General features: G+C 44.3%; 2 protein-coding genes and 2 long non-coding RNA genes across 10 annotated transcripts; 2 read left to right on the top strand and 2 right to left on the bottom strand.

Annotated features, from left to right (window-relative positions):
• Window positions 1–34,469: 34,469 nt before the first annotated feature.
• Window positions 34,470–36,310, bottom strand: LOC134145757 (uncharacterized). 2 transcript variants are annotated; one of them, XR_009959676.1, is made up of 2 exons: window positions 36,238–36,310; window positions 34,470–35,244 (listed from the first exon to the last, which is right to left on the bottom strand). It is a non-coding gene; the product is annotated as an uncharacterized LOC134145757 (long non-coding RNA). The 2 variants fall into 2 exon arrangements; XR_009959675.1 differs by having other exon boundaries at window positions 35,796–36,304.
• A 118-nt stretch (window positions 36,311–36,428) lies between these two features.
• CCDC174 (coiled-coil domain containing 174) lies at window positions 36,429–48,796 on the top strand. 2 transcript variants are annotated; one of them, XM_062585667.1, is made up of 11 exons: window positions 36,429–36,502; window positions 37,590–37,694; window positions 38,643–38,743; window positions 39,598–39,656; window positions 40,727–40,907; window positions 42,892–42,987; window positions 44,186–44,322; window positions 44,703–44,797; window positions 45,041–45,188; window positions 45,575–45,721; window positions 47,916–48,796. In XM_062585667.1, exons 1-11 carry the CDS (start codon window positions 36,461–36,463, stop codon window positions 48,656–48,658), a joined length of 1,854 nt encoding a protein of 617 aa, XP_062441651.1. In that variant the 5' UTR covers window positions 36,429–36,460; the 3' UTR covers window positions 48,659–48,796. The 2 variants fall into 2 exon arrangements, with proteins under 2 accessions (XP_062441651.1, XP_062441650.1); XM_062585666.1 differs by having other exon boundaries at window positions 45,572–45,721.
• Window positions 48,797–59,854: 11,058 nt separating this feature from the next.
• CCDC51 (coiled-coil domain containing 51) lies at window positions 59,855–70,542 on the top strand. 5 transcript variants are annotated; one of them, XM_062585560.1, is made up of 5 exons: window positions 66,275–66,522; window positions 67,199–67,313; window positions 67,436–67,777; window positions 68,065–68,229; window positions 69,438–70,542. In XM_062585560.1, exons 3-5 carry the CDS (start codon window positions 67,460–67,462, stop codon window positions 70,212–70,214), a joined length of 1,260 nt encoding a protein of 419 aa, XP_062441544.1. In that variant the 5' UTR covers window positions 66,275–66,522; window positions 67,199–67,313; window positions 67,436–67,459; the 3' UTR covers window positions 70,215–70,542. The 5 variants fall into 5 exon arrangements, with proteins under 5 accessions (XP_062441545.1, XP_062441546.1, XP_062441544.1 ...); XM_062585559.1 differs by having other exon boundaries at window positions 67,067–67,313; XM_062585561.1 differs by lacking the exons at window positions 66,275–66,522; window positions 67,199–67,313 and adding an exon at window positions 59,855–60,099.
• Window positions 60,142–66,213, bottom strand: LOC134145731 (uncharacterized). The gene is made up of 4 exons (XR_009959671.1): window positions 66,125–66,213; window positions 65,992–66,047; window positions 63,661–63,748; window positions 60,142–60,314 (listed from the first exon to the last, which is right to left on the bottom strand). It is a non-coding gene; the product is annotated as an uncharacterized LOC134145731 (long non-coding RNA).
• Window positions 70,543–70,853: the final 311 nt, after the last annotated feature.

Here is a 70,853-nt window from a genome sequence, read left to right as displayed (position 1 = left end):
GTGGAATACAGCTATAGGTTGCTAGCTAACACATGCATACGCACAAAACCCCCTACACCCCTACGCTGGTTTTGGGTGCTGGACACTGTTTCCAACATCAGAACAGCGAGGCTGCAGAAGTCACAGCCCGGCACAGCTAGGCACTGCCTGGGGCAAGCATCGAGCTAACAGCTCCTCCCAAACGCGTACAGCTCTTGCAAAAAGAAAAGGATCTCGGATCAGACCAGGCTCAGAAAGAGATACATAATACACAATATACGACACAATAACCAGCCTGTGGGTACCTGGCTGTGTATCAAGCAATCCAGGCTTGAAAACCCTCCCTGACATCTCGTTCCCCAAATCAGTTTTCACTGCAAAGGGAAAGACAAGCTCAGCTTCAAGGAGGGGACGGAGGTGAAGTGAAGGGGGAATACACGGAACAGGGGTCGGTTGTTTATTGGGTGCACTTGTGCCCTCCCGCAGGGGAGACGAGCTGCATGGTGGGGTTTGATCCTATGTAACAGGGCAGGGGGAACTCCCTGGGTGTTGGGGCATGGGCATGGTCCTCCTCACCTTGTCCCACCTCAAATGCTCTTCTTATGCTAAGGTGGACACATAGCTCCGGGAGCACGAGCAAGACACATGGACAGTTGTGAATGTAAAACAGAAGAGGATGACAAGCACTAGAGCAACCAGCAGATAAGACTGCTTTTCCCTCTGCAATGATACAGATTTAGAGCAACTCATTTATTGTTACAACCAGTTAACCAAATACAACACTGGAATGACCCAAAGCAAAGCTCCTCGGCACTGTGGCATCCCGCCTGCACGAGCCACGGTTAATTATGCCTGGGAAAAACGATATGTATTTTCACAAGCAAATACATAGCATTTACATGTGCTGAATCTTTATAGCAGGAGTGCCATTTACAGCTTCCACTAGGCTGCTGTGGGCTGCAGCCTTCCATATCCAATGCTTGTAAGCATTACTGTAGCAGAACAGTTGTAGGGGAGGGAGGGAGACAAAGTACAAGACTGGACAACAAGAGAGGAAGAGTCACCTTTCCTCCCTGCAGTTAGAGGACCGTACTCTCCCCATTACCTTGAGAAGCTGCCATGCACCTCCCCTGCTCAGTGTGAGGCTCTGCTCTTACACAGCCAGCTTATGAGCCATCTGCTCAGGATATATAGATCAATATCCAGGAATAGCACTGATCAATTTTTAATGGGAATAACAACTATCTCATCCCCTCACTAAGCAGCTGCATGCACATTATTTGCAGTTACTGCCAAATCTCTGAAAGATCTGTTGGGATCCCACTAATCGATTTTTATTTCTAATTAAACTGATGCCTGCAGTATGCTGGAGGAAGCATGGGCAGGAGGGACTACCCTACATTAAGGTATTTTGGAAAAAGAAGGCAGAGGGAAGATTTACACTGTGTGGTTGGTCTTTTGGGTAGGCCAAAGATCAAAGAGGCAGCCTGCCACACAGCCAAGATGCCACTCCAACTTGGGTTGCTAAATCTTTCCCTCATTCACTTCATCTCTCTGTCACCTTCACAGGGATCTGCTTCCAAAATTAGGTCTCACAGGACGTGATAAGTAAGATTAGGATATAACGAAGTGACTGGTAGGTTTCCACCACTAGCCATAGCCTTCTATTAACAACTCAAACTCCACTTCTGTTGAATCTTGGGTTCTACCTCTCCCTGCTTGGAAATCAGCCAAGAGGTGTCCTGGCCAGGGACACCCAGCCATCTCTGTGTTGGTCCCTTCTCATTAAAACACCTCTGATCTTAACGGAGGGTTTCGACACCATTCATTTCGGCCATAGCTTACTACTAAGCAGGTCTGGCCAGAGAGCTGGATGCTGTAGCCCGTGTGTCTACACCCAAGCTAGTCACCCCAGCTCCCCTTTACAGCCACACACACACGACAGCCACTTCAGAAGTATTTCACCTGGCCTACGAAAAATCTCTAGATCAAGCTGAGAAGCAGTCCCTTGATTTCTTTCCACAAAGGGAAAGGGATGCAGACAGGCAGAGTCAGGCAAATAAATCCTATCCCTGCAGTGCTTTCATTTGGCATTTGCCTACAGAGAGTCCCCAACCACCTGCTTAAAACAAAGTGGTGGTGGTGTTGGGGGTGGGGGGATTGAGAAGAAAGTGTTGCTGAGAGTGAACAAAAACACCAGAGCTGTAGCGAATGTACCTCTGATGAGCTGAAAGGATGCTGGCGTCTCAATACCCTGCACAAAAAACAAAGGGCAAAAGCATTATTGAAGGGGTGGGAGAGGACTGAGGTCCAGCAGTGAAGATGGGCCACCTGGTAACACTGAGCAGCGACATACAAGGACAACAGCAGCAGTACACTAGGGCAAGCATAGCACAGCCAAGGAGGGCCTGAGCACACTGTCCGAGGCAATGCCATGGTCGGGCAACGTGCCCAGGTGAGGCCTCCTAATAGATCTACCTCTTCTTGCCTCAAGCCTGGGCTTTAAAGTGCCTTTTTAAACCCTGGTTTAAGAATTTTAAAACTGATTTGAGTAAGAAGGCAGGGAAGGGTTATGTCCGTTTTGGAGGACAAAATAACCAAATCATCACTTTCACAAAGTCAAAGCTTAAGCTGTAACAGAAAGATACTTGTAAGGCAGCCCACTGTTTCTGATGAGATAGAGCCAGCAGCTTGTATTTAAACCCTTGTACACCTTCTTAGTATTTCTTGGCCCTTCTGCCTGTTATTGCCTTGTTTCCTCAAGTCCCAGCCTGGAAGCTCTGGAGAAAATTAGATGGTCCCTTCTTTCTGGCAACAGTGTCCTTCAGTGATTCATGACACTGCTAAAGATGACTTAAGGGCTCAGGAGACAAGAAGCCATACAAATGAGGAAACACTCCAGAAAGCTTCATAAAGGCCTTGAGGATAATGTGAAGCGAGTCAGATTAGGTTCAGCACACTTCAGAGCTGATTTCCAATGATGAGAGCATACAGGCAAACTCTCAAAGTCCACAGCTGGACTCTCAAATATCTTGCATGAGAGCACAGGCAGAGTAATAAAAATATCTTTTAGCTACCGGACAGTCTCTGTTTGACAAATCACTCAAAGAGACAACAGCAACAGCTCACTGTACAGCAAGGATTGCTGTGCAACAACAGCATCCCTGGTGCTCACCATGGAAATAGGAGGAGAACTACTACTGCAGTAGGACAGATAAGGAGACTATGTGGACTGTAGTATGTCCAGTATCTGCTGGAAGGCTGGACCCAGGCAGGGCAAGGGGACAAAAGAGAACAGTGTCCTGAGATCCATCCAAAATCCCCCAAACGGGGGGGGGAGGACACTCACTGCACTACTTAGTGTCCCAAGCCAACTCAAAAGAGCTTCTGGAACAAGCAAGAAAACATCATCTCTTTCTACACCCAAATCCTACCACCAGATGTGAGCAGTTTGCTGTAAAGTTTAACTCTCACAGTAGGCACATGAAAAGCTGCTTTGAGAGGTTTTTTAATGCTTAAAATTGTTTCACTGTCATCTTCACCCTCTCCCAAATAATCATGAGCTCTAAACAAGCTGTTGCTGAACTGCTTGCAGGTACTTATTTCAAGTTTTGCAGGACAGTTACTTCAGTGTTCAGGTGCCCATTGCTCTGCTTGTTTTTCTTGTTTGCAATGCAGTGATCTGTGCTGCTGGAAGCTGTACCCACTGCAGAGCCGACACTTGGGAATAGTCTGGAGGTGCTCCGCTATTCTTTTTCGGAGAGATTTCTGTGGTTTTGCCCAAGATAGCCTATGCATACAGATATAAGTAAAAAATTCCCTACCATATGGTATTCAGGATAGAGACAAGGGGAATTTGGGGGTCCACAGAAGAAATGCACCAGCCTGGCCCCATATCCCTTCACTGCGTTCAACTTTGGTGCTCCTCTCGGCCCAGTCCCAACCTATTTGCTAGAGCTCCCAATTCTCTGTTGCAGTCTTTCTGTTCAGGACGTAGTTTGTCTCTCCTTCCTCCAGGTATCATAGGACTGCTGCTCAGAGAACAGCAATGGCATTTTGCCCAGTTCAGCTGGTCCCATGCAGGAACCATGGGCAAGGGACACAACTCCAGTGAGTCTGCTGGTCTTCTGTCCCACGGCCTCTTCCCCTTCTCCAGCGTTGGTATTCAGCCTTCTCGCACAAACTGGTGCTGCCCAAACAAGCACCGTCATTCCTGTGGGAGCTGCCCTGTCGCGTTCCCAGTGACCTCTTCTTTCTGCAGGCTGGGGAAATTCAGGACTTTCTTCTTCTTTGTGAGGTTACAGTCTAAGATTTAGCTGCAGTTTGAGCAATGGCTGTGTACAAAGCTAAATCTAGGAGTAAAGGCATTTCCATATATATGGGATACGTATATCTCCATATATATGGAAGTTCACCTGTGTAAGAATGGGACAGACAGGCTTGTTTGCTGCGCCCCTCAGCCAAAGGCTGATGACACCCATCACTGTCATTGGGAAAAAAAAAAAAGGCATTTTAGGACGATGGTCCAAGGACATTGCCCCATAGGCAATGCAGCATCTGTACCAGCACTGCATCAGCAGCATAACACCTACTCTGCTCCCAGAGGTGCAGCAACATGACTAACATACAGCAGGGTTTATACACCTCTGTCAATGAGAGGAAGAGAGAGAAGAGCAGCAGCTGCCCAGATGACTCAGTATCCTGGGAACAAGGAGCAAACACACTCAGCTCTGCAAGTCATTTGCAAGACTGGAGTCTGAATAATGTAATTAAGATTTAAAATACTTATGCCAGAAGATTAAGCTAAAAAGCCATATTCTATACCATAAGGGTTTGCATTCCATTGGGTTTATGTAGGTGGAAACTTGCAGTGTTCATGGGTTTCCTAGACCAGGCCGAGCAAAGGAGCTCTGGGCAAGCTCTCATCCTGCCCTCCCCTCCAGTTCTGATGAGCTCAGAGAGCATCACTTCAACTGCTTCAGTTCTTAACCTCAAATAAAAAGCTCTCAAAACTGTTGGGAGAGTCTATAATGTTTAGGAAATTAAAGGCAGTGGAAATGAATTAAAGGGTTGTGTTCACATTGGGAGGAGCTAACGAAGCAGATGAGCTATTGTGGCTAGTTAGAGGAGCAGGTGCCTTGCAGCAGCTGGAGTAGTACTCCTGAGTCTCCATGGGGACTCAGGAGTAAGTTATAGGAGAAATTTAAGACACATTTGTAGAAATACTTGGGAAGCCTTAAATACCATGGAAGGCAATATTGAATTTGAGTCCAAAAGTCTTATATGCCTCATCATGCACATCTCTAAAATCCTCACTTGCTCAGCTTTTCCAGGCTGGGGAAGGTAGGAATGTATTAGACACCAAGCTTACACGTCTCCAGGAGACAGCAGCACAGCGGGTCACTGCTGAAAGCTTGCAGAGGCCACCTAATCAGAGAACTAGTGAAGAATGATAGATGCTTGCTGACAAAATAGATGATGACTAGATGGCTGGCTGCCCTGGCACCCTCTCTTCTCTTGCTTCTCCTGCTACATTTCCTTGCCTCTCCAAGGGGACAGCAACACAGCAGACACCGAGGAGCCCAGCACTGCTTGCTAAACTCCAGTGCCCTCTGTCTAATCACAGCCCAGCCCATAAATTGGCCACTGAGGACAGTTAGATTAGTCATACATCAAGCACAGCAGACAAGGAGATGGCCTTTCATTCAAGCAACAGTGAGCTTCTGTGAATGCAGATATCTGCCGGCAACAGTTTTCAAATACATGTCCATGCGCAGCAAAAAAACACCACCAATTCCCAATTCCAGCTGAGTGATACTTAAAGACGGCTTCATAAAACAGGTCCTCATGGAGTTTAGTTACTCTTGCGATAGGTTTTTTCTGAATACTTCCAATTTTGTATCAATCACACACAGCGGCCACTCTATCCTCCGGGGAACAAATGAGTTGACATTTTTTTCAAGGAAAGCATTTTTTTGTCAAGCAATGCACCTCTCTCAAATAGGGAAAATGAAAACAACCTTTGTTTTCTACAGTCTTTCTGGTAATTTGAAAAAAGTTACCAAAGTCAAATTTCCCCCATAGAAATTCATTTTAAAAGCAAAACTTTGCATCAATGCACAGCAGAATAGTATCCACAAGTAAGGACAGAAGAATTTGGATCAAATGTTTTCCTAACAAGGTAACTGGTGGGACAGGAGGGGGAATGGATCATTTATACCCTCACAAGTAGTACTACCAAGATATTAACATTTCTACAACAATTCGTTTCATTTTTCAAACTAGTAGTAGGAAAGAAATAGCAGCCAAATCAGGAGGAAATCACATCTTGATTTGGGGCAACAGATGTAATTTAACTAAATTAAAAGCTGTTGAGCCTTTGCCTGACACAAAAATACATTTTATTTTTAGCTTTAAACAGTGGCCTGAATGACTTCTTGGTTCCCACAAGACTGGCAACACTGGCAAAGGATTTCCTGTACATCCCTTAATGGAGGCTCAGAGGCATCAGGTCTAAATTTAAAGCTTTAGATCAGATAAATAACAGTTTCACAAACTCTCGCTAAGCAGAGTAGCATACATAAGCAGCAGAGGTGCTTTCTTCTCCCTTTTTTTCCTAAGGGATAATACATATCAGGGACGTAACTGGAAACCTAACTCATACAAAGAGCAAATTCCATCCTCAAGTCTACTGACATCATCTGCTCCTTGCTCTACCCATAAAGTCACAGGAATCAAAGCTTTCCTGAAGATATCTCAAGAGGTCATCAAGCCCGTGTCTTCCCTGACAATCTGTAGCATCTTTCAACTCAATGACATTTTGAGCATGCAATAAGCAAATTCTCTGTTCCTTCCATAGGTCATTAATGGAAGAATTCCACTAATCCACTCGTACCAGGGCCTCGAGAGACACCAGGGAACTTCACTCAGTCTGTCTCCTGTGACAGTAACCACTACAAAGGTGCCCTGAGTACAGTTTTCCAGCCACTACATAACATGTTCATCCAGTCCACGTTTCCATAGCCTGTCTTCCTTAATTTCTTTAAGGATAAATTAAAATGGCAACAGGCAACACACCGAGAGAGACTGTCTCTGGTAATTTACAATCCGAGTTTTCCTCATAGTGAACGGAGCAGTATTTAATATACAGCCTTATGTGAGCACCTCCACTGCAGAGCTTCATAAAAACACTGAAAGATAACAATCGTAAAATTTTGAAAACATAAATTACAGATCCATAATGGGAGGTTTAAGTCTCCAATTCACTTGGAAAAGAAGAGGAGCAATAAATTAGAAGAAATACAAGCTCCAGAAGAATACCTCTGTGCTAGATTTCACTTTATGTACCCAGAATAAATTTCCATTATGGACGGGGGGAAGATCTGTTTACTTATTTCCCTGAAAAATGGGTGCTACAGAAAAGATCTGTCTAAAGCTTGATATATTATTTCTTTATATGCCTTGCTGGAAGGCAAGGGGAGTGTAATTAAAATTAACTCCAAGGCCAACATATAAAACACCAACACAAACGCACTGGAAGTTGTGCCACAGGCTCTTTGCTAAGAGAACAAGTAACTGCTTAACAAGACCCTCTTGGCAAACATACTAGGATCCAAGTGCCTGGAGATCATTCAGCTAAGCCCTATTAGTAATGCCCTTCTCATCTCTACCTGGACCTTTAAGCCAAGGGCTAAAGCTGTAACTCTCCGGCTCATGTAGGAATTAGTTGCCATGAAACGTAAATAGTTCTAAAGTAACTAAACAGTTTAAACTGCCAGCGCGTGGAAGGAAGTCATTATTTTATAGTTATCAGAGGTGTCTGAGGTGCTTCAGAGAGCAGACAGAAAGGCACAATCCCTGCAGACCTTACAATCTAATTAACTTAATTAACCACGTTATTTCCCTGGTTGCTGGTATCTCTTTAAAATCAACGAACTAAGACTTAATAGTGAAGTACATAACTAGGAGCCTTATTGATCATATCTGCCCATAACACTGACTGAACTCCCAACGTCGCAGCGCAGATGCACCGGGCTCAGGGTAAAACTCAGTAAAGACACGTCGGTAGCAGGCTTTCACTTAATTATCCCAAAGCCTGGGCGCGTGCCAGAAGACAGAAAAGTAGCGATCGAGATGAGGGAACTAGAACGTGAAGAGCAAGACAGCAAATAGACACCACAGCACCCAACTCGCAGCCTCCTGACAGCAGGGCCGAGGGAGCTGCTGTGGCCCAACACAGCCCACCTGGAATTTGGGTTACAGCTCCAATCAGAAATGCACAGACCACTTGGGGTCAAACAAATCAGAAGCAACCCTTAGCCCTGCCACCACCATCAAAACCTCCCCAGGGAGCAGCGAGAATGTCATTTTCCCTGCATAGTTGAGTGCAACTCATGGCCACACAACATTTTTCTACACCCATTAAGAATTCATCTCATTTCTTCTTTTTTTATATATATATTTTATTATTATTTTTTTTATTAATAAATGCCAGCATTAACCTTTCACCAGTTCCTCTTCCCTCAACTCACCTTGCAACATCCAAGCACACCATACGGACCTATTGGTGCTCCCCCACCACCTGCCTTGGTTTCTTCTCCCTTTCCAGGCTGGGAAAGGCCAGCACAAGTACACAGCTCCTCAGCCAGGGCAGAAAGGAGCAGAGAGGCCAGGTACAAATCTACTGAGAGAAGGATTACAAGTCCTTCTCATTTCTGATTCAACCACTCTAATTGACCAAGTGTCTACAGTCAATTCTACTATCGTTTTGTTCTGGACGGTACAACCACAGTTTTATACAGACAGCAGTTAGTTACTCTACACAGAACGAAGTATTTACAACTAACACAACGATGCAGTGTAGAGAAACACCTGGTATGACAGCAAAAGCCTTGAGCAGTGAAGACACAGGATGGAGTGTTGAGGACTACAGGCACAGCATGGTAAGAAATGGGGCACAGGCTTTGTTCTGAAGACCTCAAGGTGATAAACAACTCACTAATGATCATTTCAAAAAATGCAGAGCAAGCTGGACAAACCTGGTTTTAGAGGTAACAAGAACAAAAAAACAGTACCTCACATACATAAATGGGGAATGTAACCTGGAGCTGCAAAGGTGTGAAAGCATGTTAGCAAACGCAGAAGCGACTCCAAGCAGATTCTAGGGTGAGGAAAAAGAAACTATCAACACGAACATCATATTCCTCCTGGCAAAGGACACCAAATGCTGACAATTCATTCTAACACCCCACCATTACCACCAGAACAAAGCTGCTGACCTTAGGGAAAAAAAAGGAAAAAAAAAAAGTGTAGCAGGGGAAGGATGAGCATAACCACCAGGAAAAAAGGCAGAATTTGGAGCATAACAGCAGTCACGCAGTCTAAAGCAATAGCAGGTATGATGGACAGACCCTCTAGCTGCCTTCACTAGCTCTTCTCCAGGATAAGCCATTACCAGCTCCTAATGACACAGAGAAAATTGCTCATTCTTGACTAGGATTCATTACCTTAACTCACTTCCCTCTGTTAAAAAAAAAAAAAAAAAAAAAAAGGTCAGTCAGCTGCTGAAATACTATTATTGGTGTTTTAACATCTCACTTACAGCAAAAGCAGACTCAGGACATCCCTTGCAATTCAGAGCTACCAGAATCACCTATGAAGATGGACTTAATCCTCTTGATGGGAAACAGTCGCCTCCTGGAGAAGAGGACATGTGGATGGCTCCTTTTCTACAAAAGGTTTTTCCTATGACTATGGGCAGATCTGTGGCTTGTCTCCTCTGGCAGAGAAATGGGGATATTAGGCATGAGAAGAGAGCTGCACTCGGTCTAGCAGAGCTGGCTGGCCACGGCAGAGTCAAACAAGCACCTCCGTTCTCTTGCTTAGCTGGTTGCAGGAACGGGTTTTCCTATTCCCTCTACCTACCCCTATATCATTCTTCTCCACTCTACTTCAAATTCCCATGCATGGGAAAAAAAAAAAAAAAAGAAAAAAAAAAAGGAGGGAAATATTCCCCAGCTGAAAAAAAAAATTGGTTTGGAGAGCTTTGTCTCCTTACTCAAATCACGCTCCCCAAAACACGCTCAGCAACAGCTTTTTCTCATAGCACAGATCAAAGTATCTGTATCACATGGGGGGGGGGGGGGCTGTTCGACCTCCGATCGGCAAGCCTGGCTAACCCAGTGCATCTAAGCTGTTCACGAGTTTCATAACGCGCCGGTGGCTAGCCGGCTCAGCCGGGGAGCAGCCCGAGAGCAGGCGGCAGGTGACCAGGAGGCAGCTCGCACAAGCTGTCTGTCGGGCCAGCTCCGCACGGCATTTTATCACAGGAAACCCGCAGGGCTCCAGCGGGAAACACTGACGAGGGAAAACCGCGGGTGGGGAAGGAAGCACGGCCTGTGACGCGTTACGGCACTCAGGGAAGAGCTCACAGCGCTGGGGCGGTATCTCGGCTTTCCCGCGGTCCGTGCCGGAGGTTCAGGGGCTCACGAGGCCGGACCACCGCGCTGAGCCGCGCAGCGAGAGCAGCGCGGCCCCCAGAGCCAGCCCGCCCCAGCGCGACAGCCCCCTGCCCTCTTTTGATCATTTAGGGGCAGAAATCGGACGGCGTTCCTCGCCGCGTCGCCCGTCACCGATTTACTCCCGGGCCGCGTAGGACCGCTGGCCCGGAGGAGGCAGCCCCAAAGCGCCACGGGGTTGCGCCGGCCGCCGGCACGCAGCTGGCACCCCCCCGCCCCGAGGGGGGCACGGCAGCCCCGCGGGCCCGGCTCGGCCCCGGAGAGGGACGCGCAGTCCCGCAAGGCCTTGCGCGCCGCAAGCGTTCGCCTTCCCACGCCCGCGGCGCTTCCCGCGGAGCCCCTCCGTCAGCGCCGGGGCTGCAAGGAACAGAGTAAGAAACCGCCTCCGTCGCTACCTCGCCGGGGGACGGCAACAAAAAGAACAAATACAATTTTTAAAAATAGATAGATCAGCTTCCCACTACGTTTGAGACGCAGCCTGCGGAGCCCGAGGAAAAAGCCGCCTGACTGACTAGGGGGAATCTTGAAGCTCCCCAAAGGCAGGTTGCCTGGAGGTACACCCAGGCCCGGGCTCTGCCAGAAACGCGGCTCGCAGCACCCAGTTCGCTACAGGATTATCACTTGATGTAAGGGATGGGAACTAGATTACAGATCTGGGGAAACTCACAACACATCGTCACTTCAGAGGGAATTTTTTTAACCCACTTAAACAGGGCTTTTCGTTCCGTTCCTCTCAGTGCTATAATAGATTTACAATCCTACGCCAGAAGTATTTTCTATGGCATTTTGGCCATTTTTCCCAAAGATTTGGCGCAGCTGCCGTAATTCTGAATGTGAAGATATTAAGCAGAGAAAAACAACCATGAAATTACACTCAGTAACCATACTTTTTGATCTGAGCATCAAGAACTTTGGAAACATAGCCATTACCCAGGTTTTGCAGATGCGAAGGCTGGGGCGCACAGCGGTTAGCTGACCGGTTTTCCAAGAGATGCAGGACTCCCCCGTCCCATTCATTTCAACTGATAAGAGAGAAATTCTCTATTGCTCGGCAAAATAAAATTACCACTTGACTTTTTTTTAAAGCTATACACTCAGTGGGGAACAAAGCTAGGCACAGAAGCAGGAGGCCTGCAGCTCAACCCCCTACACTAACCTGCTAGTTAACAAGTGCCAGCCACCCTGGAATCGCCGGAGTTTCCACTGGACCACAGCCCGATCTGCTGAGGAACACGGCAGCTATTTAATGCAATGAGGTGGTACCGCACCACGAGCTAGGCTGGGACATAAAGAAGGACAAAAAAAATGACAGGTACGTTGGAATTTGCTCACAGCATCATCTCATCTAAATGCATGTCCTGGGATTTGCAATGCGCCTGAATTTATCCATCATTTGAAACCGCCTCGAGGTAGTACACAAGCCTCCAGCCCCATGTGGGGACAGCGCCTGAATATGCTATTTGCAGGCACCTTCCAATCCATGGAGAAGGAGCAGCTCTGGCTTCGCTGTTAAAGAGCAGTTTAAACCATTCATTTAGTCAAAAGCTGTTTGCAAATGTTTTAATTTTTATATATATAAACATACACACACATATAAGGGCTGGAACATCAAATTACTTCTTTCATTCCCATTCACTCTTCAACAACTTGTATCGATTTCTGCATTACAGAATTAAAGCAGCTTGTCTTTCACCTCCTCCAGAGCTGCTAACAGCTCTGCTGCTGGTGGTTCGCTCACTTTTCCTGGGACTGAGCATTAGCCTTAACACTGGTTCTTTCCCATTCCTTCTCACTGATTTAGAACTACTTCCTTATTTAAGGAAAAACGAGCCCTGGCCACCAACACAAACCACCAGACCAAAGCACCTCTGGATCCTGAGGTATCTTGTGAGGTACAGAAGAGGCAAGAAGATACTGAATTTCTGTGAACCCCACTCACAGAGCGAGGCCGATCCTGCAGCAGCTCCAAGCCATCGTGCTCTTTCACAAGCAGAGATGTCGGAGTTGCTGCTCTTCCTGGGACTGAGAGGGAAGCATCCTGCTGGAACAAGACCACATAGCATGTTTGCCACAAGGTTTTTCTCCAAATTACTCAAGATTGCCAGACAAGGAGACTTAGCATGCCCCCAACTTGAAGGAGAAAGCCCAAGACAGGAGAAGAATGAAGAGATCCCGTTCCCTAGGGGACTGAAAGGCAGCATCATAGGGCTGCTCCCAGCCTCACTCTGCAGCAGGGACAGAAAATCCTACACAAATCTACTTGCCCTCTCCACACAAGAAAGGAGGATTCATGAGATTTGGGGAACAAAACTGCACATACAATAAGGAGATTTACTGCTTCCAATTCAGAGATGAAAGCATGCAAAGGAATACCTAATTTAGGCATGAAATACCCATTCCATACAGTAGCCTCTGTTCAGGATGAACACAAAGCCCCAAAACAGGCTGATATGAATATTTACTAATTCATCCTCCCAACTCCCTGCAAAGTTTGTCCCACTATGACAGACCCAGGGAATTTCCCTGAATTCCTGGTAGCCAAAGGCAGGCGATGTGGGCAACCTGTTCCCACAGAGGAGCCCTCACACATGGCAAATATCAAGATTTTCTGGAAAACACAAAAAGGACTGAAACTGCACTGGTAAAGCATGTTGGTACTGGCTGAGATAAGAGCAGCTCAGCATCACCAGTTTCCATAAAACTATCAGGCTCCCTGACGCTTTGCCTTATTCTCATATTTTTCTTTTTGTTTCTTTGCATCTTTTTTGCTGCTAGGGCTTCAAGGCCTTTGCCTGCAAGGGGAGGTGCAGGGAGACGAGTCCTCCCCTTCAGCCCCATCCTGCAGCCTCCTGCGCCACGTCCCAGCCTGCGTGCACTGCTCCGGTGGTGACTGCTCCTACCACCAACCTGCGGCTCGCAGGTAAGACACTGGGCGACCACCTAACCTGCGCTCTGACAAATAGAGGGGAACAAATTTTTATCAAAGACAGGACAAAAGATCCAGAAGCCAAACACAGAGCTATCCCCAGGCGAGATCCCCAAAGCTTGACGTAACTCTTACGTCTAGCAACTGCACGAGGCAACACTCACGCAACAGTCAGGACCTTTATTGCTCTGCACAGATGAACACAAGCGTCACCAAGACACCAAACATCACACTTGCAGAAAAGGTGACAGTACCCGTAATCCAAACCAATACTCAGAATACCCTCTACGTCTGGCAACGAAGAGGAAGGCAAGGTTAATGCAAGTGTTAAAATGGAAGCTCTGTAATGCTGTTTATCGTAGAAACAAAGTTGTTGAACAAAAAAAAACATGTACTACTTCATAGACCAACACTCAACTTGAGGAGTGTAGAATTATTAGGATTTATTTTGCAGCCTCAGCAAGAGGCTTCTACTTGTCAGAAGGCAGCAATTTAGCTGGCAGGGTCGCTGACACCTCTACTGAAATACACTGATAAGACATGAGTCGAACCACATCCTGATCGCAAACAGTACACCGCAGCCCCTCCTCCCTGCGTCCGGGGTGGTCGCACTGCAGAACACCTGAGGCTGTCAAGAGGAAAATGCGTCTGACTGAACTAATTCCCCAGTGGAAAGCAGCATGCCCAACGCTGCCAGTGGAAGCAGCAAATTTTGCTGGAGCCAAAACCCAGTTCTGGCTCAGAAGTGAAAGCTGATGCCGAGTTCATTTAATATTAATAAGAGGGGAAAGTCAGAAAAATTGTAGAATTATGATGATTTCCCTGTTAAGTTTCAGTTATCTTTTTTGAATTCCTTCATCTTCTAAATGGACAAAGGAGGGAGAAATGTGGGAGGAAGTAAAAAAGGTAGTTCATTCCCTCAACAAAGCGAGAGGGATGAAAAAATCATCCTACTTAAATTTTAAATGAAAAGCTTCATTACTTCTCCTTTCAATGGAACAAGTTCATGGGAACATCAAATATAACTGGGCAAAACGCAGGCCCTTCCAAGAGAAGGCGTTTTATCACAGTGCATTTCTTCCGGTCCAAGCACCGCCAAGGAGAGGGGCTGCCGTTCCCTGCAGAGACCGTCAGCACGGTATTTATTTTCCAAGTCAAACACTAGCCAGGCTGTGATCCCAGTTAACACCAGTGTCAATCCACAGGAGCTACCCCAGCGTGAGACGTGAACACTCACGTGCTGCAGCTCCGCACGGCTCAACGCGTGCGCAAGGAGCAGCGCCCGCGCGCACCGGGACCCGCTTCCCGCAGCACAGGCGGCGGCGGCTTTCGCTGCCGTGCGTGAGGACCGGAGATGCTCAGTCCCGCTGCAGAAGGGGGAAGAACACAGCGAGTTTTCTGCTTGCCCTAGACATTACGCTTCCAGGCTAAGATCACTGCTCTAAACTTCAAGGGCTAGGGCCGGCTTTTTTAAAAACAAGGCTCTGGTTACGTGATGCAGAGCTCCAGAATTGCCTGCTTCTGTCTCAGGGCTCGTCTACAAAGGGAAACTCTTCTCCAGCGCGATACCCTGACAACGTTCCGCTACAATCATTCCTCTGCGCAGTCACTTCTGTTTCAGAAGAAAAGCGACTTCATCCCACTATAACGAAGTAATTAATGAAATAGTCATTTTGATTCTAGAGCAGATCCAAAGGAAGGCCTACACAGCTTCAAGCACGGATCTGACGCGGAGCACGCGGCCCGGTGGAGAGCCCTGTCCCAGGCCAGACTGCTGCCTGCTCGCAGCATCACCCCAGGGCAAGCACCGGGGCAGAGCAGCGAGGGCCTGCCGGGGGGGCACGACTGAACAGCCCCCTCCATGCTCGCGTCTGCTTAGACAACACAAATAGCAAACGAGAAAGAAAAAAAGCACAAATCATCTGCCTCCTCTGGGCACGCACCTGGGTTTAGTCTGAGCAATCTTGGTTTCAGTGCAACCCAAGGCATTACAAGACCTCCAATCTGCAGCTGCAAACACAGCCCGAGACCGCAGCAGCTTCAGATACCACGTCCGCTCCTTTGGACTTGCTCACATGCTGCATATACTCCTCCAATAAGCTTGGCATAAGCTCACAGCAATACCAACATGTTTGGGGAACAACCGACCTCCACTGGCACAGACCAAGTCCAGACAGATCTGGCAATTCTCACTCCACTAGGGAAACTCTCCTGGCTCCCACTACTGTTTCCATCAAGGTCTTCGGTCTCCGGAAAGGTTCTCCCCATGACACCTTCCAACATTGGCACCTCCAAAGTGAGAACGTGCCAAAGCACTGCAGCTGATGGATTTGCACAGCACTAAGTATCATCAGTGAACATCGCTAATAAAAACACGTCACTGGAATAAGTCCTACCGAATATAATAGCCTAAGAAACAGAGAGCAGAAATGCAGTTTCCTATGACTGTAAACTCCGTGAATACAGAATCACACTCAGGTTGTAAACTCTGGCAGTCCAATTCAAAAAAAAAAAAAAAAAAAAAAACAGCAATCAATCTCTGCCCTTAATCAAATTCACAAAAGGCTCTAGAGTCATTCTGAAAAACCCTAGCGGCTTCATCTCTAACTAAACTGTGCAGGACTTTTCAATCACAGCTAAACTTTATGACTGTTGAAGCACGGGATCAAAAGCAGCAGCCCGAATCCAGCGCTGTGAGACAGCGCAGGAGCCCATGAGGAAGAGAGCAGGCAAGCACAGCGCCGGGGTGCAGCTACTACTCCCTCACTTGACTGCTGCCAAACTCACATCAACATATTAACGAAACGAAAAGACCTCATCAAAGTCTAGCCGGATTTGCCCTGGCTGTCCCATCAGCTTGATGAATGAACGTTATCCTCTGAGCATTACCACCACAGCCTTCAAGCAATCCTAATTCCCCGCCACGCTTCATTGGGGGTCAGCACCTCTATTTTAACATTTCATTTAAAAGCAGCGGCCTGTATAATTAGTATCACCAACAAACAGCAGCGCATAAATTCTTAAGCACTGCGTATGCTGTTCCTCACCTCCGACAAAGCTTGGATGCATGGTGAAATTAAGAGTATCGCAGGCAGGAACGTATTAATGGCTATAGCCTGTGCTCAGCAGACCAGCATAAAGCTCTTCAGCCACCTTTGCAGCCAAGTTGCTCACTACTGAAATGACAACTATCCAGCTGGATTTCTTCACTGAAAATTAAGTGCCAGCACAAGAGATTGCGTTATTGGAGTTTTGGACGAAAGGACTGAGCAAGGCAAGGTTTTGAACCTCAGACTCAACCTGGGACCGAAATACAGCTCTAAGACGACAAATTCAGAAACTGCTTTCTGAAAGACTGGACTAGGTCTGACTTGGCAAGCACAAGAGCAAACAATTTTTAAGCAGTGGAATAGCCCAACTGATTTCAGGTTATGCACATGCATCCCAGTCCATGAAAGCAAAATGCTTATGGGTAAGGGAGCAAACATGACTAGCTTGATTTATACAGTTACTCTGAGTAGTCTACATTATACGTGTATATCACAAAAGGAACTGTCAGATTTCAGAAATCGCTTAAAAAATCTAATTTCCTGTTAATTATGGCAAAAATTATGATTTTCCATCTTTGCCTTATCGTTTCTCTTTGATGTGCGAGATTAAATAAAAAGAAATCCCATTTCCAATCATAAGCACACAGTTGCACAGCTATGGAGCAAAATCACCCTGGCACGCCGTTCCGAGGACAGAACGCAAACCCGAGGTTTATAGCCCAGCTGTTATAAAGCCCCTCGACACAGACTGCTGTTAAATTTTTATAACGGAAAGGTAAAAACACAAACGGCTCCACCAAAAATCATGAGAAGCCTCCCCCTTGCTAAATCCTCCTCAGGTCCCGCTCCTGCCCAGCCGAACCCGCAGCAAGGTCACGCCGGCGGGCGAGATTCTCCTTCGCTGCCTTCGTCCTACAAATCTACACGCCCCACGGAGAATTTCCCTCTCCCGGTGCCTCCCGCGCAGCTCCGCCGCGGGACGCCTCTGCCCCCGGCCACGCAGCAGCGCGATGCCCCTATACACTCCTACAGCTGTTTCCTAGGTAACCGGCACGAGCCGTATACATTGGCCCTACGCAGGGAAGGAAGCAAACAGCAGCAACGTAATCCTGCGACGCTTGGACTTTCTGGAGCTGGTTTAAGTTGTCGTTGTCCCTCCCCAGCTGCCCCATGGGTCGTGCACGGGGAGCCCAACTTGCTTCACGTCTTGTAATCTCTCCACATCAGTCTTTAGGGTCTCTGTTTTTTTTTTTTTTTTTTTTTAATTTAGGGAGTTTTTTAATTTTTATTTTATTAGTATAAAGGCATCGTATTGGGGTTATAAGGCATGAGCTAATTTTTCTGGTTGCTACTGAAGGGAAAACACCTGCAAGAAGAGGAGGAATTATATTAACGGCCCAGATTTATAATCAAATCCTGTACTTCTTCATATTAGTATTGGGAAAACATCTCAGGTTTACCAAACAGTGCCTGCATACTACCGTGACCAGTGTTATACAAGCCATATTCATCCAGATAACACTTATTTTCATCAGCTGGATAAAAGCATCTCCACTGCTCAGCCTGCAGACGTGATTTGCTCCTTCTACGTGGCCACTTTCTACGTTCGCTCAGACACGCTGATGCTCCCGGGGACTCTCCCACCTGCCCACATACATTCGTTCACCTAGGGCAGGAATTTGCCTTTGTTTCTTTTGCTGTTGAAAGCCAGGGAACTGCCAGGATACAGTCCGAGTCCTGCAGTCCTTACGCAGAGGACAGCGGCACGAGGGGAAAAGCAGGACGGGAGAGGGCCCTGCGTGGCCAGCCAGTCCTCTCCATGGCCCCGAGAGAGGAAAATCGGCAACACGGACGCTGCTCGCAGGATCCGGCCTTGCAGCTCGATATAGCCAGCGACAGACTGAACTACCTCGCTACCCGTCCCAGCCCCGGGCTACCTAGTCCAAGGCAATCGCCCAGCTGTAACGCGTTTCCAGCAGCGGTACTGCACTGCTCGGCCGTGGGACCGAAAGCTTGGTGACCAAGCGTGTCCACGAGCACGGGGCGGCGCACGCGTGGGCTCTTTACCAGAGGATTTGCAGCACATTCGGCCAGCGCTCAGGTGAGGAATCCTGACGCCAGCTAGGTCCAAGCAAGGCACTAACGGTAGGATTTTCCCCATCAACTTCAATGGCCTTTGGCTCCGTTCACAGCAAGCAGCCACCACGGTTTTGACGGGGGCATTTGCATGGTTCCAGGGAGCCCGACAGCGTCGCCTCCCTGACCTGGAAGTCACAGGCTGGAGGGAGCACGTTTTCCAGCAAGCATTTCCAAGCCACTGATGTCAATGTTTTTTTTCTACATAAAATAAAGAGTTGCATCAGTCCCATGTACAACCCTCTTCTGACAGGGAACAAAGATTTGCTAGAGACCGCAGCATTTCCGCACCCTGCTCAGGGTCACCCCTTGCCCCCGGGGGGATAGGGTTTTTAAGATGAAACACATATAAGGAAAACCCCTGCGGATCAGCACGCGGCTATCGTGCTTCGATAACTCACGTACGTGCGACCTTTTGAATACCAACTGTGATTAATGAAGCTTCCAGTCAAGCACTGAACGGCTGCAAATTGCAAGAGACACTCATCACATTAATATTCAGGAACTAAAAGACGCCACTTGTTCTAATCACCAGCGCGCCCTCGCCGCGCGCCAGCACGTTTGCTCTGTGAACTGAAATACCACAGTCCTCGCTGGAGGTTAATACACCAACAGGCGAGAGCACACACGTCTAGAGACGGGCTACCCAATTTGGGTGTCCGAAACGAAACCGCCGAGACACCAACAAGGCAGACGTAACTCGTTTTGAACACGGAAAACAAAGCCAGAATTTCTTCATAGAGTGGTGAGCATTCGCTTTGCAAAAAGTAAATCCGAACAGAATCCTGCAGCGACGTCCTGGTGGTGTTACACGCGAGGAGACACAAAACTCGCCCAGGGTCTAGTTAAATCTCGTACCGTACCATACCTGTCAACATTAGAGTGGTACAGAGACGTTATTCCAGCAGAAGCACTAAGTTGCATGCTGCAGTACAGATATCTAACTGCTTTGCCTTGTGGAAAGAGGAAAGAAGTTCCCTACGAACTTGGCACGTTCGTAGGCAGGCGTGCGTCTTCTCCTCTACGCAGCGCACCAGCTCAGTCTGCAAGATTTATTCCTCCAGATAAACCATTTTCTGATTTACCAAACGGTAACTTCCACAGACAAACTGCTCCTGAGCCAGCCACAGGAACAAGCGCAGTATCACTGGGGAAGACAGCTAGTGTCTCTGAAAGGATGTAACAGGGAAACCAGTACACCAGTCAGACTTACTGCAGTGGAAGATCGGGAGCGGGGAAGATGGGGAGGAAGCATGTTATCGTACAGCTGCCATGGACAAGAGCCAGGATGCGCACACGAACTCACAAAGTAACAAGATAAATCATGTTAACCCAGTACAGCTAATGCATCGAGAGGTCAGTGCTGTAAGTGTTCTTTAAGACCTCCAAAACCTTCCCTGCTCCAGTGGTGCAAGAACATCCCTGCCAGCTGCAGCAGGGCAGCGTTGCGAAGCACCGCATCACACGCGGGCTGGGTTCACGGGCACGTCTCAGCGGGGCGAGCACCAGGGACCGACCTACTCTTCTACCGAACAGGACGCCTAAGAGTGCTCAGCCTCAGCGCGCTGGAGTCTAAGCCGAGTCAGTGGTCCCAACAGGGTCAAATACCAGAAATAAACGGTTTTCTCCCAAAGCAGAGAGAGGAGGGAAACAGCATCAGAAAAAAAAAGCTCATCAGCGTAGCGACTCAGTCCTGGCACCTCGCAAGGCGCGTAACCGCGCCGCTTCCCTCCGCGCCCCGCGGCCAGCGGGGGAGGCAAAGCCCCTGGGTGTTGCATTACTCACACCAAGCTCCCTCCGATCCCCGGCGACTCCGCTCGCCGTTGCGACGTTTGCGGAGGGAGCCGGGGAAGGGGCGAGAGGAGAAGAACTCAACCCGCTGCCAAGAGCCCGCGGCAGAGGAGCCGGGCGAGACCCCCCCGCTCCCTTCCGCTCCCCTCGCACCGGAGGGTCCCACAGGCGCACACGGGAGCTGCGCTTCGCTCCCGCGGCGCCAGCTTTCCCCACGGCCAGGCTCGGGCCGGCGCCGCGCCCCGCGGGACGGCTGCTCCCAACTTCCACGGGCTGCAGGTCCGGCTTCAATTCAACAGCCCGCTCCCGAGCGCGTAAACAGCGTAATGCGCCGGGAGGCACCGCAGAAACGCGGCTACCGCGACACGTCCTCCGGGCGACCCCGCAGCCCGCCCGCGGCCCCGGCCGCGGCCCCGGCGGGCTCAGAAAGTTAGAGCGCGGGGGCCGCAAGCCCCGCCGCGCCGCGCCGCCCGCGGAGCGGCCCCGCCGCCGCGGCGCTCACCGTCCTCCTGGATGCGCTGCAGGCACAGGGCGAGGCTCTTCCTCCAGCCCGGCATGGCGGCGCGGGGCTCTAGGGGGCGGCGGGCGCCATGGGGCGGCGGCGGCGGCGGCGGCTCCCCCGCGCTTTATGGCCGGGCGGCGCCTGCGGCGGGGCGGAGGGGGGAGGAGGGAGGCGGCGGCGGCGCCGCCCCGGCCGCGCGCAGCCCGCCGGCACCGCCGGGCGCCCCGCGCCGCCCCCGCGCCCGGTCCGCCCCGCGCCGCCCCCGCCCCCGCGCCCGGTGCGCGCCGCCCCCGGTCCGCGCCCGGTCCGCGCCCGGTCCGCGCCGCCCCCGCCCCCGCTCCGCGCCGCCCCCGGTCCGCGCCCGGTCCGCCCCGGTCCGCCCCCGCCCCCGCGCCCGGTCCGCGCCGCCCCCGGTCCGCGCCGCCCCCGGTCCGCGCCGCCCCCGCCCCCGCGCCCGGTCCGCCCCGCGCCGCCCCCGGTCCGCGCCCGGTCCGCCCCGCGCCGCCCCCGCGCCGCCCCCGGTCCGCGCCGCGCCGCCCCCGCGCCCGGTCCGCGCCACCCCGGTCCGCGTCCGGTCCGCCCCGCGCCGCCCCCGCCCCCGCGCCCGGTGCGCGCCGCCCCCGGTCCGCGCCCGGTCCGCCCCGCGCCGCCCCCGCCCCCGCGCCCGGTGCGCGCCGCCGCGTGCCGAGGGGTCGCGTTTCGGGTGCCTCGCCGCGCCCGCGGCGTTTCTCCGTATTCCGCAGGTTCCGGCGCTTCGGCACGGACACAAAGATGTTTATTTGCCTGCGCCGCGGCGTTCGGGTGTTTAATTTCCTGGGGGCGACATATCTCCGCGGTGACTGGCAGCTTGTTTTGTTCCTCAGCAGGCCCTTCATTAGCCGGCTGAGAGGGCCCGCTCGGCCTCTGCGCCCGCCGCTGCGAGAGCGAGCCTAGCGCGCGCGGGGTCTGCCGTAACCTCGAACGTTACGGACCGGATTCTCCTCGGGATAGCACGAGCCAGTTCTGATTTCGGAGGTGCGCTGCCTGACACCACCGGGGCGCAGGGCACAGCCGCAGCGCCCAAGGACGCGGCCCCCGCGGCACGGCCACCCGCGCTACCTCCGCTCGGGTTTCAGGCCGGCTTCCCGGCCGGGTAGGGGGAGAAGAGCCGCCAGCTCGCTCCGGAGAGCGGCCGGGTCCAAGGGCGTAGCGTGGCACAGGCCAAGCTGAGCAGCAGGGCTGCGGAGACCTCTCCGCTGCCCGGTGGAAACTGAAGCGCCTCAACCCAAAACGCACTTTGGAGAGTGTCTGCTCGAAACAGCCTCCTGCAGCTCTGTGCATGCCGGGGCAGAAAAGCAGTCCCCGCAGAAAGTGGCTGAAAGCAGAAACCCACCAAAGTCAGTGGCAGCGGGGGAGTCTATCTGAAGGGATGAGGATCCTAATTGCAGTTCTCGAGTTAAATGCCTACAGTTAGGTCTGCTGAATATTTCTTATTCCTTCCCTCCCATGTTCTTGAAGAGCAACGGGGGAGCTGCCAGCCCTGGGAGGGAATGGACTGGAGAGGATCAGTTTTGAAGTTATCATCACTGCATTCTCCCTGCAAGGTTAAGCTCTGATCCTCCACTGAAGCCCGTAAGAGCAGCCCTTTTCATTCAAGCATAAGAGTTTGCAGCATCGGGGAGGTAGACGGTGAAGCATAAAGCCAGGGCTGCATCAGAAGTTCCCATCACAGCAGAGTAGCACCATAACGGCTGATTCCCTTCGATATCTCCAACCGGAGAGTTACCCATCAATCTAAAGGAAAGTGATTGGAGTGATGGCACCTGAAGGCTTATTCCAGTCAGCTAGAGAAACCAATAAGAGACCTTTCCTGAAGAATAGCAGCAGCAGGAACAGCGTGATAAGCTCAGACTCTGCCTATGCCCTGCTAGCAGCACAGAAACAAGAAGTTAGTTATACAGAAAAATTCATGGAAACAAAAAATTTTGGTCTGTATTTGCTATTAGGATGAAATAAGCAGGGATTGACTCCCCACCAAGCTAGAACTTCCTAAAGAGCTCCTATCTTTAAATTAAACACGACAGCTTTCTGCAGCTTATTCCTCAAGGAAAAACACAGTCCTCTGCAATTTGATTGTAAATGTACATGATACCTTTGGGACTAGCAACAACGCAGAATTCCATAGCTGAATTTGATCAGGGCACGTCACACTAACTTACAGGAAGTTTGTACATGCACTGAATATTCTAACTGACAAAATAACTCAAAAGTTTACAGAGAAGGAGTAATCTGAAGCCAACATATATAATGATGTTCAATAGTTAAAGCACAGCACACAGGGAAGTGCTGTTGAGTTATATTACTGACTCAACCTCCTACACGGGCAAATCTACCCACCCTTTCCATGCCTTAGTTTCCTCAACTGTAATTTATAATCACTTGATGATATTCAGGTTCTGTGCTATTAGGAAATGATTCTCAGAAAAGTGATCATTATTGATCTAGCACTCTCAGGTAAAGAAATGAGAGTCTGAGGAAAACATGACATATGAAGGAGCTTTTAAACATAAGGTCAAATCTACACTTTCGTGCTTAAAAGCTCATCTGTTTCTGTCATCTACACTGGCTGATCTCATGAAAGTATTCTTTTCATTATCTCTTCAGACCATCATGGCTACAACAATACAACTTTTAAAGCACATTAGTGCCACAGAAATGATTAAACATAGATAATAGCAAGCACATTACTAGTTGAAAACGTAGCCCAGGGCTTTTAACAATTGATGCATACATTATTGTAAAAAGAACCATAGCTAGCAGGGTGGGATTCTCAAGAGCACTCCATGTTAGCTTAGCATCAGTGCTCACATGGGAAATTGTGCTGGAGAAAACAAAGCACAGCTAAAAATACTGGTGCTGAATTCATAAGCAGAGTCGATATCAAACAGATGCTATGATATGTATTTGGAGGGGAGATCCTTTCTCTACAAGAGTCGGCAGTAGTCACAGAGATATTTCAAGCAGAAAAAAAACACAGGAAACCTCAGAAGTGAATATCCATGTCCTTGCACTATGCCTGTAATCCGCCTGCATGACTGAAATGCCTGGCTACAGGATCTTGGGCACCACAATGACATGGATACTGCTACAACTGCAAGAGGTGCTGCTGGTTTGTTGCCACACCTCCCAGCAGCTGTGCCATCCTGCGGAGTCTGCTGTCAGGACATGCTTGGGAGGAAGAGACTCCTCTTAAGCAACATGCCTTGGGACAGGGCAACTTCACAGAAGAGTTCGGTTTGCCAGAGACCTCTGGAGATCATCTGGTCCAACTCCTCTGCTCAAGCAGGGTCAGATAAAGAGCATCTTGCCCAGGACCATGTCCAGTCAGGATCTGAATATCTCCAAGGATAGAGACTCCACAACCTCTCTGGGCAAGCTGTTCCAGCACTCAACTACTCTCGGAGTTAAAAAAAAAAAAAAAAAAAACAGTCATTCAGATGGAATTGCATGTATTTTAATTTGTGCCTGTTGCCTCTCATCCTGTCACCGGATAACACTGGGAAAAGCCTGGCTCTGTCTTTTTTTCATCCTCCCATCAAGTATTCATATGCCTTGTGCTTTAGATATGATTATAGCTGTAGGAAGAAATGGTGAATGCAATGAGTTTTCCAGTCTCAGGAGCTGGCTGCTGAGCAAAGGTTCCGGTCCATTAGCAAGTGTGCAAAACAGTCTTTGGAAATCAGATGGGTCTTCCACCACTCTCGCATGCTGTTTGCACTGGGTGGTTAGCAGGCAGTGGCATCAAGTGTATGGTTAGAGCAGACTCACAAGTGCTCAGCCCCATATTACTGAAGGACTCACAAGTTGGTGGATTTGTCCTACACACAAATACAAGGGGTTCTTCATACAAAACACACTTTCTTTTGAGGGTTAAGGGAAAATATCCAGGCCTTTTAGCTTCCATCTCATCTGGGGGCATAGAGATCAAGGAAAACACCTTCTCTGTCAAATACTCCTGTCACATGCTCCCTCACCTTGAAGGTCCTTGTTTCACCAGCCCACAATGCGAAAGCACTGACTCTCTACAACCAGAAAAGGGAGTGAAATGAAACACTCTTCGCTTTCAGCTCCAAATCAAGTGAGTTAGAGTCCTCTTTTGTCACGTGGAGTCAGTGAGGATAAGGCACTTGGGAGACCCTTGATTTAGCCTTTCTTTCCTCCTTTCATTCCCAGCAGCTTGTTTAATGACATAGCATAGTGAGAGACATCCCCTAAGGCCACACTGTTTCACACTAATGCAGAGGCATCAAGAAACCCCCTGGGGAAACAGAAAGGACACTGGATGCAGATGTGGATTAGGCTGTTACAGACCCACCCGTGCAAGCCGTGGGCTGTGCCTCAGTTAATGACCCACTGCTATTGCCTGGCAGCATTCAATAGTTAGGTCAAATTAACTTCTAGCTCGATCTTATGTACTCCTGCACAAAATAAACATCTGTTCAGGTATCTAGACTAATCTTCTCCATGGTCTTTCCCCCTTCTGGACTTAAAATTTCTTTCTCAATCTAGTCTTTTCAAGGTTGGGCTACTTTGAGTTTTGAAGCAATGCACCCTGTATCTTTATAGTGATAGGTAGGATGGCCTGTTCCCCTACCCAGCTGTGTCTGGAGCAAGCAGGCCATCATGGGCAGCCTACTTCCACTCCGTTGTAAGGGACGAATAGCACACAGCAGCTCTACTGAAAAGCCCGTCTCCATTTTCACCTCCCAGGCACATGAAATAGGCTGGGGGATATAAGGGGATTAATATCTATCACAGCATCAGGATGGGTTATTTCACTGATGTCTGCTACAACTCTCACCTATATGGAGCTGCGTCCTGTAGCCGAGAGACAGCGGTGATCTGTACTGAGATCATGGAACTTAAAAATAATCCTGTCATGCTACAAGGTTAAAGACAGTTTTAAAGTGGATTATTTTCATTTTGCTACCACCGACAGAGGCTGATCAATTGCAAGTTTACCTGTTAATCCCATCTGGTTCTGTTTTGCCTTCAAAACAGGCAGAGCAAACAGTTTACTCAGTGTGGTGTCTGTTTCTTGTTAGGAACTTCAAGACACACATTCCTTCAGGCTCCCGCAGCAATGTTTATGTCCGGCTAGATTTTGAAGGCTGGAACAATCTGTCATTCTGCCTTTTCTGGGTGATATTTACCCCTCTAAAAGGCTGAATGTCTTCCAGAGGCACAAAGGGAGGACGTCCTTGGATTTCACTGACAAAAGCTTACGCTGTGTTTGCAGGCACCATGAGGGCATGGTCACCACTATGCTCTGTTCCTGCTGGAAGGGAGCATGAGTGCTTCTTGTTTCTGGCCCAAAGGCACACTTGGAGATCAGTTCCAAAGCTGGTTTCTCACCTCCTTCCTTGGAAATTATGGCATAAGTCCAAAGTGACTCAGACCAGTCCCTCACCTCCTTCCAAAGTCACCTTTGTTCTGTGAGCACCCTGCAAAATAAGCATGTACCAAGGCTCTGAGCACTGAAGCAGTGAGGCTGCCTCTCAGCCAGCAAACTGAGTGGTATGAGATTTCTGTGCTTAGACTCTTCTCCTGAATCACTACTGTCAGTGGATCTTTGCTCTTGGGTGCAGGGCTTATCCTTGCTGACTTGGTTGCCAGGGCTGATGTTAATGCTAAAACTTTGGCTTTGCTTTCCTTTGATGATGCTTTTTTTAGCTTGGTTTTTAATTTTTCGTGCTCTGCTGTCTTTGTTGGCCACAACAGCGTCCAGCCGCTGCTTCATCACTCACTCACACTGCACCTCCAGGAGCAGAAACCTAACAGATAAATCTCTCCAGGCTGTCCCCAACCAAATGTCTCATTGCTGACTGACAATGCCTGCAATACAGAAGCTCTCCATATTTACTTCCAGATGCCCCACTGACACACAGCCTGGTGCCAGGAGGACTACACAGGGGAGCAAGTTGAAGCCAGAGGAGATTTATATCTTCCTCTGTGCTCACTCAAAAATATCAGCACTTAAGTGAGATGCAGAGCTCTGTGCCGTTTCCCCTGCTACCAGCAGTGTTTATGATTGTGCAGTGCACAAAGCTCCATTGCAACTGCTGTGTATTGATTTCTGAGCTGCTGAGGCAGGTTTCAGAAACTCAATACACTGAGGGGACTGCATATGTTAGCATGTTATCCTGTGTAGCGTCCAATTCCAAGCAGTCAGCATTGAGCCTGAAGGGCTAGCAGCTGATAGAGTTGCTTAATATTATTAATATTTCCTTACAATTGTACAGCATAAGAGAAAAGAGCCAGGTCGTCCCCATCCTCTTTGAGAGGCTCCTCGGGATGACCAGCTTACAGCTTTGTCCAGCTTATAGTGAGGATTCTGTGTGATCTGGACAGTTATTTAGAAATAAGCCTGAACTCACTCACCGCCAGTGGTATAAGAGCTGCTTTTCAAACTTGTGGCTGAAGATACAGTTGCTAGAAACCTATTCTTTCCCTTTTAGAACTGCCTTTAGGACTCTCTCCCTCCCTCTTTTGCTCTTATTTTCTCCCTCACACACCTTCCTTCCCCCCTAGACACACATCCACATGCTCATTCAACGCTGCACACACACAGCATCATAAATAAAATAGCACCGATTTGCACCGTGACCAAGAGTTCGCCTTCATAGAGCTGCATAATCCTCTTACAAGCAAGACTGGTGCTTATCGCTATTTACCCATCGTAAAGATCTCCATACCATCCCATAGCTGTAAAAAGGTTTTCATTCCAGAAATTCACTTAGCAGGAAGATCATAATTTGCCTCTAGCTACATAAGGCTTCATCTTTGCTCCTCACTGCAGAGGTGCTTCAGGGAAGTTTTACAAAACACAAGTGAGAAAGAGTTAGCAAGCATGGGATAGTCAGCTCTCTGCCACCAAGGTACCCAGGATCTCTGCCTAGGAGAGTTTTCAAGTAGTATCTGCTCTATATTTTGCTTTGATTTCCTGACTGATAAATGCTTCTGCATGGGGAAGTGTGTGCAAGCTGTCCCTACAAAGATAAATTGCATCTTTGTTTAAAAAGAAAGAAAGAAAAAGAAAAGAGAAAAGAAAAAAAGTTGCTTATCTGGGATTTGCCATTTCTCCTAGGTATAGCTTAATGTCTTAGCATCCATGGAAGAAATATGTACCAGAAGTCCTTTTACGCCATCTATTAACAACAGGATCTCCCACGCTTAGAACTCAATTTACAGCCACTTGGGGAAGGGAAGGGAGCACAGGAGAGCATCTGTCCCAGGTGCTCAGGAACAGCCAGGCTCAGGGTAGCAGCTGGCAGACTGGACTGTGTGACTTGTTTGGTCCTGCTGACCCTGCTCTGTCCAGACCACACGAGCCGAATGAGCTTGTGACGCGAGCTTAAGTTGTGCATCAATGGCAGATGGTTCAGGACTCACTCTTTCATTCATGCTACAGACAGTCTCAAGCTCCTTCCTAAGCTTTCACTGAATCAGAGTTGGCATTAAATACTCAACTACCCCACCAAAATCCACTCCAACCTACTGCACTTGATAACAAGCAGGGAATCACCATGCATCTTACAGGAAGGAACATCAGCCTTTACATCTCATGAAGACAGCTTTCAGTATTGCCACCAGGTAAGACTCAATGTTTTCTTTTTTACTGGTCACTGACCAGAAGCAGTTAGAATAGAGAACAGGGCTCAAAAAGCAGTTCTACAGCTTTGTCAATGTATCTTTAAAATCATATTACTATCTTGCTTCCTCATCCTTTTCAGTTCTGACCCGACTTCAGGTGGCAGTAATGCAGTAATGACTACTGTCCATTTAAAACAGGGAAGGAGGCAAGACAGTTGCAAATCATGTCAAGAGAGTGATTGTTAATCTTAATAGAAATGTTACCTTTCTGTGTATATTCAGAGCAAATAGGGGTGGAAAAAAAGGACAAGAATGTCCATTTACATGTTCTGATCTCTGCCAGACTAGCTGGCAAGGAAACAACTACTGTGGACAAAAGTCAGAAAATAAGCCCCCCTTCACTTCTGTGCATTGTAGGCTCTCTCCTCCAGTGTTGTATAAAACACTGGAATTTACATTCTGCGTGGCTCCTCGGCATAGCTGAGGAGTTGTCTGGCACTCATCAAGGCTTTAATAAAGCAATCATTGGACTTTTGCCTGATGTAGTTACTCATTCTGAAATATTATTCTAGTTCTCTCATTCTGCGTGTCTATATTTGACTAATGGCAGCAGTGCCACACACACTTGCAAGCTCTCTGTGGGCACAGACTCGGTCCATTTCTGCTCTCAGTCATTTCTAGAACAATATCTATAATCACACTCTAAGTTTTCTTTTGTGATACATATAGCAACACTTTGATGTTTTCTGGGCTTCTATTTTAAGTAAAGTTTGTATCAGGAGGCCTCTCCTCGATGCTGGAGCCCTGTTCAACAACAGGCTGGAGATCACACAAGCTGAAGGGCAGATTTCCTTCAGACATGTCTTGACAACCCTGCAAAGGTAACGATCCTCTTGGAGGATTCCCTTCTTATTTATTCTTTAGTCTTATCCCTAGCAAGGTTATCATCAGCCTTGAGTTTGAAAGGGTGACAGCTGTTACACCCATGCTAGTTAAGATACAAGCACTTGTCTAAATTTCATTTCCCAGAGCCAGCTAATGTAGAATTTGTAACCTTTTAGCCCTGCTAACCGCTGCAGAAGTCGAACGAGCAGCCTGAAGCTGAAGGCCGGCTCTTCTCACAATTCTGGGGTTTCCACTTGGCCTACTTCAAGTAACTTTACACATATGTATGACACTGTGGAGGAAGCAGGGAGGAAACCTAGTCACTCCTCAAATGTTGGAGCGATGACAAGGAACTGCAGGGCAGAGACACTCACCGATGTGCAGTAACTTCTGCCAAGTGCTCACAGTACCACTGAGGTACAAACTCTGCGGTTGTAATCACAGTCTTTTACTGCCATCTACCGCGTTGAGAGAGCTCCAGTTACTAGCACGAACGATTAACCTCCAGGACATTGCTGCAGAGGGAAGCTCGGAATGAACCAATGCCCCTGGGAAGCTGTTTCTTCTGTAGCCCTGCGGATCTCTCTCTGCCTGGGGAAGGTTTTGCTGTACAGCCCTTTGAGCCGTGCGTCTCCTCCAACGTGCAGGATGCTCAACTACACCGTCCAGAAAAACAGTCGTCTCAGCAACACAGTTCCTCCGCTTCATGCTTTGGGTCTGGGCAACTCAGGGGATGACAGATGATGAAAGAGGACTTTACTTTCAGTAACTAGAGATCTACCTGCAGCAAAGACGGAAGCCCAAACTAGATCAAGGTTTTGAGCCACAGTAGAAAGAAGTCCCACCGTTTAAAATGCACCTGAGAGCAGCTTTTCACCACCAGAGTATCAGAGAAGGGATATTTACAAGATAATAGCACAAGGGATTTTTCTCTATTTAATTAATCATAGCTACCGCTTAGTCTTCTACGCAGACATATGGTGGATGACTGCTAGGTAACCAATGACCATATGCCAGAGAACCTCCACAATGAATTATGCTGATTTAAATCTCTCCAGTGCATCAAGGTAAAAATGATCATATGCCAGAGAAATGTCATGCCCAAGTATGCAGCTTTCATCATTCATCTGTATGAGAAATCACATAATACGTGGAGCTGCAGTCACTTAATTATGCCAGCCTAGCTTGTGCTCAGTGCCAAGAATTAGACCCTCCGCAACCAGAAAGGGTTATGTCTCCACATCTGTGTCTTAATGTGCAATTCAAGTATTGCTGATAGCTAACAGGATAAAGATCTTTTTTATATACTTTTTTTTTTTTTAATGTTGACACATGTTTTGGCATTTCTAGCCTGAGAAGACAAATTAGAAACCCCAGGCTAGTTTTCCATGGTTCCCAGGAAGAAAGACATGCAGCTTTGCACTGAACTGAAATCCCAGTCAGATCATATTTTAATGACAGCAGCATGAATTCAAGATACATTTAAAAAACACCAACAGCATTTCAGTGATATTGCACTAGGACTAGTAAATGCAAATTATCCCTCCTCCCCTGAAGTAGCTTAATAATGTGTTAGAGGACCCAGATTCCTCCACTACGTCAGGAAACCTGAATATGCTGCCACGAGTGTGATGGTTTAAAATAATTCAGCTCAAACAGTGGGATATAAACAGAATCATTTCGCAGGCAGTGGAGGTGATATAACCACAGCTCACACCACCACCCTGACACTGAGTGAACATAAATAACAGGCTTAAACTCGGAGTTAGAAAGCAGCTTCTTTGGAAAGTTACATCTGCAGTGAGCACGTGTCTATCTTCTTGACACAATCAATAGCTCAGTGATTTCTTCAAGAGAAAGAAAACGGGAGCATGAAGTAGGTATGCGAGCTTTAAAGTTCCCAGCCATTATGTCTGATAGCTGCCTTTTACCAGACGCATACAACTTTACCACTGCAAAAGCTCTATCTGCTAGGCCCGGTTCAGATTAAAGACAGCACTTTAAGCAGAACAGGCATGAATTCACTAACAGCATCCTCACTGAGGAGATCTGGAAGAGTAACCAATTCCAAGGAGAACATACGCGTCCTAAGGGGAAGCTATGTTGTGGTTGTTCTATTCAATAACCAACAGCCACATGTTTCTGGACAGACACTAGGGCTTCAGCAGTGTCAAGAGGAGACAGCAAAAGGAACATCGAGCCTCCAGTCTTCCCACAGCACCTCTAGATTATAGTCTCCCCCTTTGCTGTAGTATTCCCCTCTCGCCTTACCTCCGTCCTGCATTCGCTGCAGACAAAGAGCAAGGCTCCTCCTCCAGCCTGGCATCCCAGCCCAAGAGAAAGAACTGCAGGTTCACAGTGTCTTCAAGGGGCTTGCAGATACGCAGCTGGAATAGAAAAACCCAGCTTCTTTACAGGGCTACACCTCAGCGTAGAGGCAACTCCATCTGAGCTTGCAAAGACAGGAAACCTCCACTTCACGTGAAAGCCTGACTGTGAACCAGCCAGGCTGCAATTTGCTGCAGGGATGGAGCAAGTTCACATGTCCACAGCAAAAGAAACAGATGGTGAGAGAAGAAGGGTAGACAGATGAATGGGTAGATCTCAAGGAGCTGAGCAGTTCCTTAAAGGGCAGGCTTGCCTTTTATTCCAGCTACACAGAACCTACAAACAACAAAATATTCACAATGCAGTGCACCTATTCCCCTATCCCCCTCCCCTCACCACTGCCATTTAACTGATAAGCCAAATAGTTTTCTTTGCAACTTCCTTGCTTCTTACATCTCTAGCTCAGAAAACATTTATACCTCTTCCTACAGGAAAACATTGAGAAATATGCTTGTCTTTCACTAGTACTCAAATCTTTCTTATGCTAGTAAGGGTTAAGAACATGCACACATACTCCCCTAAGGAGGAAGGGTCATTATGCCTGTTTTCATTATGGCTTGCTAAAATGCATATATGAAAATGGCTATCAGTAACAGTTTTCTAAGTAAATTCCAGTTATATTAACATGTCTCTCCTACAGACTCTGACATATAATAGCATTAAGCCTATTTCAGATCCAAGCTGTTGCATGCTTTTAGGGAATTCTTACTTTTTAGCTGTATTTCTGAGAGAAAGAACAAGGTATACACAAATACAAGAGAGGGAGTGGCTTTTATGTAGCAACACATGCAAAGAGAGGAGAGAAGACGACGCTGTTTATACATCACACAATTTCAAGTCCATTATAAAACCATACATAAAATGCAGGTTCTCCTAGAACAGCATGAAGCTGCTTAAAATTTAATTTCAATCTCACATTAACAAGTTGTTTGCAGATTTGTCTCCTGTACCCACCTTGCAGTTTACAAACCGAAATAAGCTAGCACAGCAGCACTCTGGCACCGCATCTTCTGACCCAAGCAGCAAAGGACTGGAGAACCGTATGCGTACCAGGCACGTTATAAACACTACTGCTATGCACCGCTCCTGTTCTTGACTTGATCACAGAAAAAAAAGTTTATTACAAGCATTTATTACAAGCTACAATTGTAATTGTTACAATTTCTCCATCCTCAGAGAGACACGGGTATACACCTTACACCGAGAGGCTAAGGAAGTGTTGCATGATGACACAGCACCCTAACCCCAAGTCTTATTTCAAAACGTTCAGCTGTTAATTTGCCCACAGTTTTATTTCACCTTAAAGCCAAGATGAAGTAACTAAGATGACTTTTATTCTACCCTAAGGTCTTGCTGTTCTTACTATCTATAAAAGAAGCCGTCTCAGAACAGCAAATCCTTCAAACATCAACACAATTTGCTTTTGGACTACTTTTCCAAATCCAGTTTTTGGAATGGACTAGGAGGTTGGGAAAGTACACACCCAAGCTTTGCATCTGATTCATTTGGAGGTTGTACAGCATTCTTTACCAAATCCTCCAAGGTGCTGAAACACCCCTGTCTCAAAAAAAGACACTGTAATCCTCACCTTCCTCAAAAATAATAAACAAGCTTTTTGTGTTGGTGCAGCATTATAGAAGTAAACCCAATCAGGCCTCTTATGCTAAAATGAGTGGCATACTAATGAGAAATAGCGAATGAGTTATACCCTGGGAATTCAGGACTATCAGCAGTCTTAGATCAGATATGCTAGTTTGCACAGACTTCACAAATTTCTGCTAAGAATTAAGCCTAATGCAGCTATATCGAATCTGCATCATACACACAAAAAGTTTCCTTCTTCCTCATCCTGTTTCCTCTAAATTAAGCAGATTTTGCTTCACAGCCTAGTGGAAATGTTCTTATTCCAGCTCCCCCTCCTTCATTTACATGTTATTAATTGCCTGCGGGCAGGATTAAAAAAAATATCCTAGAATGGACTTCCATGGGTTAAGGTTGACATCAAGCCTTTTTGAGGGAACCTTATGGGTAAGAACCGTAAATATGAGAACACTGAACCGACTTTACAGAGACTTGAATGCCGTCTGCCTGGACGCACGCTCCAGAGTACTGGATCACACACCTATGTAACAGCACAGCAGCGCACAGAGCACCCCACGGCTCCGGCCAGCACGGCCATCCCGTCTGTCCGGACGTGCTTTCATTACTTCCTGCTGGCCTTGCTGATGTTAATTGAGAAAGGAGACGCGAGCTAAAGGTTATCTCATAGCTTGAGACCATCCGTTATACAGCATCAAGCAGTGACACTGATTGACTCACTCACCGTCCCAGGAAGCCCAGCCAGACCTTTGCAACCCACAAAACAAGTCTACTGTTCCTTGCAAGCGCAGAAGTGTCAGTTCTGCAATCCTTGCTCACAGCAACAGCATGAGCTAACTTGCTATTTCTAAAGGTCAATTCCTTCTTCTGTATCTTGTCGAGTAGCACCGCTTTTCCTCACAACCCTGGTTATACATGTCAACCCTAACCAGAAAGAAACATTTCAAGAGAAGATACAGACACATCCACAGCCTCATTCTGTCTTTGCACATTCCCTAAGACTATCCAAGTAGTATCTGTTGCACAGGGGGCTGCTAGGATGATACTGAGCCATTACAAAGATCAAGAATGCTGTCTTTTATTTAATGCCAAGGCTACAAGGTGGTGGTTTATACAACACCAAAACAGGAAGAGTGCTGCTCCAGGGTAGTTTGAACAGATAAATACAAAAAGAAAGTCCAGAAAGGATGGAGTAAGTCACTGAAAAAAATGAGCTGGTAAATACAGAAAAGGAGAAGAGGTGCTTCTAACATTACAAGAGAGGGTCAGTTTTCTTGTAAAAAGGAAAAACCTGCTCCTACGAATGGAAATTAAACTGGCATGATGAGCAGAGTGCTAAGAAATGTGGGCAGGTCACAGGAGAAAAAAAGGCAGCTGCAAGGACACAGCATGCAGTAAATTGCTGCAGATAACCTTACAGGAGCTTACAGTCAGTGCCGAGGAGTCAGAAGGCCTGCAGACAAGGGTCTGGTTTCAGATATTTGCCTACATTGAAAAGAGGCAATGATAAAGATAGAAAAGTGGATTCCAGAGAGAACGGCCCAAATTTTTCCTCTCAGCTAGACAATATAAAGAAGCACCTACACAGCTATCAAGTACTACATTTCTAAAACTGGTCATTCACAGCTCCTGTCCTAAAGCCTCACACATCAGACTCAGAAAGTCCATTCCAGCCAGTTCTACACAGCAAGGTTTGAAGAGAGGTCCAGTGATCCCAACACACTTCTGCCTCCACAGCTACAGGGAAACGCACAGGACCAGATCTGATGGTCAGCTCCTCAGGATCGCTTTGTCGTAGGAGAATCCTGCCTGACGCAGACTCCCCGAAATACTCAACACCTACAACATGGAAACACAGAAACACAAGCAAGAAATTCCTGTCACCGTGATGTGAAGCATGAGCAACAGGGAGAAGAATCAACACACACCCAGGGGAAGAAGCCCTCACACATACTCCTGCAAAATAAAAGAGAACAACTACTAAGTCAGAAGCAGCCCTGGCTTGGGTTTGGACTAGTTTCTCCCCTCAGCATTGTTGTCAGGTGAGTTATGAACAGACGGCTCAGTGCATGATTGGTTGCAATGAGATTTAATTAGAACAGCACAGCTGCTTTCATTTCCCCGTCCTACTTTTCTGTAATGCCGTCTCTTCTTCCAGCGTGGATTTAAGCAGTGAACTTCATGGCCCCTTCTGAGCTGCAATAGGAGTGGAGGGTACGTATCAACGGAGTGTCTATGTCAGAGCAATCTGCAATTCTGCATCCATAGACCACCTAAATATGGGCCTGGCCCAGCTTCCCAAGCACAGAAGCAATATATTTCAAAAATCAAAAGATGCAATCTGAACCTTATGTCAGCTGTCACATCGCCAAGCAACAACATCCAAGTACCTTGTATTTTTCCACTTTATTAAAGACCAGTGAAAGGCAGCTTCCTCTCCTAACTTCAGATCCTTATGCTCTTCGGAGTCACGCTGAATTAAAGCCTACCGGGCTGCCCTGTTTCCCTGTGGTGGATGGTAGCGGAGGCAGGGAGCGACCCTGGAGAAGTAAAGCTCTCGCTCCCCCCCGCCCCCGCGCTGAGGCGGCGCAGCGGGCTCAGCCCCGGCGCACGGTGGGGGGCTCCTCCGCCTGCCCGGGGGCTCCTCCGCCTGCCCCGGGGCTCCCTCCCGCCCGCAGCTCAGGCCCGGCCTGCCGAGCCGCCGGCTGAGGGGGCTTCGGCCGCCGCCAAGCCGCCCCGGGGCTGCTAACGATCGAGCCGCGGGCTCGATCCCCGTACGGGCTACGCTGACGGTTGGACTGGATGATCTCCAGAGGCCCCGTCCAACCTTACCGTGCTGCGGTTCTGTGAGCTGCACCCGAGCCCCGCCGCGCCGCGCCGCGGCCCCCCGCCGGCACCAGCCCCCTCCCGCTTGACCTCCCCAACATGGCGCCGGGGGGAAGCCGCCGCTGCCGCCCTCGCCGGCGCTGTCGCAAGAAACGCCGCACGGCTTCGCCGCGCTTTACGGAAAGGCCGCAAAGGGCCGAGGCGGTGCGGCTGGGGCGCGCCGGCCGCCATGGACCGGAGGAAGAAGCCGCTGGACGTGGCCGCCTCCTCGGTGCGTGAGCGGGCCGGGCCGCGCCGCGCCGCGCCGCGGGGAGGGAGGGCAGGAGCCTGCGGGTGGCGTGGGGCGGCCGGGCGGGGCCGCGACGGCCGGTTCCGAGGGCGCTGTGGCGCCGGGCGAGGCCTCGGGTCGGCTCTCGCTGCGGGAGGAGCGCGGGCCGCGGGGACGGGGTGCCCCGAGCCCCTTCTCCCTCCTCGCCCCGCGCACCGTCTGTGGCTGAGTGGTCGCCGCCAAACGCTTCGTGCCCTTTCCCAGACCGACAGTTAGTTTAAGCTGTTGGGTGTTGTATATGAAGCCGGCGTCGTTACGGGTGCTCAGAAAGAAAAAAAGCTGTAGTCTTTTGGACAAATATTAATACCAAAGTCTCCTGCTTTCTTAGTTTAATATACGTCCGTGGAATTTGTCTTCTATAGGGCTCACGGGGAAAGCGGCACAAGACCTCTTCCGTAGTAGATATTTTAGATATTTGACTGTAAGACGATACGCCTGCGAAGTGCTGTTTCTTAGTAACAGATGAGATGGGAATTGTCATAGACCAGAATGTTGCATCCATATTAAAAAAACAAACAAACAAAACCCCTAAATGCTGTGGGAAAGCATATACATTTTATGGACATAAACTTTTATCAATTGGTTCTTTTCTGAGGCTGAATTTTATTCGTTACCTAGTTGTTAGAGGTTTCCTTTTCAAATTAAGCATTGTAGTTATTTCAATAGTCCTTCTCTATTTATTTGCCTTTAAAAGGCTGGTAAAACTTATGTGAGATTACGTGTGTCCTATTTCCATCCACCCCAGGTGGTAAAGGATGAAGTATAACTTTGATTTTCCTTTTTTTTTCAATCCTTAATAGTAAATTGTTTTCTATGTTTTTCATATGTTGATTGCTGTAAACTTAAGAATGATGTTCCTGTTCCGATTACTGCTTTAAGTTGCTCATGAGAAATGCGATGAAATGCTCTTACAATTGTAAATTTTCAGATTATTTTACTGGAAATATGCTTGTTGTTTTACTATAGTAACTGGTGTGCATGTACATAATGTATCTTGGTTACTTACTCATTTATTTTGCTGCTCATGTAGTTAGTAGACCTCAAAGCAGAACTCTTCCGAAAGCAAGAAGAATTCAAGAAAGAAAAGTTATTGAAGGATGCTGGCATCTCTGCAAAGCCTAAATCCTCTAATAAGGTAGAAATATTTTTCCATTGCTTTTTTTTAATTATTATTATTTCTCCTTAAACGAAGAAAGATTCAAATCATTAAAAAAAGTTTTCAGTACCATGTTTTTTTTCAAATGTAAAATTTTCGTGATGAGGAGGTTCTTTAAATTTCTGTCAGCTCGTTTCCGGATGACACTCCAGTGCACGGCTGAAAACTCATTTCATGCTTTTGCCCATCTAAAACATCTCCTAATCTATAGTCCCTGAGGAGCCACAGCCTTTGTAACTAAAGGGAAAGATGTTTCTTTTTCAGTGTACTCCAAGATTTTACACTCTTCCTTAGAGGGTAAGAGGCTCTTCCAGTGTCACTGAACTTCCTTGATAAATACTCTGCTATCTGTTCATTTGTATTGTGTAGAATGATGACGAATACGTGATTTTCTCTCACATTTTAATCCTCATTGAATTTTGTCTTCTATTCATTGTGTAGCTCTCCAGTAGAAGAATGTTGTATCACTGCCATATTTGAAGAACATGCAGCTGTTTATATTTACATTATAACACTGTTATAATGTAAATAGCCAAATTGATTGAATGTTAGACCTTAAACTAAGAATAATAGAGAATATAAACTATTCATAGCTTTGTTATTACTTTAGTAATGGGAAAGATAAATGTTAGTAATTTTTTTTTTATTTTAACAATTTCTTCTGCATAGTTTTTCCTTATTTTTGAGTGCTTCCTGCTTCTCAGCCTGTCCTTAACTATCATATTGTAATGCAATATATGCAATTTTAGCCCATACCTATTGCATTCTACAGTGCACTAGAAATAGTTTCAAACCAAGCATGCTTACGATGTAATTTACCAGTCTTTCATAATTTATTTCCATAGTTTGCACTATGCAGTTGAAATCTTTATCATTATTCTTTTAATTTATTTTTATTTGTTTTTATTATAAAATTGTATCCCACAGAAACCAAGCATCTGGAACAAACAAAATGCAGGAGTTGCAAATCGATCTGAGAAAGATGTTGAGCAGAAGACGGAAGAGGACCAAACATTAGATAAATCAAGGTAATTCTTAGGCTGTGTAAGAAATGAAGGCTTTGCAGAGTATGTTATTTAACACTTAGAAAAGCATGTAAAATAAGTTTGAATGTACTGGGCCAGTAGTTCTCACTAGATCAACAGGGAAGATCAGCAATGACTCTGTGATTTTTACCAGTAACGTGCAAATTGCATCCCAGTGGTCTCATCCCAGCTTTTCACTCTGGAGTAAAATATCCACTCTTACAATATCATAACTATCTAAATATGTTAGGTAACTGGTTTTTGGAAGTCACCTTTGGAAGTAAAAGCGGGGGCAGAGATAGTCACCTCAGAATGTGAAGTTTCCTGGACTTCATAGAAAATGGCTCACTTTTTATTTGAAAGGTAAATAAGATTTGGCTCAGCCTCCGGGTTAGCTGTACAACAAAATACACACTGAAAATGTGAATTAACCTATTTGCTCATTGTCTGTAAACAGTTCCTACTTCGACCATTCCAGAAACTAGCTAAGGTTTTACTACTTCACTTTCTAAGAACAAGCATATCTCCATGTTATATCTTTGATGTTTTTTTTCAGTTACATAGAGGTAGATTATTTGTGACTTCATGTTCCTGCCCACCTGACAAATTGCACCAAAGATAAAGCCTGTAACTTCATTAAAACTGTTTTCACTAGTAGCTGTGGAACTGGATATCTGTTTGTCTTCAGAAATATCAGTTAATGTTCAAAGTCATAGCTGAGCTTCTATTAAACGTTTCAAGCACTACTGGTGCTTTCCTACTCCATAGGTCACTTTGAACTGTGTTTGGAATTAGCGAGATTACAGTGGGGTCTTTTGGGGGTGGTTTTTTTTTTTGATTTTTCTTTCTTCTCTTAGGAAGAAACTGGAAGAGAAAGCAAAGCTATATGAGAAAATGACAAAAGGCGATTTTCCAGGTAAACAAAGCTAGTCTAATGTGTAGTGTTTGGTTTTGTTTTTTTTCAATAAACTTGCTTCTAAAGGTCACTAAAAATTGCCCTTCCTGGGCATCTAGTAGTTGACAGTTGCTACACTATGAAGTTAGTCTGCTTGTTTTGTTACAGGAAGGAAGTTTTTTTGTTTTGTTTTGTTTTGTTTTGTTTGGAGGTATTTTACCAAGTGATTGGTGTGGCTTATTTTGCCACAGAAGGGAGTGAAAATTTTAAGTACTAGAAAACAAAAAGCATTACTTTCTGAAAAACAGCCTTTCTCAGTAAAGAACTGTAGACTTGTTTCATTTGGTCATTAAGTGGGTGAAATATACTGTGGGTTTTTTTCAGTACAGAACCTTAGAAAAAAGACAAAACTAATTTGTTGTTCATCATGTAGTCTTTGGATTTGGCTGCTGGTTTTCTATGCTTCCTTGTAATTCTTGGACCTTTATGAAGAGAAGAGGAGCAGGAGGGGAGTCTGGCTGGCCCATGTGTGAATGCAGCTAATAGGGTTAAAATCTAACTTGTCTATTTCTTCTTTCACAAATTCAGTCCCTTGTATGAAATAATTAATTGCAAAAAGACATTTGACTTTTATTTTAGTAATTTATAGTGTTTTCTCTACTAGTTTCTATCTTTGCCATATATGACCCCCCCACACTTTTCCCTCTTTTTGCTTAGTTGCTGTCAGCATACAAATATTAAGCATCAAATGGGTATTTTACTTGTTAAGTAACAAGTCGTATACTTCTGAAATGGTGAACAAGCAGGGAGCATTGTAGCACAAAGACTGCAAAGTTTTCTGTATTGGACACAAATGATTAATTGCTTTAAAAAACCCTGAAAACTTGTATTGAAAAACAGAGGTTATCCTTGTGGAATGTGCTTATAGTTCCAAGTTTGTTTGGCACAAAATGAGATTAAAGTATTCTCCAATAGCATGATCAAAGGCATTGCTGGCAGCTGAAGAGCTGATTGTGGCTATCTGATATTGATTTTATGTTCAGTTCTGTTCTTTTCATACCTATTCTGTAAGAATTGATTTTCTGCTGTAGATGAAGAAACTGAGGATTTGTACCTTGTGGATTTCACTCAGAAGATCATAGACAGACAGCGAGAAGTACAAGAACTGTATCAGAGTGACGCTGCTAGAAAGGCTTTAGAAAAAGAGACAGATGATGAAGAAACTCAACCTGAAATGGAAATACCACCACCTGAGGATCCGGATGAAGAATGGTTGGTACTACTGAGTGTGCTGAATTGTTCTAATTTGTTTATTCACAATTGCAGGAGAAAATAATTCTATTGCCCAAAATACAGAGTAAGATTTTTTTCATTTGGCTAATATTATGCATCAGGAAGAGTGGGCCATGTTCTTTTATTTTGGCTCTTCAAAAAACATTCCTTTGTGTTCCTTCCCTTCCATGCAGGTAACACTGCAGTAAAACTTACACCCAGGATTTTAGAAATATCAGCCAGGGAAATGCACCAGAAGTGAGAATTACTGGAATATCCTCTCTTTATTTTCTTGCAGAGTTTATGGAATGTCTGATCTAGGCATCAGTACAGTTTTGCATGCTTTAGGGTCTTGCCTTGAAATGTACTTTAGCAAAATGATTGTTTAAATTGCATCTGGCCTCCCTTCCCTAATTGCATGTGACTTTTAAAAAAGGAGGTCACACAACAAAGACAACTCTTCATTTTAGAAGAGAGAAATTCTCCAACTGGAGAAGGAACGTGATTTTTTTTTGTTTCAGATTTTCTTCCACAATTTAATGGCAGCACTGCAAATTCCCTGTGAGAATTTTCTGTGACATTCCAGGTAGCTACTGGTTTTTCCTCTAGGAAGTAATTATGCAGCCAGTCTGGACTAAGCATCTTCCTTGCCAATTTGTGAAGAATGCTTATGTACTAGAGATTTTACTTCTGGTAATCATTTTAAAACAGCAGTAATCCATATGAAAAACAGCACTCTGGTTCTCCAGCCTTTTAGGCCAAGATAATATTTGCAGTTATTTTTTTAGAGTAAGTTGGGAGAGTGAATCTAGGTACCAGAAAACTGTTAGATTGGAAAGCTGGATAAACCTATTACTAGTATCTAACTGAAATGCAAGATGAAACTATGAAGCAGAGATCCAGATTGGGGCTCAAACTGCTTTATGCTTTCATCACAGTTAACTATTTGGAAATTTAAGCCGATATACTTTATCATTCGCATGCTACTTTTCAGTCATTGCCTGCATCTCACTTCAGTGACATGTAACTACTGTATGAGAAGCCCTGGGAGATTAAATCTTTTTTTAAAATGTTATTAATATATTATCAAACTCAGTGAGGCTTTACCCTAATGAGGATATTTGGGTGCTAAAACAATTGTTGCTAATTATTCTGCAGCCATATTTATCTTTTGTATAGAGACTGTAAACTATTGTTTTTTCTTCTGGTGTTAAATTATAATAAACAACAGACACTTATTAAGCTGTGAGAATCTTGAAAAATTATGTAAAAGCCCTAACATACTAAAAGTGCAGATCTTTAGAAGTTTGTATTTTGGGAACTGGATTTCCAGTCGTACCTTTTTCCCCGTCATATGAATTCTTCAAAAAGGGATAATTGACAGCTTGATGCTAAAGAACTCTCTAGCATTATTGGACAAGAACTACAGCTCTTTATCTGCTCTTTAACAACTGTAAATTAAGTGTTCAGTACTATAAAGAGTTGCATAAGAAGCACAGTATGTGCTTCAAAGGAACAGTTTGCTAGGATTTTCATCAGCCTTTGTTATGCCAGTTGAATGAACACTATCAGCCTGTTCTAAATTAGCTTTAGACTGGTAATTGAAATATATTGTAGCAATTTAATATTTGAAAGAAGTCAATGCTGCATCATTATTTTCACCATGGGAAGCAAGTATTAGGCACAGTTTTATTGTGGTATGACAACTACATGACATTATAACTTTTAAATATTTTTTATGCCATCTTACTACCAAGATAAACAGTTGGCTAAAAGTGAGATTGAATAAAATAAGTCTGTGATAAATCTGTCATATGCCTTATTCAAAATGAATCTTTTTAACATGAGTCTGTAATTGAAAGCTAGAAGAAACTGTCACACACAAAGAGATTGAGATGCAATGAATACTGTTCAGACTGGGTTAAGTGTTCTGCAAATCTGCAAGTATTATTTCTCTGTGAAATGTCCTTTGCTTTCATTACAGGGTTGACTACGTGGATTCGTTAGGCCGATCTAGACGTTGTATGAAGAAGGACTTGCCAAGCCTACTCAAAATGGATCAGGAACTTCAAGGGAAAATGTGTGGTTGCTTTAACAGAAGTGCATGTTCCTCGCTTTATTTAGCATGCATAAAGAGAAGAGAGGCTATGCTGTATTATCCCACTCCCCATCCAGAACAGTTGAAGCTATTGCTTTCTCTAGTTTTACTTTAGACCACCTGCTGGTTACAACAGTTTGCCTTAAAAGTAAAAGGAGTAACTACAGTGAAATTATGTGCAACAGTGGTTTTATCAAAATTCTCTGTTGCAGATTCATATACTAGTTCAAGGCTTCTATTTGATTTCACCACGGCAGCTGACCATTTGAAATATGTAGTTAGTGTTTCTGTTTTAAATTGTGACAGATTAAAGGCCTTGGACATAAAATAAAATCCCAAATTAAATTTTTAATAAACCAATGAAGCACACATTTTAATGAAAATGCTGACTAAATCTAAAACCCAAGCAGACTATAGCTTGTACAGAGAAATTTTGGTAAACTGACTTGGTAGTCTGTCAGGTATCTGATGCATCTTTTGAAACCGTACAGAAAAATGTTAAGAAATTGTGTCTTACTGTATCTTTCAAAAAACACCAGAAGAATGATTTCTGTTCTCTGTATTTTAAAAATAAGATAGAGAATATAGATGTTTTGAAATTGCAGTGTCTGCATGGATATGGATGACAGTGTGCCAGCAAAACCTGCTTTAGCTAGACTAAGAGATGAAGGTGCTGCTGGTTTCCTTATGAAAACAAAACTGTTTTCAGTGTTGGGTATTAATGTCTGGCCTAGGCTTTTAGGGTATACTATTGGCTAGATTTTTGTTATTTCAAATACCTGTCATTTTCATATGTTAAATTTAAAATGTTTCTCTGCACAGTTGCTAGCTTTCCAACAGATGCTGATAAAAGTGAATACTTATCTCCCATTCTGTGTTTTGATAATGATTTCATAAAGCCTCTGAAAAAGATACAGTTTTATTTTTAAAGAGTCTTTTAACAACATATTTTATTAGTATCTTGCTTCAGAGGTAGTATTGAGTTTCTGTATTTGCTTTCAACCATACTCATCAGTGCTTCATCACCAGCTAGTGTCTAGAACAGTCTGTTTTTGTAAACACTGCAGCAGTGGATTAGACCCAATTGTACTTTCATTGTTTGATACCACGGAACCTATAAGTTTTGCTCTTTAATCCTTAATACTTTGGTTTTTGTTTTTTGTTTTTTTTTCTGAGTTAGACAACTTCCTGATGGAAAGACTCTGTTATCTGAAGATATGAGAAGAGAACTTCAGAGGCAGCAGTGGGAAAAAGAGGAGGAAGAAGCCCTCAGGAAACCTGTGGGACCCATACATTACGAAGACATTAGAGACAATGGTATGCTTTTGTATTTTGTTTCACTTATCTTCACAAAGAGGTTTTAGAGGAAACAAGGGAAAGTTGCTTCTTGTGCCTATTGACAAGCTTTAGGTACATGTTAAGCCACATTTGTAATAACCTTTTGAATTACACGTACATTAATCTAGAAGGATTCTTTTCCTCAAATTGTGTTTTTTCTCAAATGTATTTTTCAATTTTCATTCCTTTGTCCTGCTTTCACCTTAAGGATGCTTCACTTCATATATCATCTAAAACTAGCCTGTGTGGCATATGTCTTTGGGAGTAGTTCAGTGCATGAAAGCAGGCTGCATGATGCTTGTAGTTGCTGTGGATTGTAAAATGAGTGTAACACATTTATTGACTTCCTTTCTTTTCAGAGGCCAGACAGCTTGGTGTTGGTTACTTTGCCTTTTCTCGTGACAAAGAACTTAGGCATAAACAAAGAGTAACACTGGATATGCTAAGAGAGCAGGTATGAGTTTAAAAAGCAAATTGACATACAAAGGCATTGAGTTGCAGTTGTCACTGTTTTTAGTTTGTCATACAAGTATTATGCTCAGTGATTCCTGTATCTGACCCCAAAGACTGGGACATCTTTTCCCCTGTTGAAACATGGTGCCTGATAATGATTGCTTTCAGTTCTTTATTGAAAGAAGATATGCAATTGATCATAATAACATAGGAAGGTTAATTCATGTTTTTCTTTGCTATTAAGACGCTTGATCAGAGAACTAAACGTGAACAGTTAAAAGAAAAAAGGAAGGCAGCTCTAGAAGCTAGACTGTCTAAACTTCGAGCACGGAAGGCTAAGAAGTTGAGGGAAGATGGATTAGACGAAGAGGCAGACCAGCTGGAGAGCAGAGGTATAGTTTGTTGTCGTCTTTAAGTAAAATATTTGCTATCTTAGCTTATGCTGAGCAAGTGGTCGCACTTTACTTGATTTAGATTTGGACACTTCAGTGTATTGGAATTATATATTCTATATATGCAATTAGTATGACCATTAAAATAGTAAGACTTCTTACAGCTGCACGTCGGTATAAAGTCATGCCAGAAATAGCTTAATGATGCAGGAATGAAATGATACAAAGTAACTAAATATATCCTTCATTTTATTATTAGAATGAAATTAGGTAACTACTGTAAGCTCTGTAAACACAAATAACTATTACTTGCATATTCCTTCTGTGACATTCAAATAGCAGATTTTGTGTTAGTAACAGAAATATTATCTCATTCCTTAAAGCAGGGGTTAAAGATGTTACTGGTCCAGCAGAAACCAAACCAGAAGCTCCGAGAGTTACTGCTGCAAGTAGGAAGGTAGAGGTCATCATCCAGGAGAGAAGAGACACAAAGCCTGGTGTGCCTTATGTTCGAGAGTGGGATAAAGGCAAAGGTAAGGAAATGCATATTCAGAAACTTTGTTTGGAAGTAGTGTGTACACAGCTGTCTTCATCCCTTTTTGATGACAAAGTGTGATAAGTCTGAAAAGTAATGAAACACTTTCTCCTTTTTAATTGATGACTATCTAGTGCCAAGTGCAGTGATTGACAATGCATGCCATAGTGCCATAATGTCCCCTAATTTTATCTTCTATAAGTTATTGCATTTCTGGATGATCCAGAGAGCTTGACAGAATGACAAATTTCATATTTCATGAAATTTACTATCTTTCAGTCTGATCTGTTCTTAATATATTACTGTAGTTTGTGCTACTTGATGGCAGAAGGAAGCACAGTGAAACAGGTACAGGAGGATAATAAAAAGTGATGCAAGCAGTGACCACTTCAGTGCCAGTGTCAATGTATCTAGGAGGTTTTCTGGAATAAATGGATTACAGGGAAGAACATGGAGGAGAAGCAAAGAGGTGGTTGGTATATAGAGAAGGGAGGTTTTTGCATGATTGTCAGGAGGGTCACATATATCATGAAATTAAATGCATGCAAGAGAACAGAAGATAAAGTATTGCTGGGACTTGTTGCAGATATTTTTTAAACTGAAAAACTCAGTGAGATGAGGAGCCATATTGTTGTGTTTACCTCACAGCTGAAATGTATTTCACTGCTAGCCCATTTAGATATACTACACCCTGTTTTTACCAAGTTACTAGATACACGGGAAAGTTGATAGTGGAATTCTTTTCATTTATATCAAAGAAAATCACTCTCTAAATCAGAAGGCTTAGTACTACTTCACCTCAGCACTACTAGAGGGAATAAGAATTACATAATTTGACCGTTCATTTTAAAGTGTTTGTCCAGAAATGCTCTTCAAAGAAAATGGTTTTTTGTCATTAGTGGAGTTAAGCCTCCAGTTTTCTCAGGCTCCATTTCTTGTCTGCTTGCACAAGTATCTGTGTTGATGCTCTGACAAGAAAGATGCTGCCAAGTGGGATAGCAAGTGATTGGTCTCCTCTAGATCCTTTCCAAATTCATTAACTCACTTTCACCATTAATCTAAGCTCATACACGTTCTTCCTGTAGTCTGATGCCTGACTTCTAGGGAAAAGCAAGCACAGATTCCACCTTCTATGGACTGCTATAGAAGCAGTGTTCCTCTTCTGTAGGAAACTTAGGTATTTTCAAATGCTTTCTAATTTTAACAGCCTTGTCTTTGTGTTCAGTTAATGAACATATTTGAGTGGAAGGGACGAAGTGGTCTCTGTTAAGCCTTTATCCTGCCTAAGCCTTTTTCCTATCCCTATGGAATCCTAATGTCTGACTTGGATACGCAGGCAGCAATGTACTACACAACAGAAGTTATCGTCCAGAAATGGAGGGTAGCTTGCTCTAAACTGTGAAGTAAAACCCCAGAGTTCATTACCTAAACTTAATGTAAGCATCTCAGCTATTATGAGAAGGGATAAACAGGACTCCATAATCCCTTAATGACTTCCTCTTTTCTATTTAATATTTTTACCAGAGCAATACAAGAACTCCCTTCCCTGGCTGGGGTTCTGTTTTGCTACATTAGATGAATGTGTAGCTCTACTCTATTGAAAGTTTGTACTTCAGTTCTTACAGAAATCTTGGAAGAACTGAATAGTGAAAACATTCCGTTCAGAAAGTAAAGTTTGGGGACATCTTTGAAAGTATGGTGATTTTGAGTTGTCATCCCATTGCAGTATTTCAGAATTATATTTATCATGCCATAGCAACTAGAATACCTACATCTCTGCAGAAATGAAGAAGTTACTGGTTTTTCCATATGCCCACTAAAAGCACAACCGATTGTAATACTGAGAAAATCTCCTAATCTCCATGTTCTAGTAGCTATGCTCTTAGTGCTCTGATTAGCAGTTTTTTGTAACAAGTGACCAGGTTGCTAAAGGATCTTAAAGTGACTAAGATGGGTTATTTAGAGGATGATGGTTATCTTTAATGCTCAGTGGTTTGGTTTCTGTTGAATAGAGAAAATGGACTATCAGCTTAGCTAACAAGTAGCCCTAGATGGGAAAGTAACTTCAAAACTTCAAATGGCTTTAAGCAGCTGCATCTTCCCCGCTTGCTAATTCTCTTGTGACCTCCGTTCTGACTGATCTTTAGATGCTGAAGTCTGTGTTCAAACTACCATTTCCTTGTTTTTAACAGAACTGATTTTTGGACAATGGTCAAAGAAACAAGCAGAACTCAGAGATGAGCGAGATCCAGAATTTGCACCACCTTCTGATTACTTCATGGGACAAAAGAAAGCTGATAATTACAGCCAGAATTCGAACAGTCCGGAAGGCTCCCCTGAAAAACTGGAACAAGAGACAGCACAAAACCAACAGCTGCCATCACAGCAGGCCAATGAGAGCAGCACTGAAGACGTGCCACCATCAACCCAGGCTTACAGCAATGACACTCAAGACGTGTCTGCATCAGTAGAGGCCTGCGGCAGTGACACTCAAGATGCGTCACCATCGGAGGAGGCTGATAGCTGTGACACTGAAGACGAGCTGCTGTCAGCGCAGGCTTACATCTGCGATGCTCAAGACATGCCGCCCTCAATGCAGGCTTACGGCTATGGAGCTCAAGATGTGCTGCCGTCAATGCAGGCTTATGGCTACGGAGCTCACGCGGTGCCAATGCAGGCTTACGGCTACGGCGCTCAGGGCATGCTGCCACCAATGCAAGCCTACTGCTATGGCGCTCAGGGCATGCTGCCCTCAATGCAGGCTTATGGCTACGGTTACGGTGCTCAAGATGTGCTGCCACCAATGCAGGCATACAGCTGCAACACTCAAGACGTACCACCTTCAGCACAGACCTGCAGCAGCAGCACTGAAAATCAAGAACCACTTTACCAAAGTTTAGATGATATGCTGTCATATTACAGACAAGTGACTTGAACTGAGCAAAAGTACAAGCAAGAATCATAATTTAAAGGACTGAAGTAGAATTATGTTCTAAGCACGGCTAATATTTTCCCACATCTGGGATAGATAAGTTTCTGTAAGGAGATCTGAAATAAATCTTCTGCAGACCTATCCTATTTTACATCATAGCTATGCATTTGCCCCCTCAATCTTTTTACTCTTTACTAAACTTCTATGATTTTGTGTCAGCACATATTTAATTTAACACATACTTAATGTTTATTCTATGTCATTTATATCTGAACTTTATTAGTTGGTTTCTCTCAAAAATATGAACTCTTATTTTACTTTGTCACTCTTCTTCCCCTCTCCCCCCAAGCTATCCTCCATTAGCTAGCCCCAGCTATACCCTGCAAGTTCAGTGGTACCTGTAGAAGTAGTATTGAAATGTCAGGCCTTCTGCTGCTAAATACAAAGAGTTTTAAGACATTTATTACATACTGAATCTACTGACTTTATGGACAGGAAATGCAGAATGCTGTCTAGTGAACAGGTATGGCACGTAGCTCACATGGTCACAGTGCCTTCTGCATTGCTGAGATCTGTATATAACTTGTAATTCTGTGAAGCAGATAAGAGTTGAAGAGGTACTGCAGAAATCGGTAAATAATGGTGGTTAGACCGAGCATAAACACTTCACTAAAGTAGAAGCCTTCACACCTGAAATTACCATCCTACTGGCTTAGAAAATGCTTTCATAATTCTCAAAGTGCATTTTTGTTGTATCACTGTTGCATTTTTAGTTTATTTAATTCTTTTTTCTGAAAACTGACTTGCAATGATTATCTGTAAAATAGGCTGTCATTTACCAAACAAGCTTCTCTTTCAGTATCTTAAATCAGTTAAATGATAGGATTATGTATTTACTGTTTTGGAGGTGAAGGTTTTGATTTCTGAAGGCAATTTAGATATTGCCATTTGTATTTTAAAAGCTCATAAAAAGATAAACACTAGAGAAGTGGGCTGGAATAGACAATTTCATAATTATGTGTAAGGTTAAATGACGATGATACTGTCAGTTGTGAATTGGCCAAGGTGACAGACAACATGCTACTTCTGTGTGCTTCAGTGGGATCTCAAGCTGCTTTGCAAAGCTTGGTGTATAGCAGTGTCTCTACCACTAGGAAACCACACTCAGCTAAACTGAGACCTGTTCAAGGTCACTGAACAAACTTAGCAGCATGCAGAATACATCTACTATCCCCAGACTCTGTTTTAACCTTGGCTAGTAAACACACTTGTTTTTCCTCATTCCTGCCTTGCTGGCTTTTGCAGGGAATTTATTGGGCAGGAATAACACCCCCGAAGAACACTAGTCATACCATTTTAAAGCAACAACATACTCCCTTCGATGTTGATCATGTAACAAATTGCTAAGAGATAGGAGCTTTATGATAACTTTGGGTTTATATGCCTCTATCAGACCTAGAAATTGAGGGATAGTATGGTGCAGTTGCAGGTTATGTCCAGTTGACGTGCACAAGTTTAGCAACACTGCATTGTTTTTACTGCTGCTAGCACTGACTTGAACTCCACTGCTGAACACTGAGTTAAGATTATTATTTCTTCCCTTCCCTCTATATCTTCAGTGTGGATAAAGAGCTTGAAAATAATCATTGAATGCTTAATGACTGAAAGGAAGAGGATGGTGTTACAAATCCATCTGTTTCTACCAACTGTGACAGCATCAATGCCCAGATTTTTTTTTTTTTTCATTGAACAGGTACAATCTCAGATTAGTCCATATCCACGAGGTGGCAGTCTGATCTCATGAATTTGCTAGAAGCAATTCTGCTGGTAGATACCTCTTTGCTGCTATTTCACAGTAACACTGAAGTAGTCTCTGAATCTGATCCGAGGAGGAACTTTTCAAATGCTGTGTCACCCCACGTTTAGAGTTTAAAATAGTTGCTTTGCTACATCAGCTTCGTCCTGGAAGGTATGAGGTCATCAGAAGACAGTTTCTAAACCTAAGTGCTAAATTTAAGAGTTATATGCAGAAACTCTACTGCTTCCTTAGCGTAGCAGAGTAAGTTACCAAGCAGCCTACTACCAAATTTGGTTGCAGTGTGCAGCCTTCCCATCTCACTGCTAAGACTGTACGGGTTCAGAAGATGGATATTCTCACATGTAAGCTCTCTGAGATGTGGGGGCAGGTTTAGCTCAGTTGGTTAGTGTGCTGTTGCTAATGCCAAAGTTGTGGGGTTCAGTCCCCGTATGGGCTATGCTGAGGGTTGGACTAGATGATCCCTAGAGGTCCCTTCCAACCTTACCATTCTCTGATTCTATGATCAATTGAGCATGGCTGGAAGATGTCGAAGGCTGGAAGACATCTAACATGCTGACAGAGGTGACTTCACTGTGACTGTCATTTTTGAAATGTTTAATTAGGGTAGCCTGGTTGTTAACGCACTAGCCTAGGAAATAAACGACCTAATTCAGATTCCCACTGTCAGTTTGGGAAAGCCATGTTCCAGTGATGCACCCCTTGTGCCTGTGAGTGATGAGTAAGTTTGGAGTCATTAAAAAAATGGCTTTGCTCTATGTTGGAACAAACATCCTGGAATAAACATCTAAGATTTCACTTTTAACAAGCAGTTACAATGTGTGAAGCAGGCAAGAGTTGGTTTCCAGATTAGAAACACTGTGGATATGCTTTTTTAAAAGCAGGTAATGCTGTTCAGTAATACTTTTTAAAAATCTATTGAAAAAACAATCCATTTTGATCAGAGATGCTTAACTAACCTATAATTAAATTTCATAGTAATAAAGAATTTATTACTGTAATTTCTCCTACAAATAGATATGATCAGAGTGAATGTTTCTGCTGTTTGAAAGAAATTGGAAAAAAAAAGATGAAAAATCTTTAAAATCTTTCTCTACTGATGTTTGAGTACTGTTCTGCATCTTTGAACGTTGTAACTAAGATGGAGATTGAGCTGCTCAAGGTCACACAGGGATGATTAGTCGTGGCTCAGCTAGACCCAGGAGCTCCATGCTCAGACTGCTGCTGTATCTCTGTCAAATTGAGACCCTCTTCTAATTTTTTGTTTGCTTAAGTCAACCCTAGGAGGAAGAATCAACCGGAGCATAAAAGCATGAGACCTTCCGTAGCGCATTTTGCAGTTCCAGGCAGCACAGTTTGAGCACGTGGGTGCGGGTGCTCCTTGCCACAGAGCCGAGAAAGGGCAGTTCTGGGCTCTTGGCATATGTGGCCGTTTGGGTTCTGGGATGTCAGATGCAGAGACGACAGCCTGTTCCTGCTAATAACAGTCAAAGCATAGTGGCTGCCTGGTTTAGCTGTTCACGAGGTCTTTTTGTTCAGGATTAGGCTGCAGGTAATGCTCTGGAAGGTGAAACATTTTAAACATTTAAACATTAAAGTACCCAATGGTACTTTTCAGGGAAAAGGAACTCTCTAATCTGTTGAGGATTTCCATTTTTCAGTGGTTTATTTTTGTCTTTGCTTACAGAGGTATAGAATAATCCTGTTTAACAATCTATTATATTGTATGTAATGTTCTCTGCAAATCTACTGTGGAATAAATAGAACTGGAGCAAAGATGCATCCTGAATGAATATGCAGCTACATTTAAGAAACAAAACCTAGTAATATATACATACATACATATATATACATACACACACACCCCTTACATGCACAGGCTGTCAAGAGGCTGGGTTATTTTAGAAGGCAAGACAAAGAGCAACGATATATTTAGAAGTGCTGAACTGATTTTTCTCAGTACAGTTTAACTGCATATCTGTCGCTGCTTTTGAGCTTTCCAGTGAGCTTGCATAGTTAGGAATCAAATATACTGTGCACATGTCGTAAATGGTGTCTATCCAGGGAATACGATCCTCACTGCACCTGCACTCTGCCACTGATCCATTAGGATCCTAATTAGTCTTCATCCAACTCCCTCTGAAGTTGATAAGAGACCTTTTCTCTCCCTCCTATCCCCTGCTCTCTCCACTCCAGGCACCCACACTCCATTATTTTCTCTTCTGTTAGATTTCCATTCTTATAATCCCCCACTCCACTCGTCTTCTACCTACATCTCCCCAAATGTGGAAAAATATTTGCAAGACCAATTGAAAATGAGCGAATTCCTTCCTGGAACAATTAAATATTCATAATTAAACTTTCCTTCCCTGTCCTTCAGGGAGTTCACAGCCTGCTGAAAAGCCGGGCTGCTAAGGGACTTGACAGCCTTGTCTGAGTTGCTGCTGAATTCTCTGCTCCCTGTTGCAGGAAATACCTTTCTGATACCTTTCTTAAAAGCATCTTGGCTGCTGTTCAGTCTGTAGTTGCTTCACAAGAGCTTGCATTCAGTTTGACCTTTTGACTGAACTGAGTATTAAGAATTTAAAACTCCCACTTCAATATTTCATATTATTTTTCTAGTTTAAAAGACCATTCATCACCTTTCATCCAGTCTGAACCTTTTTAATACAGAATATTAAATACAAATGGCTCATTTGGAGACCTTTTCATTCCCTTTTTTATTCTGCTTCTTGCTCTTCACTTGGTTAATGGAAGCAGTTGCTGCTGGGTTAGGCTTGAAGATGCCAGTGAATTACGCTCTTCTAGCACAGGCTTCCCCAGGGGGAGAGAGAGCTGGTGCTCAGAGTTTTTGTTCAATTTTCTTTAACATAGTTGTTTAGTAGTAATTTTACAAGCTCCTCATCTCATTACAAAGGTCTGAGAAGGTTTTTGGAAGTACTTACAGCTGTGATCTGGTATTTGCTGCTTTGCAAAACTCCTCTATAACAGCAATGCCTGAGAGTCAAGCAGGAACGCTACATATGATTGTTAATGCTAGATGAAGAAAATTATGTTTGTTTTCTGCACAAAATGACTTTGACTGAATTAGGTATCCTAGCCTTAGAATAAGATGGAAAAAGGAGAAAAACAATGTTGCCCTGGAAAATATATGTGTTCGTGGGTTTTTTTTGAGACAGCAGGAAGCAGTCTTTGTTGTAAAATGGTTACTCTTTCTCTGTGAAGTTTTGCTTAAAATGAAAAAATGCTTAGAAAAAAATTTGCAATTTTTGGTGGAAAAACAGCTTTCATAGCTGAAAATCTTCAAAGATGTTTTGTTATTGCTGTTTTCTTCAGAGGAAAATTTCACATTTTTGGAAGAAAAGCATCTGTATACTTTCTATTTAAAGATGTTAAAGGAATTTTTACAGTTGAAGAAAGTCTGCCATAGATTTGACAGCAAAGTAGATGGTGTCTCTGGACACAGTATCTTTACAAAATCCCTGGAACACAAAGGCTTTATAGATTCCTAGATGTGGGTACCATGTTTCCATAGCATTTTTGCATCATTCATTAATGTAGGTGTGAATTGTGAGGAAAATTTCAACAAAATTTCCTAGTTATTAAAAAAAAACTTCCCCATTTGGCAATACTACTAAAAGTTGATAAGAAGCACAGCTAAAATAGTGGACCTTCCACCGTGCCCTGAACTTTATCCAAGTCTGCTTCCAGCAAACAGCTCACTGAGTGGGTTGGGGTCCTGTGATAAGGCACGTGCTATTCCAAGGAATTCCTCCACTTCTTTAAGTGCATTGATCCAAATTAACGGATTTGGGGAGGAACGGGAGTGTATGTGGCTGCTGTAAGGGACTAAAGTGAAAGGTGCCTGTAACAGACCTTTGACTAAAATGATAAAAATGTGGCAACACCAAGAGAGAGCATCTCAGAAAGCCTTTGTACGTGAGTGCTGGTCACACTTGACAGTGCGTGCATGATACCTGTCTGGAAAGATAGCTGTTTGCAAGTTCCCTTTGTGCTGCCTGGAAAAATGCATCACCCTTCTCCTTAATGGTGCTCCAAAGCTGGCTCTCCTGGGTTCCTTTATAGGTGGAAGCCAGGCATGTGTTATTATTCCTTCAGAGCCTGCTGCATGGATTTTTAACTTCCTCCTGTTGTGCAGTGGGACTGCAGGAGGGAGGCTCAGGAATCTCTTTTCGAGAGCTGTTAGGTACTAACGGCTCCTCTTGTCCTCTGGGAGATCTGGACAGAAATCTGGGAGCTCTGTCTCAGCAAAGAAGGCTCTGGGGATATAACTTAATACTTAATTTTGAGTCCTAACAAGCATGCTCAGAGGCAGTGGTGTAAGTGGAGCACAGCATTGTAAATGATACCATAGGGCGCTTTTACTGTGATGGTGAACATTCATAGAACCAGACAAGTTAAAATAAGTTACAAAACAGAAGAGCACTTTTCATAGAAAATTTAATTTTTTTTAAATAGAAAAACTAAAAATACTTACAAACAGGACCGTAGTGTCTGTCATATATCAATGCAATGAGAAAAGGTTATAAGAGTGTATTGCAGGTAATAGTGTTTCCTTTTTTTGAAGCACCTTCTCTGAGCCCAGAGCAAAAGGTCACTGCAAACGTTACTTAATGATTTTAGTAGTTTCCTATTGTATACTCTGTTAGAATAACAAATGGTCTGGATGCTGCATGCTGTACATAAGAGAAGAGGTAAATATGAATGGCATAAGCAAGGGACCAGGGCTGGGGAGCAGGCAGCGATGGAAGGGAAGAGCACGTGGTGGGTACAATGCAGGCCACAACCGAGACAGAAAACGTCTTCAGGGAGCTGAGCCGGAAGGTGGCAGGAGCAGGCAGAGCAGAACTGGGCTGCTGGGTGGTGAACGCGCCATTGCTGTAGCCGGAGCGTTTGGCAAAGTTCTTTATTATTGCTTGCTCTCATGAACATTGTGTCTTAAAGCCTGTCCTTTTCCTCACCCCTCCTGTGCCCAGCTGTCTAGTTGCCTAGCTAATGGATCCTCAAAGAGTTGTCACAGACAAAAAAGGTCTTCAACAAAGCACACTTCTCATTCTTTAAAATTTCAAGTATTTGATATTCCAAAGGGTAGGAGAGCTAGAGCATACAATACTCTCACAAGATGCACAATGGTTTGCATAGTGCTGTGCTGCACTGTTTAAGTCACTGACCCAGTTTTAAGTTCATCTGTTAAATCCAGTGGTGGCAGCTCAATTTTGATTTGAATATTTTTATTCCTTTTCTTCTACTTTTGCTCCGGTTAGGGAAATAATTTAAAAATTACAAAGACTGTAGTAGTAAAACATTCAAAAGAGAAAAGTTGTGAAATAGTTTTCTAGATACGTTTTATTGCTAAAGCTGGGACTATGGCTTTAATAGAAAAGCAGATGGGAAGACCTTTTTACTTCCAACGAGCTGAGATTTTCAAAAGATCCTACGAGACAAAACGTGAATACTTCTAAACGTTTTCTAAGGAAATTTATCATTTGAATCTCAGACTTGTCTCTAAAGCCTCCATCCAAATTAAGTTTTGATTTATTAAACTCGTGCTGCCTGACTAGATTAAAACATCCAAAATTCTCACAAACCAAACGCTTCATTGGCTTTTGGCTTTCACTCTGATGACTACAGAGATGACACCAAGCGTTCTTTCAACGTTGAATTGTCCTGAGCCTTTAATTTATTTCCATTCAGTCCATTTCATTCCATTCTCACATAGCATGTGACTATCTGGAATCTCTACAGGAACAGGACCAAACAAAGCGTCCACTTGTGAGAGAAATCACAGTTCTGTGGAGCTGTGGACAGCTCTTAACGCCTGCTCCTGCAGGGGTTCCCCATTCGCTTCATCTCCTTAGGCAAAATTGTGAATTTGACATGGTTCATACTTTTTCATTGAAACCATGTGAAAAATATGATTTTCTGCACATTTGGGGCATAGAAGAACAGACAATTTTGACAAACCGACTCTTCCTCATTCCCACTAGTCTCAAACTCCAACAAAATTTATTAGATGTACTTCAAAGACCTTGCCAGTTGTCAGGTGAAGAAACAGGTACAAATCTCTTTGACTATCACATAGCAAGAAAACAGAATAGGAAAACAAGAATCTAATTAACCATTTCTCTCCTCAGATAAACGAACAACTAAAATTATTTAACAAAAACTACATTATTCTTTCTTTTAGTACTTTACCAGACTAACATGGTTTTTACAAGAGTTGAATGTTCTCACCTGCCCAAAGTTGACTAAAGGGTAAGGATGCAAAGAGAAGTCAATTAACCAACCATGTGGTGTGGACTATAGCTCAGGATATTACTGTTTTGCCTGTTCCAGCTGGGCTGTATTTACTTAACAGAGTTAAATAGGCTGAATTGAATGCAAAATCTGTTTGTTCAGTGGGAATTTAAAAACTTGGTGTTTATTTAAAAACTTAATGTTTATCTATTCAGTGCTCTGAGGCTTTTCAAAAGCTCTTCTCCCTATAGGACAGAGAGCCACATTAGTGCATTATCCCTTCTTCTAAGTACTGTGTGGACCTGGAGAGGTAAATGAATTTGTAAACTTAGCTCTAGCAGTGCACTTTTCAGGTATTGCTAAACTACATGATATTTAGGAGGAATATTGTGCACATTTGCAGCTGAGATTTCAGGCAGGGTTGTAGTGGATGGTGCCATGATACATAACTATAATGCCTCATTGTAGTGTCCAGTTCAGAGCCATTTGCAATTTAAGAGGAAATTTAAGAGCAGAAATTAATAATAGATACTTTTATGCCTTCTTCTAATCTAAAAGTTCAGGTCCCCTGCCTGAAAGGGGAAAGAAACATCTCAAGGAAATTACCTCTATTTGTAATTTTAGCCTACTTTTCATCTAGCACTCAGTCCAAAGGCTTTCACTTACCTTGTCTTTGATGTTTATGCTGTCAGGACAACTGTGATTCTCACTTGTTCCTGAATTCTCACATCTTCCCGAGTTCTTCACTGTTTCTTTAGTTTCTGTTTCTCTCTCAAACATTTGCACCCAAAATGGGAGTTTCTCCAATCAGTGCTTCCTTTTGGGCACTGGGATCCAATTTCTACTTGGCTTTGCTTCTAAAAGTCCCTGCATACATTATTTTGAATACGAAACAGTTGGCTATAACCACCAAACATTTTTATGGAGGCTTAATCCAAGTCATAATACCACAAATCCAAAAGTTTTCATTAAAAAAGCTGTTTTCTGTCAATCTCCATGTCTGCCTGCACTTCATCAGGAGCAGAAGAGAGTAGCTGAGCAACATTCAACACCATCAGTGACTAAATGCAAAATTTACTACACTTGTGCATTACTGAAATCCACATTTTCAAAAAATATGAATGATTTTAAATGTAAATAAACAATGCAACCTGACTGAAGTAGGCCTTGCCCCACTCGTCCATTTTAAATTGGTTCCCAAAGCTCACGTTGACATTTGGAGGGTAGCCCCCTGCAGCTGCATTCAAACCTGCCTTAAGACAACCTTGTCCTTTAAGAGCTCATTCCCAGGTTTTCCAAAGGCTGCCTTCAAAGGCTGTTTGGCATATATTTTAACCACATGGTATTAATTGGGCCAGTCTTCACATGTAGAATTCATCAGTGTTCCAGCAGTCATTTTTGGGGTTTAGTGCTTCACTTTTAACATACAGACAAAATAAGATCTATTCATCATAAAGAGGGAAAGCTGTCAGGTTAGAAATCAAGTAACACGTGGAAAGCTATTTCTTTGTTAACACACAGCTTCACTTTTAGTGTTACAGTACAGTGAATGTGGGGCTTCCAGGAAATGTTTACTTGCTAGGAGCAGCATTTTCACAGGTCCTGGACTCAGGAATGGGGAGAATCATTAAGCCAGTTGTATTAGTGGGGGCTTTGCACAGCTTGTGCACATCTTGGGATGGATTGCAGCATCTAATGTGCTTTTAAACCTTTGAATCTGGTGTGCTCTGAATACAGTCTGGATTTTCTTCTTATGCTAGGCTATACAGTTGTTACGACATTTAAAAACTTTGTGTTTGTTTCAGGTGGGAGGCTGTCCAAATTAAAACCCCATAAACCGAGTCAAGTGAATAGATACCTCCTCACAACTGCAATGGCAATTTTGTAATCATTCATGTGTTTTTATACATCATAGGACATCTTGAAGGTTGCAAACTTCCTCTTAAAACAGCATTTGAAACAATTTTCCTCTCCTTGGTAACTCTACTTTGTTCTTGATGGCTTGCTCAGTTTCCCCAAGCACTTTCTGGCAGTGGTGCTCGCCTGCGCTTCCCAGTCAGAGGTGGCACAGAATGTATTTTGTGGCACAGCCTCCAGCATTTCGCTCCTGTGTAAGCTGAACAGCTTCTAAGAAGCTTTGAGATTCCTGAGGTTGAAATGTCTATACGAATGCCTGAGGGCACTCTGCTTTAGTTACTCCCTTCTGTTTGTTTAAAAATACCAAGAGATCACTTACATCCCTCCCAGATGGTCTGTGTTTATATATCTGTTTTATATTTATAGCCAGGGAAACTCTCGATGGAGCAGGCAGGGTGTCTGACAGTGCTCCCCACCCTTGTTCACGACATGTGTGCCCCTGGTGATCACTGAGCACGGAATCCACTTGATCACTTCACAAGGACGCGAACATCCTCTGGGTACTTCTGTGGCCGCTTCGCCTTGAAGAGAGGCCGCGGCAGAGCGGCGCCTCGGCTGCTCCTGCTTTCGTGACCCGAACCAGGGCCACCGCACGGCACCTTCTCCGGGAAGAGCCAACTGCCCCCCACAACGGATACTAAAATAATTTAATTTGTGTAAGTTGCAGGACATTGAAGGTACACCAGCCATGGGCTTCCCCACCACGCGGGGCTGGACTAGATGATCTCCGGAAGCCCATTCCGAGCTCAGCCACCCCGCGGCTCTGTGGAGCGCTCACGTCGCCCAGCCGAGGCGAGGCGCGCCGCGCAAACGCCTCGCGGCGGCTCTGGGCACTGCGCATGCGCCGCCGTGAGGCGAGGCGCGCCGCGCAAACGCCTCGCGGCGGCTCCGGGCACTGCGCATGCGCCACCGTGAAGCGAGGCGCGCCGCGCAAACGCCTCGCGGCGGCGCGGTACCTCCCGGCACTGCGCATGCGCTTCCGCCAGGCGCAGCGATCCCCCTCGCAGCGCAGACCCTTCCGCGCGCTCCGCAAAGGAGGCGCCTTGCCCCGGCCCGGCCGAGCAGCCGGAAGCGCCGCGAGCGGCAGCGCGCAGGCGCGCGTCAGCCGGCCGCACCACCGCGGCGCACGCGCGCCGCCCGCAGCGAGGCCGCAGCCCGGCGGCGGGGCGTTGGCGCGGTCGGCGAGGCCATCGCTCCGGGGCGAGGGGAGCACGACCCCGCCCTCTGCTCGGGAAGACCCTTCCAGGCCTTACGGGAGCGTATGTCGGTATATCCCCACCTTGAACTGCCGCACAGCTCGCCCGCGGAGCCTGCAGAGTTTTAACCCTCGCCCTGACCGTCCGGGCCCAACGCTCGGCCCCGCGCCGTCGGAAGAGAAGTTTACGCAGCTGCAGCCGGGCTCTGTAAGGTCACAGACGGCCTTCAGCAAGAGCTTCCATTCCAGTGTAATCCGGTAAGGCAATTCTTAGCATAAAACCTTCAGTTACAGAAAATATGACATCTTAACAAAAAAGTTTTATTCTGACTAAACAAAATGTACAAGGTTTTTCAAACGACAGTGAGTTTTGTTGACTCTCTGAAGCCAGCAGATCCATGGAATAACTCTAACACTTTTTCCAGCAGCTTCATCAAACTACTTTTTGCCAGACTTCTTGATTCCACCACTAGCTGCCAAAAGAAGCAACACAACTGTTTAGACATTTTCTACACATTAGCTACAGATTTAGTTCCTCAGAGCAGATTCCTCACTAGACTACCTGTACAACTCACTTCCCCACTGGTAAACTTTAACACTGCTGTTTGTTTGCCTTATATTCCCAACTTACTATCTAAATAATTTGTTTTTCATGTTACTGTTATGTTTGTGATCACATATGCCTTACTCTGAATAAATAACTTTAATAATTAGAGGCAGCTTTCTCATGGAATCAAATACATCCCTTAGATTTACAAGAGCTATGTATTTCAGCAATTGTTTTGTGCCTCTGAGAATACCCTCCATTGTTTACTTCTTTAGCAGTAGTAGAATCACAATGAAAAAAAAACTTGAATTAACATACATATTTGATTGTCTGTTTCTGTTCTACTAAATGCAGTTGGGCTGCACAGCAATAACAGCCAGTAAGTGCAAGGGAAACAAGAATATATGTTAGAAAACTTAGTTAATGCCGTGTTAAGTCTTAAGGATTTTCCTCCTCATTCATCATATATGAGGAAAAAAAGCAGTACAGTTACATGCTCAAGGGCAATTGTTGACCAATCCACAATAATTACAAGTCAGTCCTTATTTCCATACTTTTCTGTTCGAGTTAAATAGCTGCCATCCTGCCAGAAAGGCAATCAAGTGAATAGTGTTTGGTGATTTCCTGATAATCCCTTCTTGTCAAATTATATTTATGACTATAGGAATAAAAGCATCAGTATTCCTACAGCAGTCAGAGTTGGGGTCAAAGCTCTACTGAAGCAGATACTAGAATTAAAAGAACATCTGTTCTGTGTAGTCCCTATCATTAAAAGGACTAAAGCAAGGTGAAAGAAAACAGTGCATTAGCACACCAAAAAGTGCAATATAGTTTGTAAACGCTGTTTTTCAGAGTGCATGTAGTATATGATCAATAGAAAAGAGAAAAGAATATTAAGACTGCAGCAAGACAAGCTGCAAGGGCTGGCAGGCAACAGCCAGCTGTGCCCTAGTACAGTCATTCTAACATTGTTGCCTTGCTCAGCCTCTTGGGAATAGTCTAGCCAACACAATAAGGTAATAATAACTATCTGCTTTGGCAGGCATTGATGACTGAAATTCAATCTAAAAAAAAAGAAGAGTAATAATGGCAGCAAAATACTATCAAGAAATATTTAAGTACTCACAGCTGAAATACCCTATGCAGAACAAGTTTATGGTGGTAAGGCCACAGGAAAAAAAAGGCTCAATTCATTTTTTGCAACAGTCCATACTATAACTGTCATCACAGTCACCATGTCAGAGGACTCATGAACTGTCCACGTAGCTCCCACATACAAAAACAAACTGGGAACCTACAGACCAGGGAGTCTAACTTCCATCTCAGGCAAGATACAAGAGTCTGTAATAAAGCAAAGGGATAAAGTGTTTTGCATGTTAACAGGACTTGTGTAGATGGTAAATCCTTCCTCACAAACCTGCTGGAACTCTATGAGGATACTGTTAACTATGTAAATAAAGCAAATCCAGGGGATGTAATATTTTCAAACATTTGGCAAGATTCCGTAACAATGGAAACTAAGTTGCTGTGGGATTTCTGGAAAGGCCCTTCTATGACCTTCAGAGGATTGAAAGCTTGCTAAAAAATAGGAAGCAAAGGATAACGTTTACTGATCTTTATGGAATGGAAAAGATTGAACAGCTTGGTCCTGCAAAAAGCAGTGCTGGGCTAAGTTTATTGAACCTCTTTTTCAGTGACCTAAACAGCAGAGCAGAAAGCGGAATCTCCAGTTTTGCAGATCCTGCTAACCTCCTGTGGTTACTCAAATGCCTCACCAATAATAAGGAATTTTAGAAGGACCTTACAACACAGCACACAAAAACACTTAAACCATGCTGACATGACACTGAACTCAGAAGCAGCAGTTAGAATGCAGGCATGAATCATCATTCATTGATTACAGAGCTGTGAAATCATCTCAATGTGCAGCAGAAAAAAAGCCAGCAAAAATTAGATGGCATCAGAAAGGATACAGAGGTCACTATTTCACCACTGTGTAAAACCTTGGTGTACATATCTTGAGTATTAAGTGCAGTTTGGACTCCACATCTCAACAGGGATGTAGTATGACTAGTAAAGACATCCCCCAAGAGGGATGGGCAGTTAAAATGACTATGGGGGTACAGCAGCTGGCTTTCAAAAAGAAGCCAAAAAGGTTCAAATTCTTCAATATGGAGAGGAGAAGACTAGGAGGGAATTTGATCGAGGCTTACAAAATTGTAAGCGCAGAAGGGAAGAACACCACAGAAACATGATTCCAAAATCCTACAATAATAGAATTAGGTCATTCACTGAAACAAGTATTTACTTTCAGAAAATCAAACACATAATGGATAATGAACTTCTGTGACTTGTTGCCATGGAAGGCTGTGGAAGCAGAACATATCACTGTGTTCAGAAAGGGATTAGTCAAATTGATGGACCACAGGTCAAAAACATACCTAGGATGAACAGGCAGGGATGCACCCTTTAATGTTCCTAACGCTGTAACTGCAACTGATGGAGTACAAGGCAAGCGGACACACTCGCGTGCTCTTCATTAACAGCGCCTCCTACTGCTGCCTTTCAAAACAAAGGCTGGGCGAGGTGGACCATCAGTCTGAACCACTACAACATTTTTGACATTCTGCCTTGCTTCTGACTGATGTGGACAAGCATACCTCATCACATCTCCTGAAGTTGTTCCTCTGTGTGAACTCTATAAAATGCAGACATAGAGCTATATGCCTGAGTTGCATAGAAACAGAGTTTTGCAATACTCTCCGTGACACTGTATTTTAGTCACTTAGGCAAAACAGTTGAAGCCAGACTAAGTTACAAGTCACAGGTTTTTTCTGCCAGGAATCTTCTGCTCATGAAAAAAAAATCATCCTCTAAGAGAACAAAGACTGTATCTGTTAAACGTTTAGGACTGTGGCAAAGCCTACGTGTTTCTTAATAAATCTGTAAAGGAAAGACTGAGTGTACTAATGGAAGGGTAGAAGTGCCTCTGCACCACCACCCTAGAAGTTAGCTTGCCAGGCATACTGTTGTACCTTTTAAACCAGAGCTTGTATCAGCGATTTGAGGGTGAAACTACATAATCACAAATAAATAAATAAATAATAAAATAGCCACCACTTGTTAATTATCATCTGCAGCTGCCATCAACTTAATGATGTACGTTAAATAACTTAAAGGTACATGCCTTTTATATTTGTCAAGAAAAAAAAATAAATTTTTGAAGCCAGCCAGCCCCTCAATTTTTCCTGTCATTATGGCACCTCACTTACTGAGGGGCCCTTTTCCAGCAGCTTTTGCTTTCATCTCCTCAAGTTTCTTTTGCTCCTCCTTCTGCTTTTGTTTAAATGCCAGATCTGCCTAAAGAAAAGAACAACAGTGTTTATTAACATCTCCTCTCAAGAAAATAAACAATAAAAAACTAACACACTAAACAGAAGCAAGATGACTGCATTCTATTAAATACGGGATACCTTTCAAAACTGCAAAAAATTTTTTTGCTGTATCAGAACACAGAGTTTTAGTTCTATGTGCATCTTTCTGTAATTAAAGAAGTATCATTTTCCACACCATAATCTTATTCTGGCTTATGAGTGACAAATGTGTGCACTAAAAGTATTCAGGAATATGCTGCCACTGATACTAGGAACCTAGCACATAAGCACTGTCTAACAATAAAATTAGGGTTAAATAGGGCATTAAAAAGGTTACTTTAACCTTAAAAAATATTTTTAAATATCATTCCGCAATGTTAATATTTTTGCAGTTTTCCTTTAAAGACTCTTATAATAAGTTTGTATAATTTATCCCACACTAATTCCAAGAAGAGTAATGCGATTGCTGGCAAATCCTACATGCGAGTCAGCTGTTGAACATCCCTGTTAGAACAGCCTCCAGAATTCAGCAGAGCGAAAACGTATGTATCCTTCAGATAAATATTCTTCACAGATAACAAGGCTGAAAGGGACTCCAGCCATTTTGCTTGGCACTCAGGATTTTTGGGTAACTAACCTGAGTATCTTAGACAACTAAGATTCTACAAATTTCTCACTGACCTAGCCTATGGCTCAAATGTCTTTACAATTAGAAAGATTTTCTCTTCTTTAATCTAAAGTTTCCCTTGCTACATATAAGCCTATTATTTCTTCTACTTATGTCACACACAACAGAATACTCTGCTTCTCTCTGCATTTGCCCCTTGGGTTTCTCTTCTTTAGACTAATGCTCTTCCAAGTAAATCATTCTTTCCCATTCATCCACATTTTTTTAAACATACAGCGTGATGCCCACGTGTCTGCAGTACCAAGAGAATAAAAAAGAGATTACATTATATGTTTGACACATGAAGCATTTTTCAGACATCTTTTTTTTTTCTGTTGCAACACCTGATTTTGTTGGTTCATGTTCTAACAGTACTGTCTGAAGCAGAAATCTAAGGTACCTAAGGTGGTCTAATTCTCCGTTTAATATGATCTAGATCATGCAAACCTGCAGTTTAGCCAGTCATTCTCTTTGTATTTTACATGATTATCCTTACCAAAGAAAGGGACTTAACACACATGCTTGATTAAATATTTCTTTTTTTTTTTTCTGATTTTCTCCAATCTGTTAAAATTACTGTGAACACTAATTTTGTCCTCTGATGGTCTGTGGCCCCTCCAAATTTTCTGTTCTCTACCAAGAGAATAAGCAGCATTGTCAGTAAGTTAGTAAACCAATCAAATCAGTACATAAAACATTACTAGAATCCGATCCAAGACAAATCTTGCAAAACTCTACTCAATATATTCTTGTAGTCAGGCACTGGATTGTTAGTAACCACTTCTAGAGTGTGACATTCCAGCCAGTTGCACACTCACCTTGCATCATATTAAGCCTTTCTAGAATACGTTCCTAAGTGGCTTTAGAGAATACTACGTGGGGTAGCATCAAGATCTCCCTATCTACCATTTTTCTTCTCGTATGCATAACGTTGCCCTGCTATATAGAAAAAGAATTTGCTAGGGTCTGCTGCAGTTTTACTAAAAAACATGTCAGCTCTTCCTCATTATGTTATTACAGCCTGGATGCTTGTAAGTCAAGTTCAGTTGACTGTAACATTTTTCTAGGAATAAAGATAAGCTCACTTACAAAGCTATAGGTTTCTTTTCCCTTTTCAAAGGGGCATCATATTTGCCCTTTTCTAGCCACTGGTGCCTCATCTGTCCTTCATGATTCTCAAAAATAACAGCTTATGGCTTCTGAACCATTACCAGTCTCGAAGTATGAGATTCACTAGGCTTAAGTATTTTTAAGCTAAACTACTCGATAACCCATCGTTTTCCTATCCCATCCGAGCTTCATGAGACTCTGTTAATTCGTTAGATTTCAGAGCGTCCGCCTCAGCCTCGCCGGTGGCACCCGACCCCCCACCGCGAGCGGCCACAGCCGGGATGTCGGCAAAAACAACGGGAAACCGCCGCTGCGGCCACGGCCAAGCCGTTAGTGCTCGGGGGCGCTAGGAGCGCGGAGCCCGGCAGCGCGCCGAGGCCCAGTTCATAAGCACGGCGGCGGCGGCGGGGCAAGGAAGGCGCCTTCTCCCCCCGCCCGCGGCGCCGCCCTACCTCATCCAGGTCCTTCGACTGCTTCTTCGGCTGCTTCAGCGGCTTCTTCTTGCCGCCTGCAAAGAGAGAGGAGACAGTGAGGCGGCGGCGGCACCGGCAGCCCGCCGCGGTCCGCCCGCCCGCCCGTCCTTACCCTCTCGGCCCGACATGGCGCCCGCTCCGCCGCGCAGCCGGCGCCCGCAGTGCGCGCGAGCACCCCGCCGCTTCCGGCTGGCGCCGCGCGGCCGCCGTAGCGCTTCCGCCGTAGCGCTTCCGGCCCGGGAGCCGCAGGGGCAGGTAGGCGGCGGGCGGCGGCGGCCCGGCCCGGCGCGGCTCGGGCGGCGGCAGTGCGTGGGTGACGCTGGGAGAAAGGAGAGCTGGTTTTCATTGCCGTGAGGCAGCGGGGCGGATTTGCGCAGCACGGCGGTTACCGCTCATCGTTACCGTGACGCGTTTGCAGTCTGTAACCGGGAAAAACCTATGGCAGAATCAGCAGCCGGATAGAAGCTGGTCAAACGTGCCGTCCAGCAGGAGGAACCCTTCCTAGCTGAGGTGGCAATCTTTGCACGCATTTGAGTGTCATTTAATAACCAAACAGTCCAAATTAACATAGAAACCTGAATTAAGGTAGCAGATCTGTGCACCAAGTACCAAGCTTTTTCGTGATCTTATATTAGTCAAAACCTAATGCAGTCATACACAAACTTCAGCTAAAACCTTATTTCAAAGTTTTTCCATTTAAAATGTTTAGAGGAAAATTTAAATCTTATTTAGAAATGCACGCTGAAATTAAACTGTAAGAAGTAGCCTGTTTTTGCAGGGAAAATTCTAAGCTCATTTTAAAATGCAGCTCTATGACTACGTTCACTGCCTGATATTTAATGATCTTGTGACTCTTGTGTGTAGTTGAGTTTTCTAGGTAGTCTCGTGAGAAAACCCAGTGTGTTCAGTTTAGCACTTTTTTGTGTTTCCACTTTGTCATTTGTGTCCTGCAACACTTCCAGTATCTGTTGAGTGTGACGTACAGGCAATGGCTGAGCCCTGTCTCTTTTCTCCTTAGCTGCTTCTTTCTCCTCTCTGTTCCTCTTTTTTTCAGAATTGTTAGCATCAGAAGTGTTGTCTGAAGTATGAAAGCACATAGTAAAAATTCACATGGGAAGCACTTTTGGGGCTTAAGCATTACGTTACTCTGAAGCTGATACTGGTTCTGTGTGTAAACACTATTCAGGATGCAGTGAGTGAAATAGTAATCAAAATGCATAGTGGAAGTACTTACTAACAAGAGAAAAGCAGGAACCTGGGGCAGAACTACCTTTTAGTGAAAATCCTGAAAAGTCTCCTAGGTAAGTAATGGCGTCGAACTAATGATGATTTAGCCATTCTTGAATTTTACTTTCATTTTAGCATGCATATTTAGTTCTAAGTGGTATCCACTTAAAAGTTTTTTTTTCCTTCATCTTTGTAGCACTTTAGTAATTAAATTCAAGCCATGGGGCCAATGAAATATAAATCAAGTGTATCCTCAGTGTCAAGTGGCCTGCAGTATCACCATTCTCTGATAAAGCGGAGTCAAAGAATGAATTTATGCATAATACGGACTTACTGTTCATCAGCACCTAAGAGGCCTGAAGCCAAGTCTGCCACAGAAATGGCCATGGGTCTTCTTAGTCGACTGACAGAAGCTGGGACCACTATGGGAAGAAACTCCCTTCAAAAAATATCCACAATGTGCAAGAGTTGGTGGGACAAATATGAAGAGTTTGTTGGTCTTAATGAAGTTCGAGAGGCTCAGGGAAAAGTGACACAGGTAAATACAGAGAAAATCTGGAAATTTAAAATGATGAATTAAGCTATGTGAAATAGAATTGCTGGCTGTGAGGTTAAAAAAGAGCTTCCAAAGATAGTCATGTATCTTTTACTACTTTAACTGGCTGTACAGACACCATAAATGCGTTTCAGCCTGTGCACATTGGTAAATGTATTTTATTCCCTAGATTTTAATGTAATGTGTTTTTTTTCCCTCCAAATTCACATAGTCAGTGTTTTAGATCTGTATGGTAGTAAGACTCTAAAATAAATAATCTCTCTTCTCAGGCTGAAAATGTCTTTATGATAGCTCGAGGGATAGTACGAGAGGCTCGTGAAAATGTAGAAGCCCAACAAATTAAACTGAAGGAAATTCGGGACCGCTTAGACAGGGTCTCTCGGGATGACACCCAATATTTAGAACTGGCTACTCTGGAACACAGATTGCTGCAGGTAATTTGTTGCTACTTGAGCACTGGAAAATATGATGAAAATTTGTGTATTATACTTCATCACTAGTGACTGCTTTTGCAGATGAAATTCAATTTTGAAATACTGTGATCTGAGTTAATTTCTAATGATCTTGTTTTGATTGAAGTAATTATTACAGATGATTGAGTCTAGACTGCAAATCGTATGTTAATGTTAAAATATGGTAGTAAATTTGGAGAAGAAAGATGAAGATGAACCTAGAAAATTAATTGAGTATAGACAACTACATAAGTATTCAATTAAAAAGCTAGGATTCAATAAATTATCCTCCAGGTAATGGGAAAAGTTCATTCCTGGTTGTTAATCCATGAAAAAACTCTCTTAGCTGCCTCCTCTGTCTGCAATGCTCAGGCAATTTACTGAAGCCCTGTCAGGAAGCAGCAGGAGCAAGGCTGCTCCTTGAGGGAGGGTGAGCAGGGAGCTGAGGTTGACCGCAGCGCAGGCAGGGACAGTGCCCTCACTGACAGGGTGCAGTCCCACAGCTCTGGCACTGCGAGAGCAGAGCAGAGTTGGCAACAGGAGCAGTGACAGTCCAGCAATCACCAGACAAAAGCAAGCAAGTCAAGGCCAAGTTCAGTCCAGGAAATCCAAACGACACTTTGGGAGCAGGAGGGAACAGGTCTGCAAGCAGGTGCACCTTTGAGAAAGCTCAGGCAGGGAGTCAGTGCACAGGCCTGAGCTAAATCGAGCTCCTGGATCGATGTGCAAAGCATCAGAAAAGAATCCCAGGTGGCTGTCTAGGTAGTGGATCAGGTGGATGAGACTCCAAGAAGAGCAGAGCTCTCCATGATTATAGGCAAAGGTGAAACTGAACCGAACTGAAAGGCAGAAGTGTGACAGGGGCGTTATGGGGATAGAAAGCATCGGGACGGAGAGAAAGACCTTGTCCGCTTGCACCACTTTTCTGTCATCAGTGGGCGGCAGGTTCCTGTGTAGAGAATCTCCAGCTGTAATTCTTGATGACCTTCTCCATTTCTCTTTTGACTGAGAATAGTGTCTCACTGACTTCAGTAGTATAGTAAAGAAAATCCCGCAATAAAAGTTTCCAAAACAAAAGTAATGAATGTGCTTTGCTTCCAATCTTTCATCTGCACTGTTTCTTTTTTAAATACAGAATTTATAGCTTTACATTACATCCTCTCCTTCAACTCACTTCAACTTTCTTGCAGGAAGAGAAGAGATACCGAGCTGCCTATTTAAATGCAGAAGAATCTGAGCGAGAAAAATTTTCTCTCTTCTCTGCAGCCGTAAGGGAAAGTCATGAGAAAGAGCGAACGAGAGCTGAAAAAACAAAGAACTGGTCCATTATTGGTTCTGTACTGGGAGCTATTATAGGTGTTCTTGGTTCCACCTATGTTAATCGAGTAAGGCTACAGGAATTAAAAGTGTTGGTGCTTGAAGCACAGAAGGGCCCGATTAGTCTGCAAGAAGCCATCAAAGAACAGGCCTCCAGCCATTACTTACAGCAGAAGGATCTCAGTGACATCATAGCAGACCTGAAAAACATGCTGCAAACAAGGACATCACAGGAAATAAAGGAAGGTGATTTGTTAGCTAGAGAAGACAGGAATAACTCATTTAAAATAGATTCTCTTTTAATTCCTTTAAAAGAACAGCTAAGCTACACTAAACAAGTCAGTTCATGTCTGGGGAATTTACAGCAGCAGTTTAGCAGTCTGCAAGAAAGTATAGCACAAATGATTTCTGAAATGCAGAGTGTTAAACTTGCAGTTCATTCTAGACCTATGGAAAGAGTGGTGCCAAGGTCTTCAGGGGAGGGTAAGGGCCAGGTGTCTGCAATGAAAGACGTGATTTTAGAATTGTATGATACGGAACGGAGACTGGAAACACAAATCAAGAGAAATTCTGTTTACAGCACTGCACTGACATGCACAATGTTTGCTTTTACTCTGCCAGTACTTTATATTATATTTAAAGGAAACTGATCTAATTAATTACTGAACTTACTAGGTTAATAAAAGTAAACTTGTGCTCTAAGTAGTTAGAGTACGAGTCCAAATGAATGTGCATTAGCATTTTCTCGTTATGCTTTCATCTGTATAGTTGGAAAACTTGTAAAGACTTTGTCTACTGATGCAGGCGGTGTGTTAATCATCATCGCTGGGCGGTTTTTAACTCCTCAAGCAAAAGAGATTCCGCTGTTGCAAGTCTTGTACTTTTTACTATCTGGTATTGTGTATCTTGCAAACCAGTAACTTTCACTGCAGAACTGTATTCATGATTTTCTGTTTAAATGATTATTTTCATCTGTCATCGGGCTAATTGCTTTATGTATACTCCTTTATAATTTTGTTCCATATTTCTTCTTAATTGTTCCATTTGTCCATACACTAGGTTCTAGGAGTTGCTTTACCAAACAGATTGAAATATTTGCCCTGAAGATACCTTTTCTTTTCTTTTCTTTTCTTTTCTTTTCTTTTCTTTTCTTTTCTTTTCTTTTCTTTTCTTTTCTTTTCTTTTCTTTTCTTTTCTTTTCTTTTCTTTTCTTTTCTTTTCTTTTCTTTTCTTTTCTTTTCTTTTCTTTTCTTTTTTCTTTTCTTTTCTTTTCGATATAGGGCAATGAT

This window comes from Rhea pennata, chromosome 12 (assembly GCF_028389875.1).
Source record: "Rhea pennata isolate bPtePen1 chromosome 12, bPtePen1.pri, whole genome shotgun sequence".
Classification (NCBI taxonomy): Eukaryota; Metazoa; Chordata; class Aves; order Rheiformes; family Rheidae; genus Rhea; species Rhea pennata.
The sequence above is the reverse complement of the archived record's forward strand: the minus strand, read 5'-3'. Positions and strand labels throughout refer to the sequence as shown.

What these genes read in the sequence shown, in the direction of transcription:
- CCDC174 (XM_062585666.1), top strand. Translation starts at nt 36,461, where the DNA reads ATGGACCGGAGGAAGAAGCCGCTGGACGTGGCCGCCTCCTCG. An exon ending in GACAAAAGGCGATTTTCCAG is followed by an intron (nt 39,657 to 40,726) that starts GTAAACAAAGCT and finishes TTTCTGCTGTAG; the next exon opens with ATGAAGAAACTGAGGATTTG. An exon ending in TGGATATGCTAAGAGAGCAG is followed by an intron (nt 44,798 to 45,040) that starts GTATGAGTTTAA and finishes TTTGCTATTAAG; the next exon opens with ACGCTTGATCAGAGAACTAA.
- CCDC51 (XM_062585561.1), top strand. Translation starts at nt 67,460, where the DNA reads ATGGGGCCAATGAAATATAAATCAAGTGTATCCTCAGTGTCAAGTGGC. An exon ending in CTCAGGGAAAAGTGACACAG is followed by an intron (nt 67,778 to 68,064) that starts GTAAATACAGAG and finishes CTCTCTTCTCAG; the next exon opens with GCTGAAAATGTCTTTATGAT. An exon ending in TGGAACACAGATTGCTGCAG is followed by an intron (nt 68,230 to 69,437) that starts GTAATTTGTTGC and finishes ACTTTCTTGCAG; the next exon opens with GAAGAGAAGAGATACCGAGC.